The 72089-nt window shown below is 41.2% G+C and overlaps 1 protein-coding gene and 2 long non-coding RNA genes across 3 annotated transcripts in view; all 3 read right to left on the bottom strand.

The window, feature by feature from the left end:
• Nucleotides 1–8491: 8491 nt before the first annotated feature.
• Nucleotides 8492–9061, bottom strand: LOC143887168 (uncharacterized). The gene is made up of 2 exons (XR_013254088.1): nt 8887–9061; nt 8492–8696 (listed from the first exon to the last, which is right to left on the bottom strand). It is a non-coding gene; the product is annotated as an uncharacterized LOC143887168 (long non-coding RNA).
• A 15731-nt stretch (nt 9062–24792) lies between these two features.
• LOC143888704 (uncharacterized) lies at nt 24793–25940 on the bottom strand. The gene is made up of 2 exons (XM_077393131.1): nt 25337–25940; nt 24793–25257 (listed from the first exon to the last, which is right to left on the bottom strand). The coding sequence occupies exons 1-2, from the start codon at nt 25775–25777 to the stop codon at nt 24793–24795; spliced, it is 906 nt and encodes a 301-aa protein (XP_077249246.1). The 5' UTR covers nt 25778–25940.
• A 43447-nt stretch (nt 25941–69387) lies between these two features.
• LOC143887170 (uncharacterized) overlaps nt 69388–72089 on the bottom strand; it is a 3979-nt gene continuing 1277 nt past the window's right edge. The window contains exon 2 of the long non-coding RNA XR_013254090.1: nt 69388–69887. This is a non-coding gene — a long non-coding RNA (uncharacterized LOC143887170). The remainder of the gene's footprint in view (nt 69888–72089) is intronic.

Consider the following 72089-nt stretch of genomic DNA (forward strand, 5'->3'; position numbering starts at 1 on the left):
ATTGTGCTAACATGAAGTGAGGGTCTGAACTTTTGCCACTACTAATGCATACAGTGTTAATAATGAGAAAAAGGGCTGACCTTGTGCCACCCCTAATACATACAATGCTAATAATGAAAAGAGGGCTGCTCATATTAAAATGAAGTGAGGGCTGCATTATCAAAAGGGTATAAGGGCATTATCAATGAGGGAGCATGGGTTGCCAACATCAAAGATGTAAGGGTTGCCAGAGATGAGATCGATTAGAATAAAGAAACTGAAATGAAAGAGTGGAATCAGTGAGATAGGAATTACAGGGAGAAAGTAAGAAAGCCAAAGGTCTCTCTCTCTCTATAACTTTGTCATTTTCCAGCTTCCTTCTCTCAATGACTCTCTACTCTATTGTTTAGGAGCTCTAACCATTTTTTTTAAGCATCTAGAAGTTGAAGATAATGGCTATGAAGCGTGATGGAAGTAAAATACTGATCTAACAGGGGAGCTCATTAGAAGCAATGATGACAAAATATAGAGATAAATCTTACTGAACAATTGCTATTGGAAGTGAACTGTAAGGGTTAAATAATGTTTGATTCCAGAATGAGAAATTTCCTGAGAACAGGACTAAAATATAATCATATCAAACATGAAGCTTTTGTATTTTACCTATGCATTTCAAAGAATTTTCACAAAAATGAAATTATACTGCATTACACACCTCTAAACTTATCAATAAATTGAGATTTGAATCTAAAGTATATTAAAACAAGCTCTTGTTCAGAAATTTTCCTAAGACAAAAGAATTAACAGAATCTAAAAAAAAAATCATTCATTACATCTTATACAACCTAATAAAATACAATATACAACCTAATAAAATACAATCATCCACAAGCAGAGATCATATGAAAGGAATTTAAGCAGATTTTCATAAAAAAAACGAAAAAAAAAGTAAATAAAAAAAACTCTAACTATTATAGAGATCTAATAAAAACAGCCATACAAATAAATAAATAAATAAAACAAAAAAGAAACCAAAATCCTACCTGAATCTTGCTAATTTCTCTCTTTTGCGATGGATCAGCAGACAATAAAATGAAGAAACTTCAGTTTTAAATCGATTTCAATGCCATTGCCAGAGAATGATCAAATCAAAGATTGCAATGACCGGATCTGCCTTCCTAATGAGCAGAAAATAACCAGAATCTGTTAACTCCAGCCGGAGAAGATGAGATTTCGATCAGAAATGGTAAACTTAGAGTTAGGGTTTGAGGAATTTAGGGATTTCTAATGGAGAAAAAAGGCAGATCTATCTAATACAAGAAGAAACAAAGTTGACCGAAACTCAAGCTTGCCGGAGAAAACAATTCGGCCGGAAAACCTGTCAGAATCCGTTAGATCTATTTGGAGAAAAAGGATCGGCCGGAGTTTTAGCCGGAATCAAAGTAAAAAGCTAGGATCAAGAGTTAAGGTTATAGATCTATGATTCTAAAGTAAAAGCCTAAGGTTTAGTCTACAAAAACAAAGTAGATCTTCGATTTTAGCTCAAGTTAGGGTTTGCGCAAGGTAGATCTAGAGTTTGTAAGCTTGGAAAAATGAAAATCACAGCAAAGGTTATCACAAATAGAAGATGAAAACTGGCAATCGATGAAATTTAACCGGAATCCGACAAACTCTATCAGAAAATGATGATCGGAGAAGAATCAAAGATATTTAGGGTTTCGGTGAATTAAGCTCTGCTAGGGTTTTCTTAACGAATTTTGATTAGCTTGCAAATGAAACTAAATCACTTATTTATAGTTATTTTTTCCTAAATTTTCTAACCCCATAAGTTGTCAGGACCAACCCCCATGTACATTTTAATTTAGTTTTGTTTGGAAATGGGTAGCACAAGTAGAAAGATGGTCTGAATCATTCTATGGTGTGGGCCGTATAGTCCATTTTGAAAAATACTCGACTTCCGGGGCTTACACCATATAAAAACTCCCAAAATGTATATCTTCCGCAAATCATAATATATTCGAGGTATCTTAGGGATCTTGATGAATGATGAGAGAGAGAGAGAGAGTAATGTTTTGCCATTTGCGGCTAGGGATAATGCGGTTTCAAATGCATATTATGCATTACTAATTCATAATTTGTTAATTACACCATACTAATTTCTACCGCATTTACAATGACTCAATTAGTTAATTACACCATACTAAATCATAATACATACACAACAAAACACAAATATCACACACGCACAACAAATGAAGATGGCAAAGGAATTCGTATGGTCATCCAATCATGGCAGTTGCCCATCTGATCAACGGACGCGATCATAATATGTACATGCAATAAGTCAATTGTAACAAAGTAGCAACTGTCGTTTTCAATATTTTCAAAGAACACTTGTACAAGCCAAAGAGAAAAAGCCAAAAAACCTTTGTCCTTTCTCCCTCTATTATTTATTATTCTCTTATATTATTATTATTATGCAGGTTCTTGTCGCCACCGTGCTATTTAGGCGTTAAGAGTTATATGCACTGACAATCACACAGACACTCTTCAAATGGGCTCATAAACTAAGAAAATTTCATTTCGGTATTCATGAAATCCTTGTAGGAACACTCCTACCATGGCAAGATCGGAAAAACAAATACCAGAAGCTGCAAATCAAGTCTATAAATAGCCGTGAAGCTTTTGTGCTTTACTTAGAAATCCAGTAAGGAGCCCACTACTGATCAGTTTACAAACTTTGAAAGAGAGAGAGGCAAAGAAGATGGCTGCAACCCTTTGCCCTGGTATTCCTTCTACTTAGATACTTTCTCTCTCTCTCTATGTTTGTGTTAACTTTTTTTTTTTTATAGGTAAGCTGGGATTAGGCAGGACCCCGACCAGATATATTAATAAAAACAACAAAAGAGATTACATGAAGCTCGAGAACAAACCCCTGAACATGTAGGGGAAAATAAAGGAAAATACACACCAAAACAAACATAAGGCCCCACTAGAAAACAGACCCAAAGATAAGGGAAAACAAAAACTACAACACCATACAACTGAACTCATAAAAAGAAATCAGCGCTCTAATCACAGAGAGATTGATCAGCCTAATCACAAGCTCCTCCCAAGGGATAGTTTGGAGAGGGAAGGAATGCCACATGTTGGAGGGGAGAGGAAGGCAAGGAAGGGCAACTTGCCTTTCTTCCTACATTTTGCCATGGTCCCTGATCTGAATTTGGAGAGCTTTCATCATGAACAACTTGATGCTGAAAGCCATCAATAGAGGGAGGCGGATCAGAGTCGGGGACATCGAGAGCAGCAAACCGATTGCCATGAACCGGGAGATGGGGAGAGGTAACCTTGGGGCCAATGGGCATCCCAATTGAGTGCATTCTTTCCGGCTCATGCTGGATGGAAGAAGAGTTGGAACCTGTAATTTTTCCTTTGGCAGCAACCAGGACATTCGGATCATCCTTTTCCATCTGTTTGCATTTTCAGACTTGTCTTGAAGACTTGTTGTAGCTTCTCTGATTTTCAGCATAGAGGTTGCAACTATCTATCCCGTGGCTAAAATCTCTGCAATTTATACAAGCGGAAGGCTTCCAATCATATTCCACTGGTTGGATATGAGTCTCAGTGGGAGTTTCTATTTTGATAGAGTCCGGGAGCTTCTTATCTACACTTACCTCAACACAAACCCGAGGGTACATAAGCCGAGATGCTTTAGCTGTGTGGGAGTCCATATACAATGGTCTCCCAAATCGGCTAGCGACCATATTGGCACAAAGGATTATAATATTTTAGAGATTAGGTTTCATTATCAGGAGATTTTATATGGTGTAGGCCCCTGTAGACTGTAGCTGTAGTCCAGTATTTTTCAAAAAGTACTGTACGCATGTACGGGTTACACCATAGGTGATTCAGACCGTCCATTTGATGGGCCATAGCATAAATAGGTTAAATAGGCTGTGCCCAAAAAACCATTTCCATAGGTTGATCCTAGGCCTCCAATCTATAAATAAACTGCACATTATGGAAACCTCTATAGGTCGTAGGGTTGAGATCAGCCTGTGGAAATGATTTTTGGAGCACAACCTATGTAGGTTGTGGCCCATCAAATGGACGGTTTGGATCATCTTATGTTGTAAGCCGTACACTAGTTTTTGAAAAATATTGGACTATACTAGCTTACACCGTATAAAAACTTGACTTCTTAATTAATTTATTTTGATAGGAGATGTTTTTTATGCTTGGTTTTGCAGGAAAAGTTGAATGGCCTGAGCTGTTGGGAGCAAACGTGGAGGTTGCCAAAGAGATTATCGAGAGAGAGAACCCTTATGTGAGAGTAATATTTATCATGAAAGGGCAATATAGGACTGAAGATTTCTGGTGCGACCGTGTGTTTGTTTGGACCTCAGGCCATCAAACGGGTACTGTAGTTGAAATGCCAAGGGTTGGATAGACCAGAGTCTTTGAGCATGTAACTACATACAATATATTACACAAATAAAACAGTATCATTTGTGTAGGAAGATTATGTCACAAAATATTATGATAATATAGTAAGCCTGATAAAGGAAATCTACTACTATCTTCTGAATGGTGTTTCTTTCTTTTTGTATAGACCACTCTCATTCGTTTTTTAGTGTTACACCGGACCCCACCTTGAGTCGGTGATGTAGATGCATCTATGATGACCGGAAGCCATAGATCCGTGATCGGACCCTTAAGGACCATCAGATCGATGGACTGATGTTCCAAATTGGTGATCGGACTGGTCGGATTCTTCGAACCAACAGTCAGAAATCTCAATTCCATGACAAGATATTTGAAATTGTTCATATCAAAGATCAAATTGTTCAAAATCTTCAGATTGAAGATTGGACTACCCAAGACCCTCAGATCGACGACCGGGTAGTGCAACTAGGCGATCGGGCTGAGAATGTTGCTCAGGAGGCCGCTCAACCAAGACTAACAGTCAATCCAAGCACCGTCGTGATCAACGATCCTTGTCGATTTTCATCTTCTGATAATTAATTAAAGATTTTTTTAGTTTCTATTCTATTGAAATTTTAAGATTAGCTGTTTATAATGGGAATGAGACGGTTTTGGGGGGCTTTAGGAAGGAAAAGATTTGAATTAATATGTGGAGAAAAGAGTGATGGCTATTAATAGGGCTGCAACTCGAGCCGGGTTTTACCCGACCCGCAACGACCCGACCTGAAAATAGCCTGGGTTGGGTTCAGGTTTCATGGGTCTCGGGTCGAGCCGGGTTGAGCATTCAAAAGCCCGCATGAATCTCGGGTCGAGCCGGGTTTGAAGGGGCCCGACCCGACCCGACTCGAGTCACATAAGTTATAGTATGCACATTTTTTTCTATTGTTAGTTAAAAGTTAAAAGTGAAAACCCACGCACCCACTGTTATTGTATGTGAGTGTAATTTCTGCTTCTATGAGTTGAGTTGATTCAAGTGTTTGATTCAGCATTGTTTGATTGTAATTACAACATTGTTTGATTACAACATTGTTTGATTCAAGTGTAATGTGAGTGTAATTACATCATTGTTTGATTCAAGTGTACTGTGAGTGTAATTTCTACTTCTATGAGTTGAGTTGCCTTGCCAAACAAGAATTTTTCTTAAAAAATTGCGTCAACGTGAAAAAACCCGACCCGACCCGAGATTTATCATGGGTAGGGCCGGGTTTGGGAATCATGGGTTTTCCGAAAAGAAAAACCCGACCCGACCCAACCCTTGATATTTCTCGGGTAGGGTTGGGTTCTCCAAAACCCGACCTGCCCGACCCGAGTTGCAGCCCCAGCTATTAAATAGGGAGTTTCTTGTTTCAATATTAAAGGGAGGAATAATAGTTGGTCGTGTAGGCCTAGCTTTTCTCTTGAAAACTTAATAAGTTAAATTTTAACAAGTTTACAAGGCTGAATAAATAGGAGGTTTATTCCTCTTACGCGCGCATTTTGGCCAAGAGGACGTTTCCCCTACATCGCGATGCAGCGGAAATGCGTTCGTCGCCGATGTCTCAGCCTTTGGATCAACTGAGTGGTCCAGATTAAGAGTTATGAAAAACCTGTAGAAGAGACATTTCCTCATTCCTCTTCATCTTCTTCCGACGAATTTTTGTCTCTCATCTATAGCAGTTTATGAAGCAAAGACCAGACGCGCAAGTATTACGTAGCAATTTCTGGGCAAAGGAAAGAGGTTCGGATCTAACCGTTGTTTCCATTTTCTCTATGTGAATATGTAGAGAACATTGATGGTAGCAGAGATTGAGGTAAGTTGTTCTGGATGAACGTTTAAGCACGGTATGTTTTGGATTTTAAGGGCACGTTTGGATAGGCACGCAGTGCCTGTTGATATGCCGAGCTTTGGCACAAAAGGAGAACAACACCCGAAAACTGGGTATGTAGAGCTCAACAATAATTAGTTGGGTGACTGGGTCTTCAACATGATGGAGAACACCAAGCGAATTCACTCTGTCAAAACCGCCTCGAACTCGGTGTTTGCTGCAGAATTTTGATTACGGTCTGCTTTTCCCGAACAATTTTGGCCTTCGAAACGAAGATACGTTGAATTGGGGAAGAAAGAGTTCTGATTTCTACACAAGCTGCAACTCTTGATGGGTTTTCTGTTTCAAGGGAGAGGTTTCCTCCTTGACTATGAGAGGAAAATTAATACTCTGGGTCTCTCGGGTTGGTAAATATGTATTAAGGGATGATGTAATGGCTGTTACACCAGTGGGACACCTTGTCCATGCAATTCAATACGATTACAGTATTAATAAAAAAATATTTTTGTTCTTCTTGCTTGTAGTCATGTGGGTTTAGTTGAAAAAAGAGCAGTATTATTTTTATCCAATGGTTAGATATAACAATGCATAACCCAATGTTCATCACTAGTTGTGCATGGTTGATCTACTTGGTTGTAGTGGCTGATGGGCTGATTCATGAAACGCAAGAGTTAATTAATAGAGGAAGCATATTCGGGCAGACACAAGTGTCAGGTTGTTTGCACATTCTAAAAATTTTGCTGAAGCTCTATGTCTGAGAACAAATTTAAGGTAATGGAAATGCTAGTTTTAAGTTTGAGCATAGCTAGTATTTCAGTACAACAACCCCTGTTTGTTCATGTGTTTCTGTGTTTGTACCCGCCTTTGAAAACTCAAAGCACAAAGCCAATATTGGTAGCTTAAGAATATTCTGTCCTTAAAGCATTTGTTCTTTGCTTGGGTGTAAGCATTTGTTCTCACCATTGAAAAAAAGCATTTGTTCTTTGCTTGGGTGTAAGCTTGGCACACAAAAACTCATTTCTTTAGTGCAGAAATTTTGAATTAGGGGACCAATTTCAGCCGGGTCAGCTATTCACATCGTATCCCTGCTAACACACTGCATCAGAGGGATCATTAGCTTACCCTCAACCATGCTCATTTGCATCAGAGGATTTATTTATATTGTTAATGAAATTGCAACCCCTGGATGCACACCTACAAACAGTTTTTATATTTCTCTTTTGAGTCCTTTTTTTTTTTAAAGATAATCTTCTATTAATTTATTTTTTCAGATGTGGGTGCATATCTGCATAATTACTTCTATTAATTTGGGATGCCATGCCATTAGACCGTCCTCGATTCAATTATATTTTTCATTAACATAAGGGACAAAAATAACAGGATCTCACAATCATTGAACATGCCTGAGAGGTGGTCTCTCAAAGTTTGCTCAACAAGTTCATCTAGTTAATGAACTCATATCAAAGCGAAAGGAGAAGCCTTGTATAAACAAATTTTGATCGACAACATATCATTTCTTCCTAGGAATTCTGGTAGTCCAGTGAGCATTATATGACTATCGTAAGTCAAATTCAATTAAAAACAGCATCTCCAATGAGCTGAGCTCCCAATCCAATAACTCTCAGTTTGAAGAATTCGTACACAATCAGGTGCTGTTGATGGCTAACAAAAAGGGATATTTAATGGCATGAAACACCACACAAAACAGAACTGAAATGAAATAGAATCCGTATGTATATGTTCAGGCTTATGTAATGGCTGTTGATGATTATAGGACTCTAGGTTTAAAGGTAATTCAAAGAACTAGTGTTCTTCAATTGATCAGGAAGGGCTACTTCGGAATTCAGCTCAGCACTGGTGTTTGGGTTAGCTAATAAAATTCTAGACGAGCTCTTAAGTCTTGAACTAACACTACAGTACCTCTGAACTTGCAGACTTTAAAAATTGATCTAGTGGTAACAAGCCTGATATCATCTCTTTCCTTCTTCTTCTTTTTTTTTTTTTTAAATTTTCCTATTCAACACACAACCAAACAGTCATTTAACCGAGCATTCATTAGACTCAATTTAGGCATTGGTTCTGTTGCCTGGAACTCGTTTCTTGAGAAAATGAATTCATATTAAAATGTCTTCCTCTCAATGAATTCGTCTAGCAAATCAACTTTTTTATAAGTGACTTTCAATAGCAAAGTTCTTATTAGAAAAACAACACCATGCCAAGGGTAGCTTCCACAAAGAAATTAATATTCAGGCCTGATTAAAAGTATCTCAAGATTTGTAAAGTTGAGAAGCTTTACATTAATCTCTTACACCATTAATGACGTAGATTAAGTATAGATGGAAGTTGGAATTCTGCAGTCTCTGAGGAATTTTCACAAGCAATTGGTGGGCTCGTTCAAATTTCATGTAGCACCCTCAATTCAAGTTCCTACGATTCAACCATTTGAAAGTAGGTTAATGGAAACAGTGAGGGTGCCCAGTTGGCATGCACAAGCAAGTTACCCACACACTAATCTACAGAGTGAGCATGCCTTAATTCCCCACACAACAAAAAATGGGTTGAAGAAAGGGACGTGTTTAAGAAATTGAAGTAACATGTTGATGGATTTGTAACAAACCTGATTTTCTGTAGGTCAAATCCAATTTGTAGCATTTCTGAAATCTTTCAGCAAGGGAAATTGGCATCATTTTTTTTCGAGGGTTTGCAGAAAGGGAAAATGGAACCCTAAAATCCCTCCAGTCGACCGACCACTGGAGGGATCTTCCAATCTACGTAATGGAAATTAACTTTAACTAGACTTTAACCCTATTTAGAAAACCACTATCTTTAAGTGGCCATCTAATGAAAACGTTAAAATCGCCCGCCCTGTAGGATAATGCGCCCCCTTTAACGTGAATTGTGGGCAGACTTCAACGCTTTTTGACATCAAATCATGTTAAATGGAGGGCGCATTATCCTACAGGGGGCAAAAAAAATCATCGCCCTAAATACCTCTATTTGAAACTTCAATGATTGAGGATCCTCATTCTTGCTGTGATTCCAAACATCTGCAAAATGAAGAATGATCTGGGTGGTCTTCTACTATCTCCACTTCCTTACGTGTATTCCAATGGGAAGAAATAATAACTTTATTTATAATAGCTTAAAGGAAAACCTAGAGTCCACCTATTACGGACTCTTGTTCCTCAAATAAGCCCACTAACCTTATTGGGGTTACAACGGGCCCACACATATTACTAACTCATTACCATATCCTTTCCAACGTGATCATACGTGGCTAATTAGGTGTTCCCGGCTCAAAATCTTGTTGATCACTAGCCGTATATGAGCTGATCTTGATTACTCTTTATGCTATAATCAAACATTCTCTACGATCCGGTTTAACAAAAGCCAAAACATGTACTATGCAAGTCCATAAAAGTCTTACAACGTTTCCCAGAATAGTGTAAGTAGGTTTTTTGAAAAATATAGGATCCCTCGCAAACACTGTAAAATTATTTAAAAGTAAATATATATTTTTATATAAATTGCCCTTATCGAAATTACACACATATATATTTGTACATTCAATATTTCCTGGACTATTTTCTTGTATATGATCACAATCTGATCATTTTGCACTTGATTAGGAAACTACTACATGTTGTCAACCCAAGTAATTGTTTCATTAATTATTTCATATTTGTACATAAACATCATTGACCACCAGAGATATTATTCTTGAATTATATGAATGTAAAAGTCCATAGTATAATTCCTCCAGGGTTTTTCCCATGGAAAAAAAATACAATATTTTTTGAATAGCTAGAAAAAAAAATACAATTAATTTATAAAGACACCGATTCCTGTATGTTGGGAGAGTTTAGTACTTGCACCAAACCCATTTAATAATGTAGATCAAGACCCCTGATCTTGGTGATGAATTTCAGTAACGGTCGAGGTGGCAGCGAGGCGGATTGCATTGTATTGAGAGCTAGGCTTTGCAAATGGTGAATGAACTCCAAAGTTCATTTCTTTAAGTGGGCAAACCCCCCCTCCATTATTGGGTACGTTGGTGCACCCTGAAGGTCCAGAGGGTGTACCAGGGCCGCTTTGGAGGGATTCAAACACAAAATCTCTCGAACCCCAGTCTCCTTCCAAAGGCCTTGAGGCTAAAACTGTTTTGGAACATGAAATCATGATGATGAAAATGGTGTATATCACTACCAAAAGATTTCTTCTATAGGAACCCATCATAAAGTAGTTAGAGAATTCTGTCGAGGAGAAAGAGGGGAAGTTTTTTGACGTGTGGTTTTTCTTGAGAAGATGGAGATTTGGGTTTTAGATGATGAAAATAGGGAGGAATGAGGAGATGTATATATGGTTTGTATCATGGCCATGTTTTTCTTTGGACTTTGTCAGGAATTGACTTCTACTCTGTGTACTTCAACAAATACGGGGTCTAGTCCGGAATTTGAATTCCAAAACGCGGCCAAAGACTTAGACCATGAATAAACTTGATGGTTTACTCTCTCTCTCTCTCTCTCTCTCTCTCTCTTCACACGCATAAAGATGAGGACCCAACTTTCTTAAGACGGCATTGGACTTCAAAAACTAAAGGCAAAGTTGTTGTGTTTTGCATGCAAGAGAGAGTTGAAAACTAAAGGCAAAGTTGTCGTGTTTTGCATGCAAGAGAGAGTTGAAAACTAAAGGGGAAGTTGTCGTGTTTTGCATGCAAGAGAGAGTTACTTGAGACCCTATTCCCTCTAAATGCTTCTGGACTTCATAAATGAACGTCTCTTCATCTTCGTTTGCATATCACATATAGGTTCTTGAGACCCAATTTTCCTTTAAATGGCTTTTGGATTTGATAAGTAAAACCAAATTCTTCGTTGTTTACATAGAAGAGATATACTCAACAATCCCTACAAAAACAGCATTTTTTTTATCTAGGTTAGGATCAACCCTCTAATATTCGGTCCCTCTCTAGATCGTAGGGTTAGGATCAACCTATGGAAATGATCTTTGGGGCACTACCTATTTAGGCTGTGGCCCATCTAATGGATGGTTTGGATCATTCCATGGTGTGGGACAAGACCGTACTTTTTAATAAATGAGGAGTGTCATCATCAACATACTGGAGTGGTGGTGTCCCTACTAATCAAAAGGAGCGTAAATATCACTTCCCCCAATTTATCCTTCAAAAATTTAGAATTTACCGACGGGACCATGATCGGTTGTTCGGTATCAATTATCTAATAAAAGATCCACATGGAATTCCATTGCATGAAAGGATTCTACAACTTCAGCTTCCTTATCTCTTCCACCTAGCTACTGGTGAAGATCAGTTCCTAACTAATCACCAAAAGAGAACAATCTCAAGCTCTAAATGTTGATAAGGATCACCAATGTAAATGATTTGTCATAATCTCCAAAGGAGATCAATCTATTGTAATATTATTATATAAATATATACTCGAACCATATAAGAAGGCAAGCACTCTTCATGGTTTAACTTTCTTTGGCGGTATTAGAGGTAGAATGAATAGAATGTCTTCTTCATTTGTTCAGTCCTTCCTACCAGATCTACGGCTCCTTCCTTCCCATTTTGTGGCATTTATCTCTATCAAGTTGTCACCGCCAAACTCCTTGCTAGAATTCATGCCCTAAAAGCCAGTATATTTTGTTTATCTTATAATTTAAGTATTAACAAAGGTTTCATTTCATGAACTTTATTGGCTATTATCTAATTGATTATGTGTGATGTGCTTATTATCTGACACATACTCATTCCTAGGTAGCAGAGTAGGAATACCATGCTCAAGGATTCATATATCCAAGGGAGCAGAGAGATATGGTATCCCGGTTCTTTGCAGACCTTAAAAGTTCCTGGTTGGGGTTGAGATTGGTCATCTCCTTCTGTACACAACCAGCACCAGTCTTTCCTACATGCATGATTCGTGGAGTGGCTTATCCCAATCACTTGGGTATTGGACACTAAGCAAGTGTCACACCCCAAACCGGCACTGTGGCTTGGAACATAATGGCACCACATACCTTCAGATAGAATTTTACAAGCATGAAATGTGAGCAGATAGCAAAACCATGCACAAATATCTAAAAGTAAATCAAATCCATAATCCATCCATAAATTGTTTTAATGAGATTAATCTTCAGTATCTCACCCCCGCCCCCAACAAATTATTAGGCTTTTTCCTCAGGAGTTTTAGAACAAAACTCATACCGAGTCTTTCCGCCTTTGAATAGGCGTGTCTTTAATTATTTCCCCTTCCATTGCACAACACTTCTGTACAATACCAAAGTACCTTTTTCTGTGAAAGTGCTGGCAACCAATTCGGGTTTATATGTATGCATTTTAATGCCTAAGATGTGCATAGCCTCATCTAGGTATTTCATTTGACAGTTGCGTCATAATAACGTATTAGTTTCCAACAACAGATCCATGCCCTTTCAAGCAATCAAGTTGTTGTACACGTAAAGCGATAGAAGTACAACATTCCTTCCACTTACCTTTGTGTACATACAACGATTGCTTTGGGTTATAGCATAACCGAAACCTTCCATGGCTCTATAAAACAGGATACACCTTTTAGTTTCCAATTTAGAAGAGGTTCAACAAATTCCCAAACTTCATTTTTCATAATGGAGTTTATTTCCTCAGACATGGTTTCCATCTAAAGATGTGAACTTTTAAACTTTCAATTTCCTCTGAATAAGACCTTTTCAAAAAAAAATTTCCTCTGAATAAGTAACATGTTTCTCACTCGAGTTCTCATCTACCAAGGTAAAAATCCTATTAGGGGAGTGTTCCCTTTCACTTTGTCTAAGATGTAAACCTTCGTATGCGTATTTGCATACAGGGTTAAGTCGTACTGATATCTACATCATTCAGATGTATATTCCTTCCGTCCACAACTCTAAAAGAGTTAGGTCAGAAGTCTCTGATAGAGCACATTTAACAATGTAAGTTGTGTTATAACCTAGAAATTCATAGGGATATCAATATAGTCCATCATTGATCTGACAATGTCTAGTCTATTCCTTCGCCCAACATTTGGCATTCCCCTCTTCTTCTCAATTGCATGATATCAATTCCTAGGGGATGGGAAATTCGGTTGTCAACCCCTTAAATTGAATTCCAAATTATCTTTTATGATTGGCACGCTCACGCATTCAACACTCGCAAAAGTCGTGCTGACCAATCACGCCGCCTCCTCCATCCCTCAGGACCAACAAGGAGTGGTACAGGAATATTCACCTGTTGTCCATCAACTATGCTTTTCGGCCTGATCTTAGGCCCTGACTCACCCTCCGTGGACAAACCTTGTGGAGGAACCCTTAGGTTTTCAGGGTCATTGGATTCTCACCAATGTTTGCGTTACTCAAGCCGACATTCTCGCTTCTCAAGTCGTGCTGACCAATCACGCCGGCGATCCTCGACCAAAGCCAACAAGTGGCCTTGATTTATTTTGGCTAAAAAACTGCTCTTTAAGATGAAATCAAGATTTAGGATTGAAAGTGTAGTCTTGGGTTGATAAATCTCACTTCTAGAGCATGCATATCTCGTTCCTAGCTTAGAAGTTGCCTTAAAAGAAGAGAAATCATAATAGAATTGGAATTTTTTCCCTAATTTTGAAGTTGATCGAAATCCTAATTTCTTAAGAGTGTTGATCAGAGAACCTATCATCAATCCTCCCTCAAGATTAACAAGTGTTAGTTTAATCAAGGATAGTCTTCTTTGGCCTAGACTACAACACGATTATAGAACGAAATCTTGCAAAAATGTTACTGACAAACCCGTTTCTAGGATGAGTCTAGAATTTGGTTAGTCAGTAAATCAATGAATTCATTAAGATGAGTCTCTCCTTGACAAGGAAACTTGAAAATCTAGTGAAATATTATAGTAATGGGTCTGGAGACTTTGCTCTACCATCACTAACTCACTGGGGGGGGGGGGGGGGGGGAGGAGGGGGAAATGATGTCTATCGGAATTGTTTGTCATTTGATGGCATGACCTATTTAATGTTTGAAATAAGTAATTAGTTACTGGGATGTAGAGTTAAAAGAAGAATGTACACATCTCTTGTGGTTTTCTGGAGTTTGTACATCTGATTGAACATAACTTCTTGCCTGAAAATCATAATTCTGGACTAAAAGACTGGTATCTAGAAGTGGTATAAGGATACTAGAAAGTAGAAATTGGTATATGGTAGTTGGAAACTCGAAAGTGGTATTTGGTATCAGGTAGAGTTGACTTTAACATCAGATTTGAAACCATGAAGTGAATATATATATATATATATATATATATAGATATGGCATACGAATATGAAAGTCATGAAAACGAAAGAAAGTGTTGTTGAGAACAAACTGGAATTTGCACTTAAGCTAGAAAATTCCAAACTGGGAAAAAAATGTTGGTGCCTGAGAATCACATACGTTATCTTTAACCATGTAGCGATTTCCATGGAGAGAAGTTTATTTGTTGATTGCTAGCCAAAGCATCACCATTGAAGGTCATTTTCTTGTTGGGCAAGCAGGTCCAGTGTTTCTATCGGCGTTACTGCATCCGGAAGCGTCAGACGGAGGAACAGGGGCTCTCAGCAAAGACTTAAAAACTCTAGTATCTTCGTGTAGACACGGATATTTAGAAGAAGGGTCAAAGCAATAACAGCTAGAAGTTTTCTCCAAAGACCCATTTCTTGAAAGCAGTAGGGAATAACAATGAGAGCTTGTGATGAGACAAGGGTATTTATCATGAAAATGGTAAACTAAAACTATGAGAAGACCAACTCCAATTGGCTAGAGTTTTGACAACTAGCGTAGATTCGGAGAGTAGTTGAATAAGTAGTTAACGGGGAGGAGATAAGAATTAGATTTGTCTGGAACTTACCACGGAGAATAGTGATAGATGGAAAAAAAAATCTACAAGCATATCTTTGTTATCTACTCCATGGGAATTGCTAGAGTCCATCGCAACAGGTATTTCGCGGCTGGTCTGTCGCACGTTAGACCAGCCACCTCGCGAATGGAGACAAAAGTCCATTCACGAGGTGGCTGGTCTAACGTGCGACAGACCAGCCGCGAAATACCTGTTGCGATGGACGCTAGCAATTCCCATGGAGTAGATAACAAAGATATGCTGGAGACAAAAGTCCATTCACGAGGTGGCTGGTCTGACGTGCGACAGACCAGCCGCGAAATGCCTTTTGCGATGGACGCTAGGAAATCCCTTACTCCATAGTTCCCTTTTTTGGGAAATGATATCAGTGCTGTCATGTTTTGATATTTCCGCGGTCTTGGGTTGTCTTTTCTTTTTTACTTAGTTTTTTCAGAGCTTTTTGGGAACTGTAATAACCTTTAAATACTAAAAGACAATAAGCTTCTCCGAAAAGGGTGCCTCCATTGGTTTGCACATTTCTATCATGGGATTTGCTAGCGAACATCGCAGAAGGTATTTCGTGGACCAGCTGTTGCATGAGAGAGCAGCCACCTCAGATGAATTAAATGAATAAGCCAAAATCTAAGCCTATGTGGCTGCACTCTCATGCGACAGCAGTTCCATGAAATGCCTTCTGCGATGGCCCCTAGCAAATCACATCTATCATAGGAAATCTTAACTATTTACAGCTTTTATAAATGTTTTAAGAAATCTCAATGTGTCTTTAAGGACGTAAAATCTACATGAGAAATAAACTCGCGCCCTTGCAAAAATTAGATGAAAGGGTGTCCCCATTGGTCAACAAAATGTAAAAGTCAAAGAACATTATAAATGCAGTTTAGTCACGTGTAACCAATGGGGGCTCCCTTTCATCTGATTTTTGCAAGTGCACCCTTGAGTTTAGCATCCTTCTATTTATATATATCACATGTGTTATCGTGCAATTAACGATAGGTTTCCTTTAAAGGAATTCTAGATTTTGCTATTTCATCTCTTTCTACTATGGGCATGGAACACATGCAAGAGCAACGTGCTTGATATGTTGAGTTCAAAATGTATCGAAAGTCAAGCACAACGATCAGTTTTTTCTATTTCCGATTTTCAATTCCTTCTTTGGTGGGGACGGAACACGTGCGAGAAAGTTATCGGTTGTTTGATTCAACTTCAAAAGTGAATTCAAGCCGAATTTCGTTACGAGTGTCAAAATCAGTTCAAACCCTATTCCTAAATCAATTCAAAATCATCCAATACAAGTGTCAGTTATCTTATTGTGCTACAGCCAAAAATTGCATTATGGTATGAACTAGTTGTCCAATTCACGGATTTTATATTTCGAAATAATATCAGCACAACCACATTTTAATAATTGCACTAACTCTTGTCGTCTTTTATTACTTAAAGAATGGTCGAATGTTATTACAGTTCGCAAAAAGTCCTGACAAGCCAATTAAAAAGGAAAAGACATGTTAAGTTTGTGCAAAATTATAAAAACATGGTTGGGCTGATATCATTTCCCTTTATATTTTATCATTTTGTGCGGTAACTTGAGATATTCCTTTGTAAAATTTACGGATAACCTTGTTTACATAATATGTTCTCGTACAAAGCACGCACCATAGAGAGAGAGAGAGTATGGGCAGTTCGATCACAAAATACATGGTAATTAGCTCCTACTTCCACTCAGGAATGAGGTGTGCTGCAACATCCCTACTAGCCTCTACTGTTCGATCTTAACCTGTTGACAAGTTAAACATTGTGCCACGAATTTGGCAATCTCTCTCTCTCTCTCTCTCTCCATGTTATTCCACCAGCTTCTAATAGTGGTTCTGGAGAATATGTGGTAAGACAAGATGTTTGGTAAACTAAAGACATGCAAATTTTGGATGGACAATGTATTTTTTTGGGACATGTGGTAACTAAGGATGAGATCTTTGTGGACTCAAATAAGATAGAAGAAGTGGTGGAATGAAACAGGCAGAATAGCGTCCTGAAGATCGGCAATTTTTTGGGATTGGCTCGGTATTATAGGTGGTTCGTTGAGGGATTTTTCTGCATCGCCACACCTTTAACTCGATTGTATCATAAGGGAGTTCGATTTGTATGGTCTGAGGAGTGTGAACAAAGCTTTCAGGAGCTAAAGCGATGCCTAATCTCAACACCTATTTTTACCTTTTCTTATTAGTGGAGCAGGATTCACAATCTATATTGATGCCTCGAAGAAAAGTTCTAGATGTCTGCTAATGCAGAAGGGAAAGGCGGTGGCCTATGCCTCTCAAATGCTAAAACTGTATAAAGAGAACTACCCGACTCACAATTTAGAATTGGCAGTGGTTGTGTTCGCATTGAAGATTTGGAAGCATTATCTATACAGCAATTCGTGTGATGTGTATATGGATCACACGAATTGTCCATTAGCTACTATCCCGGTAAAGCCAACGTGGTGGGCGGTAATTTAAGCAGGAAGTCCTCAATAAATGTTGTGGCTTAGATCACCTCGCAGAGGCATATTTTAGAAGACTTGAGGAGAGCGGATATTGAGATACGCCATCGGGGTTTGATGGGGTGTAAAAACTCCAACCACTCACAGGCTGCCACCTGTCCCAGAGCAGGTGAATTCCAGCCACTCACAGGCTGCCACCTGTCCCAGAGCAGGTAAACTCCAGCCACTCACAGGCTGCCACCTGTCCCAGAGTAGGTGAACTCCAGCCACTCACAGCCTGCCACCTGTCCTGGAGTAGGTGAACTCCAGCCTCTTACAGGCCGCCATCTGTCCTGGACACCTGTCCAGGACACCTCACCAGGTTTTCCCTATAAAAAGGGATTCAAAGCTCAAACCAATGGGTAATGCGAAAATCCCTTCTCTCCCTAAACTCTTAGACATCTCCCCTTCACTCCTGCTCATACTGACTTGAGTGTCGAAGGGCCTGTCCGGAGTAAAACCCGGTCTGGTCTTCTGACCTCGCTTGCCTTGTGCAGGACTCAGCCCTCATAGCAGGACTCGTTCTCAACCACTTCACTCCTCGTTCACTCCGGTCCCCCAGGACTCAGCTCCCCTAGTCATCCAGCTCAGCTCTTACGTCGCTGCTGTACCTGTTACCGATTTTAGGTCTAACAGATTGGCGCCATCCGTGGGACCCCAGAACTAAAAGCTGTCTTTACACATCCCACTCACAAAAAGGCAGGACGCAAGAGTACGCGGATGCCTACTGCGCGGGCGCGGACTACCCAAACCGCGCTACCCCGCAGGACCCGGAGCGAGCGAATTGCATCACTAGTAGTAGCAGCTTCTGCTACTGCAGATCAGAGCCCGGCTCGCTCAGAACATCTGAATCCCTTGCCCACCCCGGAGCAGGTTCAAGCTCTATTTCAGCAGATGACAGCCCTCGTTGGGCAGTACCAGCAACTACTTCAAGTACCCCCTCAACCTCCCCCAGAGGCTCCGCGATCTTTCCAAGGGAGGCCAGACGTCCACAGGGGAGAGTCATCACACCAGGGTGAGGGCCGAACTCATCATTCCACCAGACAAGTCCCTCACCCCACTACGAGGCATGCCCAAACAGAGCCTCATCACCGTGAAAGGACGCGGTCCCCCTCCACACAGAGGCGCCGAGCTCATCAAGATCGTGCGCCACCAGCGAAGCGCCGACCTCGTCGTATGAGTCGGGAGAGCCAATCCGGCTCCGCGGCGAGCCAGTCTGTGGAAAGGATCAGGTCCTTGGACCATAGGACCGATCCACTGCTACAAAGAATGGAGAAGATGGATCACCGGATAGAGGAATTGGCGAAGGACCAGAGCCGGCCAGTCTCCAGGGCGTTCTCAAGCAGGACGCCATTCACTGATGATGTTCTGGGTGCCCCAGCACCCAGAGGGTTTAAAATGCCCGCCGTCCCTCAGTATGACGGCACTACAGACCCCGTGGACCACTTGGAAACGTTCAGAACAATTATGCTCCTCCACGGAGCTTCCGATGGCTTTCTTTGCAGAGCGTTTCCAACGACGCTGACTGGTGCGGCAAGAGACTGGTATTCCAGGATCAAACCGAACTCCATCAACAATTTTGATGATTTTGGAGAGGATCTTGTCCGCCACTTCATGAGCAGCCGCAGGCCAAGGAAAACAACAGCTTCCCTGATGGCCTTGCGACAGGACGACAACGAGCCTCTGAAGGTGTTCGTCCGCCGATTCAACAGGGAGGCACTTCAAGTGCCAAATCTAGATCCCTCAGCAGCAATGAATGCGCTCCTCGCAGGCGCCAGGTCTAATGAATTCCGTCGAGCGGTGGCTCGACAAAATCCGCACTCACTAGCGGACCTTATGGCCGGGGCAGAAGAGTACATAACGGTGGAAGAAACACTGGCAGCTCTTAATTCAAATCGGAGGATAATCTCTGAAGAGAAGAACCTCCCTAAGCAGCGCAGGGAGGATAAACCTCCCAGGAGGGATAAGTCTCCGCCTCCTCAGAGAAGAGAAGAGAACTTCACGCCTCTCAACACCTCCAGAAAGCACATACTGGCGGCAATCAGCGAAGAAGAGTTCGTGAAGTGGCCTGCTAGAATGATCTCCAAGGGAAACAGGAGAGATCCTTCAAAGTACTGCCGGTTCCACAAGGACCACGGCCACGACACAGATGATTGTTGGCAACTCAAACAGGAAATTGAACAACTCATCAGCCGGGGCTATTTGAAAAAGTATATCCGAACTGACAGCCGCAACCAAGAGCGCAGAGGAAAGAGCCCCCAGGGCCGCAGCCCTCGAAGATCGCAGCAGCCCCCTGCTCGGGACAAAACCCCTCAGCTGGGCAATGCGCAGCCTGAGGCACCCCAACCTCAGCCAAGGGGGGTCATCGGTACAATTATGGGTGGGCCTGCAGCTGGGGGCACCTCTTCTACCGCTCGCAAAGCATATGCACGGCGAGTTAACGCCGTGCACACAACCAGCAAAAAGACGAGAACGGAGAATGAGATCTCCTTCTCAGATGCAGATCTGGATAATCTTATCCTGCCCCACGACGATGCACTGGTTTTAACCATGCTCGTCGCCAACTGGGAGGTGAAGAAAATCCTCGTAGACAATGGGAGTTCGGCGGACATTCTATACTACCACGCCTTTGAGAAAATGATGATAGGCGACGACCGTCTGAAGCCGGCAAACTCAGATTTATTTGGCTTCTCCGGAGAGGTCGTGAAAGTGGTGGGGCAGATCGAGCTCCCTGTTCTTGTCGGAGATCCGCCTTGTCAAGCTTTCGCCATGGTCAACTTTCTGGTAGTAAGGGCCACTTCGGTCTATAATGCTATCTTGGGACGGCCTGGCCAGAACCTCATCCGTGCAGTAGCCTCGGCCTACCACCAAAAAATGAAGTTCATAACCCCCAATGGTGTGGGGGAAGTTCGCGGAGATCAGCCTCAATCAAGAGAGTGCTACGCAATGGCACTTAAAGGCAAAAATGCAGTGGAATCACTGCCAATTGAACTGCTCGATGTAAGGGACGAGCTCAGAGGGACTCAACCTGCTGAAGACCTCCTCTCCATCCCGCTGTGCCCAGAGGACAGTGAGAAAGTCGCTCTGATTGGTTCCTCCCTCAGCACCAGCATTCAGCACCAGCTCACCAATTTTCTCCAGGACAATGCAGATGTCTTTGCATGGGTTCCTGCCGATATGCCCGGCATTGATCCAGAGATCAGCACACACAGGCTCGGTGTTGATTCAACCTGTAGACCGGTGAAGCAGAAGAGACGACATTTCACCTTCGAAAGGCGGCAGGCAATAAAAGAAGAAGTGGAGAGGCTTCTGAAGGCTGACTTCATTCGCGAGATTCGATACCCAGACTGGTTGGCAAACGTAGTCCTAGTCAAGAAGACTAATGGGAAATGGAGGACCTGCGTCGACTTCACCGATCTGAATAAGGCTTGTCCTAAGGACAGCTATCCACTCCCGAAGATCGACCAACTCATTGACGCCACAGCGGGTCATGAACTGTTGAGCTTCATGGACGCCTTCTCCGGATATAATCAGATCAGGATGTACGAGTCGGATATACCAAAGACCTCCTTCGTCACAGATCAAGGGACTTACTGCTACCGAGTTATGCCCTTCGGCCTCAAAAATGCCGGAGCCACTTACCAAAGGCTTGTGAACAAACTTTTTCAGAACCAGATCGGCCGTAACATGGAAGTCTATGTAGACGATATGCTGGTCAAAAGTCGGAGTGCGCAGGATCACGCGTCTGATCTCAGAGAAACATTCCAGGTCCTGAAGAAGCACAACATGAAACTTAACCCCACCAAGTGCACATTTGGTGTCAGCTCGGGGAAGTTCTTAGGATTCATGGTGAGCCAGCGAGGGATAGAAGCAAATCCAGAAAAGATCAGAGCCGTGATGGAGCTTACTGCCCCAAAAACCATCAGGGAAGTCCAGCGGCTCACGGGAATGATAGCGGCGTTGGGTCGCTTTATCTCCAAATCAGCGGAAAGGTGCCTCCCCTTTTTCAGCACGGTCAAGGGACTCAAGACCGCGCCCTGGACGAAAGAATGCCAGGTCGCATTCGAAGAGCTGAAAAGATATTTGTCCTCTACGCCATTATTAACAAAGCCGGAGCCGGGCGAGGAGCTATTTTTGTATCTCTCCATCAGCTCCACGGCTCTGGCAGCTGTACTCGTCCGTGAAGAGCACCGCCAGCAAAAACCTATTTATTATGTCAGCAAGGTTCTTCACGACGCAGAAACAAGGTACCAGCGGGTCGAGAAATTGGCTTACGCGCTGGTAATGGCCGCCAGGAAGTTAAGGCCGTACTTCCAAGCTCATACTGTAAAGGTCTTGACTGATCAGCCACTTCGACAAGTTCTCCATCGACCAGATATCTCCGGGCGACTTGTGAAATGGGCTGTAGAGCTAAGCGAGTTCGATATTCAGTACGCACCCAGGCCAGCTATCAAGGCCCAAGTACTGGCAGACTTTGTAGCCGAGTGCACTATCCCTCAGCAGGTCGTCCACCCTGAAGCATTGCAGCTCCCAGTTATGGAGAAAGTAGTCCCAGAAGAGCGTATGACAAAGGAAATTCGGACGGAAATCAGGCCACCTTCAGCCGGACAGGACTCCATAACCAGCACACCGACTTGGGAAGTATATGTCGACGGATCTTCAAATAAAAACGGCTGTGGAGCTGGCCTCATCCTCACGGGGCCTGATGAGTTCACTGCGGATTACGCCCTGAGATTCGGGTTCCGTGCATCAAATAATGAGGCGGAATATGAGGCCCTGCTTGCCGGAATGAGCCTTGCGATTCAGACCGGCGCCCAAAAATTGAAAGCGTACTGCGACTCGCAGCTGGTAGCAAACCAGATCCAAGGGGTCTACGAAGCCCGAGACGAGCGTATGATTAAATACCTCGCCAAGGTTCGCCAACTTTCCAGCCGGTTTGCAAGTTTCGAGGTCATCAGAGTGCCAAGAACAGAGAATGCCAAAGCTGACGTGCTGTCAAAACTGGCTGCCTCTGGATATACCACTCTCGGAAGCATACACATGGAGTTTCTACAGAGGTCCAGCATCGACAGTAAAGCCATGGAAGTCATGCAGGTGGAAGATGAGCCGTGCTGGATGGATGAGATCATGGGTTATCTGCGCGATGCTAGACTCCCGGAGGATAAGAAAAAAGCTCGTAAGGTGATACAGAGAGCTGCCCGATTCTCCCTCAGTGGTGACAATCTATACAAAAGGTCATATACTCTCCCATATCTGAAGTGTCTGAGGCCGAGCGACGCCGCGTATGCACTACAAGAGACTCATGAAGGAATTTGCGGAGAACATCTGGGGGGCAAAGCCCTGGCGATAAAGGTGCTGCTCAGAGGACTGTATTGGCCTACTATCAGGCAGGATGCCCTGGATCTGGTTAAAAGGTGTGAGAGGTGTCAGAAGTTCTCTCCTACCATCCACCAGCCTGCCGTAGCAATGGCTCCAATTATTAGTCCGCTTCCCTTCGCAGTATGGGGGATGGACATCCTGGGCCCTTTCCCACCGGCCTCTGGAAAACGCATGTTCGTGGTAGTGGCGATCGACTATTTCACTAAGTGGGTGGAGGCAGAACCTCTGGCCCAGATCACTGAGCAGAATGTGCAGAACTTCTTCTGGAAGGCAGTAGTCTGTAGATTTGGGATTCCCCGTATCTTGATCACAGACAACGGCAAACAGTTCGACTGCCGGAACTTTCGAAAGTTCTGCTCGGACCTAAAGATTGAACAGAGATTCACTTCGGTTGCTCACCACCAGACCAATGGGCAAACGGAAGTAACTAATAGAATCCTGCTTCAGGGGATAAAGAAGAGGCTGGACGAAAAAGCTGGCCGTTGGGCAGATGAGCTCTACCACGTTCTGTGGGCTTACCGCACTACTCCTCGCACGACGACTGGTGAATCGCCATTCAACCTTTCCTTTGGTACTGAGGCTGTGATACCAGTCGATATAGGCGCTCCATCTCCCCGAATCACCAGCTTCAACGAGCAGCTTAACGGCGACGGGCTCCGTGCCGATCTCGACTTACTAGAAGAAATCCGGGAAGAATCTCGAATCCGGGTCGCCGCTTATAAGCAGAGGGTATCAAATTATCACAACTCCAAGATTCGCCCCAGAGAATTCAGGACAGGAGATTTAGTCCTGAGAAAGGCAGCCGTCTCCCAACCGACGAAAGTCGGGAAACTCTCCCCGACTTGGGAAGGGCCATATCGAGTGAAAGAAGTTATCCGGCCAGGAAGCTATAAACTGGAGACACTGGAAGAGCACTTATTACCTCACGCCTGGAACTCCAAAATCTCAGGAGATATTATCAATAGACAAAATCTACAGCGTAAAAAGGTGACTTTGTAAATTTGTCAATTTGTTGTTATAAATAAATAATCTTTTTTGCAGACTTTGTTTCACTCTTACTCTCTGGAAACCCAGTTCACAGAACTCGGGTACTCTCTGGAAACCCAGTTCATAGAACTCGGGTACTCACTGGAAACCCAGTTCTTAAACTTGGGTACTCACTGGAAACCCAGTTCACAAAACTCGGGTACTCACTGGAAACCCAGTTCACAAAACTTGAGTACTCACTGGAAACCCAGTTCTTAAACTTGGGTACTCACTGGAAACCCAGTTCACAAAACTTGGGTACTTACTGGAAACCCAGTTCACAAAACTCGGGTACTCACTGGAAACCCAGTTCACAAAACTTGGGTACTCACTGGAAACCCAGTTCACAAAACTTGGGTACTCACTGGAAACCCAGTTCTTAAACTTGGGTACTTATTGGAAACCCAGTTCACAAAACTTGGGTACTTGTTGTTCCTAAACTTGGGTACTTGTTAGAAGACCAGCTCGTCACAATTCGACTATCAACAGCCTCAGTCCCAGGTTATCAAAATTAAAAAGACAAGTCGAGCAAATCACTCAGTTGAGAAATTTCAGAGACAGACAAATGTGATTTCATTGATCAGAATATGTGGGGCCTCGAGGGCCATTACAAAATTCACTTTAAAAAGGCTGGTAAGAGCTGTAGGGTCTCAAGGACCATTACAAAACGAGGTCAAAACAAACAAAAAATAATAATACTAAGCATCTGGAAGAGAGGTGATGTCAGCAGGAGCATCAGCAGGAGCATCTGGCTCCTCATCAGTAATCTTCGGCCTGGCAGGGAGAGTCATGTTCTGCATCAATAAGTTTGGATTGCAGGCCTGGAGCTCCTGGAGGCAGTCGTAGTATCCAAGACTATAAGCCTCGCTCGACAGGCTGAAAAGTTCAGCCTCCTTCGCCTCTGTGGCCTCCTTCACTGCCTTCTCCTGCCTCTCAGTGGCTCTTCCTCTTTGAGCCTCCATGGCTTCAGCAGCCTTGACCAGTTTCTTCTTCTCTGCGGCCAGATCCTCCTTCAACAACCTCTTCTCCTCCTCTACTCGCCCGATGCTCGTTTGAAGCTCCTGCACCTCAGCGGCCAACTTTCCGTTCACCTCTTCAGATGCAGTAATGGCTTGGGAGAACTTCTTACTCTTCTCCTTGAGGTCATTATAGTAGAGCAAGATCTGAAGAAAGAAGCAGGCATCAGTATGGTGAAAGGAAGAAATGGGCAGAAAGTTAGCAAACGGATCACCACTTCCTTACCTGGTAAGCTGAGGATAGCACAGCCTCCTCTCCTGTAGCTGGCGGCTCGTGAAGGATCTGTTGCTTGTCCTTCCGCAGCAAACACTTGCTCATGATCTCTGCTGCCACTCGGCTTTCGCCTAGGGCAGTGTCATCCTTCAGAACGGCCCAATTGGGTCGAAAGACGTTCTCACTAAGCCCCGTAGGAGGGCGAGCCCCAGAACCAGTTCCGGTAGAAGCACCACCAGACTTAGAGGAGCCACCGCCCTGAGCAAAGGGGCCTATTAGCTTCACCGTAGTCTTGGGCCTCTGGGATGGGGGAGGAGTGCCCTGTGACGGGGCCGGACTCCCCAGTACAGTCGCCTTTCTCTTCTGGCGCTCCTGTTGTGCCTGTGCAGCACCCTCCTGTGCCCGGGGCTGGGCTCCCTGTCTTATCTTCTCGACAGTCGATTGTTTCTTCATTTCTGCCAGACAAGCAAGCAGTCAGAAGCAAGCATATAAAAGTAAACATATTTTAAAAGACAAGTCTAGCTACATACGTTCTGGAGTCGCGGCACTCACGCCCAGTCCAACTAGCACCTCCTCTCCTGAGAACTCTGCACAGCGGATAAGGCCTGATTGCTCAATCTCCTTCCGCATCAAGGCGAAAGTCTCTTTGTCCTCACTCTCGATGAGCGGCTTTCGACTTAATTTGGAAGTGTCCGGAGTGTCCCACACTAGAGGGACAGGCCAGGGCTCACTGACCTCCTTATCCTCGACGTAGAAGAACCTATTCTTCCATGAATGTATTGACGATGGGATACCGGTGATGATTTTGAGTTCAGGGCGCTGGCTGATGTAGATCCAGCCCCCTTCCTTATGCCTCTTCAGATGTGCACAAGCACGGAATAGCGACAAGCTCACGCTCCTCTCTAACCGGCCGTGGACAAGATACAAGAACCCAGTCAGCAGTCTCCATGAGTTCGGAGCTACTTGAGCTGGGGCCAGTCCGTAGTATCGAAGCACCGCTGCGAAGAATGGGTGCAGAGGAAATCGGAGTCCCGCCCTCATCGACTCCTCATAAATACAGAGATCTCGACTCTCGTTACAGGCTCTGTCTCCCTCTATAGCTGCCTTCAGTTCAAATCTTGGAGGCACACAGTACTTATTCCTAATGTCGCCTAGCATGGACCTGGTGAGGTAGTTCTCTTCGACTAGAGCTCGCAGGTTGTATTTTGGGTTGGCATCCATCCGCGCTCTAGCGACTACCTCCACCGCCTGACCAGGAGGGAATGTTGTAGACGCCTCAGCGACGTCACTTTCAACACTCCCTTCTGCTCGGGAGAGACTAACAGTGGGGAGTGGAGTGGCGTTCAAGTCTAAAAACACCTCCTCCTTGTCCCCTTCGTCGTCACTATCTACAAGATCTACTCTAGCGGACGTCCTAGCCATTACAGGCTCCTGCGGCGGCCTAAATTCTGAACTACTGCTAGTGGAGGACTCCGTACCGGACTCGGAACTCGAATTACTATCAGACATGTAGTAAAGAGAAGGGCTGAGAGGAATACCGGTGAGTGGAGCTCGTCAAGTCCTTGCGCAACTCGAACTGCGAACTGCGAACTGGGAACTGCGAACTGGGAACTGCGAACTGAGAACTGAGAAGTCGAAGCTCCCAGAGCAAGAAAAAGAAGAACAGATGAAAAGTAAAAAGTAAAGAACGAAAGGGGGTAAAACCTCCTTTTATAGCTTTTCAGAGGCGGTGGGGCATTAAATACGATGCACGCATCTCGAGGACACTTGAATGGCGCCACGTGTCCCATATTTATGACGGACACATTCTCCCACTCAAAAATACGATCAAGCACGCGCGTGTTCCTACGTGCATGAAAATTCACATCTCCGCTCCGTACTACATGCTCCGCACTCCATGCTCCGTACTACATGCTCCGCACTCCATGCTCCGTACTCCGTACTGGATCTTTAAATCCGAACTGGATATAACGCGTTTAAACAAAACGACAAAAACCAGTCCGGTCCGAACCGGACTGGCCGCTAGACGACAAAAATCAGTCCGGGAAAATCCGAACTGGATATAACGCGTTTCAACAAAACGACAAAAACCAGTCCGAACCGGACTGGCCGCTAGACGACAAAAATCAGTCCGGGAAAATCCGAACTGGATATAACGCGTTTCAACAAAACGACAAAAACCAGTCCGGTCCGAACCGGACTGGCCGCAAGACGACAAAAATCAGCCCGGGAAAATCCGAACTGGATATAACGCATTTCAACAAAAAAAAACCAGTCCGGTCCGAACCGGACTGGCCGCTAGACGACAAAAATCAATCCTGGAAAATCCGAACTGGATATAACGCGTTTCAACAAAACGACAAAAACCAGTCCGGTCCGAACCGGACTGCCCGCTAGACGACAAAAATCAGTCCGGGAAAATCCGAACTGGATATAACGCATTTCAACAAAACGACAAAAACCAGTCCGGTCCGAACCGGACTGGCCGCAAGACGACAAAAATCAGTCCGGGAAAATCCGAACTGGATATAACGCGTTTCAACAAAACGACAAAAACCAGTCCGGTCCGAACCGGACTGGCCGCTAGACGACAAAAATGAGTCCATATCCGGACTCAACTTCCAGCCGGACTCCGGACTGGACCTCCGGACTCCACTTCCAGCCGAACTCCGGACTCCACTTCAAGCCGAACTCCGGACTCCACTTCAAGCCGAACTCCGGACTGGTTCTCCGGACTCCACTTCCAGCCGGACTCCGGACTCCACTTCCAGCCGGACTCCGGACTGGACCTCCGGACTCAACTTCCAGCCGGACTCCGGACTGGACCTCCGGACTCAACTTCCAGCCGGACTCCGGACTGGACCTCCGGACTCCACTTCCAGCCGGACTCCGGACTGGACCTCCGGACTCAACTTCCAGCCAGACTCCGGACTGGACCTCCGGACTCCGGACTCCACTTCCAGCCGGACTCCGGACTCCACTTCCAGCCGGACTCCGGACTGGATCTCCGGACTCAACTTCCAGCCGGACTCCGGACTGGACCTCCGGACTCAACTTCCAGCCGGACTCCGGACTGGACCTCCGGACTCCACTTCCAGCCGGACTCCGGACTGGACCTCCGGACTCAACTTCCAGCCGGACTCCGGACTGGACCTCCGGACTCCACTTCCAGCCGGACTCCGGACTCCACTTCCAGCCGGACTCCGGACTGGATCTCCGGACTCCACTTCCAGCCGAACTCCGGACTCCACTTCCAGCCGGACTCCGGACTGGATCTCCGGACTCCACTTCCAGCCGGACTCCGGACTGGATCTCCGGACTCCACTTCCAGCTGGACTCCGAACTGGACCTCCAGACTGAACCCTCCGATTCACTTCCACACAACACCTGTCCATCCAGATAAGCGATCAACCACACTTTCCCAAGTCACTCAATGACTTGGAAAACTGGGGGGCAACTGATGGGGTGTAAAAACTCCAACCACTCACAGGCTGCCACCTGTCCCAGAGCGGGTGAATTCCAGCCACTCACAGGCTGCCACCTGTCCCAGAGCAGGTGAATTCCAGCCACTCACAGGCTGCCACCTGTCTCAGAGTAGGTGAACTCCAGCCACTCACAGCCTGCCACCTGTCCTGGAGTAGGTGAACTCCAGCCTCTTACAGGCCGCCATCTGTCCTGGACACCTGTCCAGGACACCTCACCAGGTTTTCCCTATAAAAAGGGATTCAAAGCTCAAACCAATGGGTAATGCGAAAATCCCTTCTCTCCCTAAACTCTTAGACATCTCCCCTTCACTCCTGCTCATACTGACTTGAGTGTCGAAGGGCCTGTCCGGAGTAAAACCCGGTCTGGTCTTCTGACCTCGCTTGCCTTGTGCAGGACTCAACCCTCATAGCAGGACTCGTTCTCGACCACTTCACTCCTCGTTCACTCCGGTCCCCCAGGACTCAGCTCCCCTAGTCATCCAGCTCAGCTCTTACGTCGCTGCTGTACCTGTTACCGATTTTAGGTCTAACAGGGTTGTCAGACTTAGTTTGCCACTCTATAGGTTCAACCCATCTTATTGGAGAGAACTAAGGTTGTACAGGTTGATGATCGACAGCTACAGAAGATCGGAAGGGAAATCGAATATGGTTCCATAACTGAGTTTAGAATTTATGAAGATGGTTTATTAAGGTTTGGCGACAAAATGTTTGTCCCAAATGATCCCCATTGGCAAGATCAAGATCATTTCTTAGCCACCATGAGATATGCCACATGAATTACGAACAAAATAGTTTCCCAGTCATGGTCAAAATATTTGCGAAACTTGTTACAATAACAAATGATCATAAAACAGGTACCGAACTTCATCATAATCAATAACCATCATGAAACGTGTATTGAAACAAGTCATGAGTCACAAATCAATTTTGTAATCCAATCACCTAGCAATCAGAATCATCCAGAAGTCAGAAACACGACTTAACATGTGCGTGCATAGAGATACGAGTGCAAAAAGCCTGCCCAAAGGCCCAAATCGAAAGAATTCCAACTTAAGGTGAAGCCCTCAGGACAGTCGACCTACCTGCCCCCACAGTCGACCATACAGTAACTTGGATCGTCGACCGAGATCCCTGAACGGTCAACCATACAAGATCATGATCGACCATGCCAAGAAAATAGGCCTGTGGACGGTCGACCATGCTCAACTCTCGAGTTGTCCGCCGAGATACAATTTGGGTTTTCATTGTGTGCGAATTCCTCACGATTTTCACCATCTTCAACAAACCATAGCTCCTTCACCACTCATTGAATTCGACTGAGGCTGAACTCATTAGAATCCTCATGGCGAGGGGATTCTGACAGGTCCAGTCCAGTTGTCGGAAACTCTCCATACAACAATCAGTGTCGAGACGATGGCAAAAGCTTCAAAGCCTTACAACTTTCTAACCATCGTCGAAATCGAATGTGCCCAGACTCGATGGAATCCCTGTGACGAGGAGATTCTAAGGGATCCGGTTTGGTCGCCAGAATCTTGCCAGGCAGCGACCGGTGATGAAGTTAAGGGTACAACTCAAATCTAACAAAAGGGATAATCTATTCCGCTTGCATAACGATGAAATCAAGGGAAATGAACGATTTTCACTCACTCAAGTCAGGTTTTCCGGCGTCCGAAACGTCCTCCGGTGCCTTACGCTCTCCTTGGATGCCAATATTTGCTATTTGGGTTCTTTTGGTGAAATTAACCTAACATTAGTATTTATACACCAGGTTAAGAATGCCCTAAACATGTTTATAATTTTGACAAAAATATCCCTCTTTAAAAATGAATTTAGAGACGAAATTTTTGGGGTATTTCACATACAACCACCTTTCTAAGGTTTAGTCTAGGCAAAAATAACATGTGTGTGTGGATTACCTCAAGCACAGAGCACGAGGTATTACCATATGCTAGAGGATGGTTCCCATCAATTTTAAATAGAATAAAATTAATTGCAAACCATGTGGGCTACAATCGGGTGACATAACCATGGGTAGCGCCCCGGGCTGGGTTTTTACCCTATTTTGGTATTAGAACAGCTCTAACTTACTCGTTTTATATCGGAATTAGGCACGGTTGGTACCGTAGGAAAGCTTGGAACTAGCAGCGTACCAAGAGACCGATAATATCGCAGGAATCCCGCCGGAACTATTCTAAAAAAAGAGAACAAGGGAGATCTCCCACTTTAACCCTAATCTTTTCTCAATTCAAGATCGACAGTTCTTCTCCCAAGAATCTGATCTTCATCGTGGGATGATCTTTGTTTTTAGTTCTAATCATAAATCTCCCATCCAATCATCAATAAGACCCATTGGATGGAGATCTCTTCAACCCAACCACAAACCCTAGATCAAATCTTCTAAAACCCTATTTCCCTTGGACAAGATGAATCTCTAGGGAGAAGTCAAAGACTAAAACAATGGAAGATAGAATTTAAATCAATCACATACCTTTAGAAGATGATTTTCTCCTCCCAAAACTCTTTAGATTCTGCACACGATTTTCTCCAAAAATCTCCTTTGGTTCTTGAATCCTTCTCTATCCCAAAACGTTTTCTCCAAAATTCCCACACGTTTTTCTCTATGATTTTCTTTTCTGTAGGATTTTTGGGCTTAATGTGTTACGTATTCACTTTTTTGAGATTTTTTAGGGATTGGGTATGTACGGTAGTTTTAGTTAAAAACGATTTGTGTAGGTTGTGGCTATCACTTTGCAATTTTTTAGGAGAAGTTGCTATTGTTTAGGAGTATGCACGTAGGATGTTGTTGCTAAAGTTTAGGATCAGTATTGCACTTGGATTCATATAAATAATTGTAATTGATTTAATGAAAGGAGGAACAAAATTTATTCCCAAAAGTGTGTCTTGTGCGCACAAAGGAGGACCGACCCTTCCCTTGAAGTGGGCCAGAGGCCGATCTTCCCTTTAAGAAGATCAAATCCGTTGCGATCCAAATCAGGTTCGTAATAAAGTGGTATCAGAGCAAGGCATGGATGATCCAATCATCGGACGATTGGAAGCCATAATGCATTCTCTTGATGTGAGGCAAGAGAGAATGATCAAGGAGATGGAGGTGATGTTTTCTACTATGAATGCTTGGTTTGACGAGTTGGCGGCTACATGTACGCACGGCCAGGAGGAACGCTCCAACAACCAAGACCGTAATGGTGGAGGTAGATCTTATGGTCTCTATGTGACAAATGTTTCATGTTTAATGAATTCTCGTCTTCCCAAGTACAAAAAAGGAAAGGAGAAAAAGCAACAAAAGAAAGGAGTTTGTCAACCTTGTCAATTCTGACAAGGTCGTCATCGGAAAATCCATCGTTCCTTGCAACATATCCAACGACACCGAGCAGATTCTCTTCCACGACCATCTATGTGCCAAAATTTAAAAAAAATAAGGCAATGGAGCTTTAGTGATCCACATGGTCAGATTAGTTTGAAAATGGAGTTGGCTCAACCCTGGATGACGCCATAAAAAATGGAGACTAATCGTAGGACGAAGAAAAGAAGAAAGGGAGCAAGAAGGAAAAAGGAAAAATGAAAAAGGAAAAAGATAAGAGATAAGACTTTCTAAAAGTCACAAGAAGATTTCATTTTTCTCCAACTGGCCAGTGCTTCATCTCCAACCTTGAGGAGAAGGTTGATTCCAAGAGGGTGAAATGTTACGTATTCACTTTGTTGAGATTTTTTAGGGATTGGGTATGTACGGTAGTTGTTTTAGTTAAAAATGATTTGTGTAGATTGTGGCTATCACTTTGCAATTTTTTAGGAGAAGTTGCAATTGTTTAGGAGTATGCACGTAGGATGTTGTTGCTAAAGTTTAGGATCCGGATCAGTATTGCACTTGGATTCATACAAATAATTGTAATTGATTTAATGAAAGGAGGCAGAAATTTATTCCCAAAAGTGTGTCTTGTGCACAAAGGAGGACCGACCCTTCCCTCGAAGTGGGTCAAGAGGCCGATCTTCCCTCTCAGAAGATCAAATTCGTTGCAATCCGAATTGGGTTCTTAACAGACTCTAAAAAAAAAGTCCCAATTTAGCAAGCATTAAAGAGTTCTAGTTTAACCTAACTCAGAAACCCGAAGAAAATACCCCTCCCAAACACGTAGAAACATTTTGGGGTATTTCAGTCCATGTAGGGGAGAGTTTGTTTCTCCTCTTCTACCTCCACCCCCCACTCTTTTAGATTGTAGTGAGATTGTACAATAGGACTCAAATGGAGTCCAATATACTGGTCAGTAATTCCATTCCTATTAAATTAGGGAAGTGATATTTACGCCCCTTTTCATCACCAGGGACACCCAGAGTCAGTGTATCAATGGCAAAAAGGGGGCTCATGTACTGTATGTCAGAAAAATCCAGAGGCTTTGATTGCACAGTACACAGGCAAATGGGTGTCCCTGGTGATAAAAGGGGCGTAAATATCATTTCCCTTAAATTAATACACTGATAGGGGTCCGCCTAACCCCAGCTTACCCATAAAAAAATAAAAATAATAAAAAATAGCTGAATATGAAAGAGAAAGAGTGGAGTAGGCCCACATCTATTAAATGACATCTGAACACAATGTTGGACACTTTTGTATACATTTCCCCGTACATTGATTGCTTACTAGACGAGTGGTGATCATTGTGCTTAGTAAATGAATGGTTCGGATCACCAAATCAGTAGTCTCCTAGCTAGTACTTTTTTCCTGGTATTATTTCGCATTTTGCATGGGAAAATGTGAGTGGACACTAATTCATAGGACTTAAGTTACAAAAATCAACGGCTTAGCTTTTGTTTGAGGAACACTAAAGTCGGTTGATTGATCTAGAACTTAGGTTTATCTAATCAAGGTGTTCTCAAGTGTATTTGGGCGGACTTATGATCACTGTTCAGATCAACAGATCCGACCACTTACAAGAGGCACAAGTGGGCCCCACAATTTGGGTGTTGGGAAGGAACTAGACCTGGCAAAAAGTGACCCGGACCCGCAGGTCCACCCGGCCCGCCCGTAAATTTACGGGTCCGGGTCACCTATTGGTGACCCGTTAGAAATTGACCCGCGGGTCCACCCGGCCCGTCAAAAGTGGGCTGGGTCGGGTGGACCCGCGGGTGCCCGTAGAAAAGTGCAAAAGACTGTTTTTTTCTTATAATTGTCGTATTATTTTACTTTTTTCCGTAGTTTTCTCGGTAATTGTCATATTTTATATGTAATTTTTTTACTTTTGACCCTTTTGCGGTAATTTTTCATTTCAAACTTAAATTCCTGAGAATCTTTCAAAAATCCGTAATGATTACTTCTCTTTATTGCTAGCCACCTTTGCCCCAGACCGTACTTCACCCAATCTTTTCAGCAAAGGAGTGGCTACAAGCCGAAAAATAGCCCAGGAGAAGGTGGCTAGCAAATCCCTAAATAAATAAAAAAACTCTTAAAAAATAAGTCAAAAATCCGGGTGACCCGCGGGTCGACCCGGCCCGTACGGGCCGAGTGCGGGTCCAATGTCAATGACCCGTAGAATTTTCCGGGTCACTTTGACCCGGCCCGTTTGACCCGGACCCGTACGGGCCGGGTCAAATCCGGCCCGGCCCGCCCGTTTGCCAGGTCTGGAAGGAACTTCATAGCGCTATTCTTTTTAGAATTGCCTGGTCAGAAAACGAGATCGAATCGGAGAGGGAAGGAAAAAATAAGGTAAACAATTCCCTACATTTGCATTTTATTCATCAATTGTCCCAAAGCTAAAATAACTAATTAAAGACCTATTTCTTTTGGATTTTAAGAAAGTCCAAACGGACCACAACTGATTGTTGGAGTCAAAATCCAAATCGAACAAGGGTTAAACGGTTTCTACTTGGGGGTCTCGGAACGAAATATAGTCTAATAAGGCCATGTTCTTTTTAGATTGTGGGGCCCAAGCTGATTATTGGACCCAGAATTAAACATAATTTTGAGTCCAATATGAAAAGAACAGGGCCTAAGCAGTTGCTGACTCAAAGTCAAGCGAAATGATACCCCCCCCCCCCCCCCCCCCTCCCTCCTTCTCTTTAACATTATCCGTTAAATTTTAAAGGCAAGAAAAAAACGTTAAAGGGGGTGAATTTATCCTCAAACAGTGAACCATTCTCACAGAAACAGTTAGGGGAGGCGGGGGTGGTGGTGGTGGTGGTGGGGTGTGGGATTTTATCCATTTAAGGGAGGGAAATCGTGATCTCCTTCGTCTTCTTCTTCTTCTCTCTCTCTGATTTCTTTATCTAGGGCTGAACAAAAAGTTTAGGAATTCTTTTTGCCTCAAAACAATATATTTCTAGGCTTTCTTAGGAAATCCTAAATAGAGTCAAATTCAAACAGACAAAAATGCCCCTCTAATTAGAGAGGAACGAAATTTTAAGGGGTACTTTTGGGTATTTACAAAAATGGTTGTAGGGGAGACTCTCTCATCCTTGGCGGTTCGAGTGGAGGGTTCCTCCTTCCCTTTTCATCACATAAGAAGATCAGCAAATAGAGAGGCCGGCCGTCTAGCGAGGGAGGGAGTCTCTAGGATGACTTTGGAAAAGTTTGATTTCCTTTGCCCCTGACAAATTTTGGTTTTGTAATCGTTGTCCTATAGTATCATCTCATGGTTGTTTTTTTATCATCTCGATCGCCGGGCTGATACCGCAGTTCTCATTTTTTCGATCTAATATAATTCTTTACCTTTCAAAAAAAAAATTATTCTAGAGCATCAAAAGATCTAACATCATTGATACGAATCTTTTTTCCTTAAAAATAATAAATGATGTAGAATGGAAAACAAATCACATATACACACACATGTATATAACCCAAACAAAAATGAAAAATATGTATAAAAAGTAAAAGAAAGACTGTTGAGAACAGTGTATGAAATATGCATTTCAGTTGGAATTGGCCTGACTGGGGTGCAATATGGCGATATAGACGAACAAACTAGCTGAGAGACGTTCGTCCCTGATTGATAGACACCCCGAAAGGGACGACATGATTTGGTAAAGCAGCATTACCACTCGCCAAAGCACTTCCGGCGAAGTTCATTTCCTTGACAGGGCAACCAGGTCCAGGGTTTCCATTAACGTAGGTGCACCCAGAAGGTCCAGAAGGAGGGACAGGACCTCTATCCGAAGACTCCAACATATGACCTGCTTTCTTCTTCCACTCTTCTTCATCCTCTTCCAAAACTCTACTAGCTTTGTATGGATGAATACATAGAAGAAATATGAGAAGAACAACAACAATTACAACCTTTCTTAAGAGACCCATGTTTTGAAAGATGAGGAGGAAAACAATGGAGGCTTTGAGATGGGGAGGGTATGTAACTATTTATACAAGGGAAGTGGTATATCTGCCGGCATTTTTTACTTGGGACAGCCCCCTCTAGTGTATTTATGACTACTCTTTTACACTAGAAGGGGCTGTCCAAAGTAAAAAAAGAGGCAAATATATCAACTTCCTAGATACACGTTTGTTCTGATGCTATTTGCCATATGGTTTTGACTGTTGACTACAAGGGGTTTCAACAATGGCAGTGTTGAAACGGTCATGAGAACGGAAGTTAGGTTTGTAGCTTGTTGAATCCTCCTAGGTTTTTCACTTGATCTCTTTATATTTTTTATATTAATCATGGTATTAATGGCTACGCATTCATCAGGATCATTAAAACAATCAAATTATGGGTCCCACCCGCACATTTATGCGTTATCTGAGACCATTGATCTTATAGAACATTACGAGGTGGACCCCATGGTCATGGTCCTATGCGGAACGGATATCCCGTGCGTATACAAAAAACAACGGTTTAGCTTTTCTTGGCGGAACCCTAAACAAGGTTCGATTGATCGGCGGCTAGGATCATCAGATCAAGGTATGGTCAAATGCATGTTGGTGGATCCATGTTGAACAATTTTTGTATTTCCCTTTGCGAACGTGATGCTAATTCAAAAATGAATATATAATTTAACTATAGATTTTGCTTACAAAACTAACTTTCTTGGACATTTTGGTCAGCGGAATCATCCTCGTTACGGCCTCCTTTGAAAATTTAAAGATTGGTTCATGCTGTGCGTCATGTTTATTGTTTATTCATCTGTGAGAACCCTCACAAAAGGTGATATGAGTGCTTTGGATTGCCAAGCAAGTTCCTTAAGGAATGAAGTCATAAGGGGAGTCATCTCTAATTGGTGGAAGACTATCCAAAGGGAGACTTTGTAATGCGTATAGATTGAAAAATCCTGAATTTCACTAAACTTTGGATGCTTACGAGGAGAGTCAATCGGTGCTTTTATCGAGCACTTACAAGATAAACATAAAAATAAATCAACACAACTGTGGAAAGAGATAACAATAGAATATTCTAATCTAACCTAATTACAAATTTAATCTAATTGTTTAATCTAACTAGGTTACCTCATTTAGCCCACATGCCTAATCACAACGAAGTTGATCTAACGGTGAATCTCAATCCAATCCAACGGTGAGATCCCTCATATTTCTATAACATAGATGACTAACCCCATTTAAATGAGAAGTTTTAACTACAGCTTTCAACAGTATCACAGTTCTGTTTTTTATACTGTATTTGGGTATTGTAGCCATTAATATGGCATCCTCTACTTGTACAGTCATTGTTGGATGTTCTTTTTTTTCCAATTTTTTAGGCCATATATAAATGTTTGCTTCGAGGGGGTGAGATAATGGTTGTCATACAACCATTAACCAATAAATGTTTATACAGTTTAAAAAAATATATAAAAGATTACAAAAAATGTAACTCTAATTGCTTTCCATGAAAAATAGGGAAATGATATCTGCGCCAAGTGTTTCAATAAACATGTGCTCCACTTGTTTGTGGTGTAGTATTTAAAGGGTTTAAAGAGCTTTTCGAGAACTGTAATATCCTCTTAAATCCCTTTAAATACTACATGACAAACCAGTGGAGCGCTTGTTTATCTAAATACCTTGGCGCAGATATCATTTCTCTAAATATATCATTCACGTTTGATGTATGCACCTGCTAATTTTTTCTATGTTTAGTCATTATTTCAACCACAACTAGTCTTCATATAGACTTTCAACTAAGCACAAACATATTATTCTATGCTTATTCTTACTCAAAATTGAGATGCATAAATCTATAAAGAATACTGATCATCCAAAAGAATAGTTCCAAATTCAATTAGAATTACAAAATTAGCCTAAGAAATAGTCAGTCTAATAGTATACGAATTTGGGCATGTTATTTATTTATAAAACCAACCAATAGAAGGTGAGACATTTACAGGATGGGACAGGACCCTTGGATTCAGATAAAAAAATTAGGGGTTTTGGAAGAAAGTAAGAAACAAAGATGAATAAGGGTAAGAGAAGAACTTTAACAAGTACAAGAATTATTTGGAACATGTGGTTCATGTGTGAGGTTATAATGGATGTCGTGTGAAAAATTCCTTTGATACCGGCTGCAAAAATTCCATATAGTATATTTGAAAGCTTTGAAAGCTTTCCAGAAAGCATGAAAAATCTTTGCAAGGTCATATATGAAGCAAAAATTTTGGAAAGCATATTTGAAAGGATGCAGTACTCTAAAGACACTACAAAAAATGCTAGTAAAAAGAAATAGCACTTAGAATGGCCGGGCAATTTAATTGGAAACAAGAAGCCTGCAGTAAAATGCAATTCCATATCAAGTATCGTCAATTTGAATGGAGGAAGAGGACTGTGACTGGCATCTACCATTATTAGCAAGAACCGAATATTGACCGGACGCTACGAAAGCTTGGGCAGTGACAATACCACCTGGGCTATTGATGTTCAATGGATAGGGGTGGCAAAATTGGCCGAACCGAACTAGAACCGAACCGGACCGAACCGAAAATTTGGTTTCGGTTTGGTTCAGTTTGGGGATCAAACCAAACCGAAACCGAATATTTCCAATGATTATGAGTTAGGGTGGCAAAATTGGCGGAACCGAACCTTCACTTTGCCTTTGATTGCCTTGTACTATCTTGTTGTCCATCTTGGTACTCTAAATTTCATTTGTAAGCTTATCATGGTAAAATCATTAGTACCAACCTACTTTGATCAATTTGGGTTTGTTGTCATCAAAAAAATGAGTAGGGCCACAAATGAGAACCCTTGGGCTAACAACTTAGAGGCTTGGTAAAAGGGTCAACCACGTTATCCGCTGAAGCAACCTTTGCAATAGCCACATCCCCTCTATCAATGATCTCTCGTATCATATGATACTTTCGGAATACATGCTTGGACTTCTGATGAGCCATCGGTTTCTTTGCTTGAGCAATCGCTCCGCTGTTATCACAATACAGCGTAATGGGTCTCTTCACAGAGACTCCAAGGTCGACCAAAAACATTCGTAGCCATACTGCCTCCTTCGTTGCTTCACTTGCAGCGATGTACTCAGCCTTGGTCGTGGAATCTGTTGCGGTGTCTTGCTTGCAACTTCATGTCATTGCCCCATTTGCTAAGGTGAAAACAAAACCGGATGATGATATTTCATGTCATCAACGTCAGACTGAAAGTCTGCGTCGGTAAAACCAGAAATGACTAACTTGTCTATACCGTAAACTAAACAATAATGTTTAGTTCTCCTACGATACTTGAAAATATGTTTAATTGTTGTCCAATGCTCCAGACCTATGTCCGACTGATATTTGCTAACCTCAATGACAGAGTGACAGATATATGGTCTGCTAGATAACATAGCATAAATAAGACATCCAATAGCCGAAGTGTAGGGAACCGAACCAAAACCGAACCATTGCCACCCCTATTTATGGATTGACCGAGGCATTGGATCCGAGATGGCAAGTGCTAGGATGGGGTACACAATTATAGATCCTCAGACGATAGCTAATGGCATCATGGTCCAATTTAATGGTAGCATGAACCCATGGTTGAAGATCGGGAAGGAGAAATGTGGGATAAATTGTCACACCCCTGACCGAAGGCACGACAGACTGCTGCATGCCTACAATGTAGAACTTTACAAGCATTCAAGGCTATCATACTCAAAATATCTCATACAACTTCTAGCAAATCATCGACAAGTGTTGGGAAAAATACCTCTAACTCGGTCTTGGCCCTGAACACACGGATTCACAAACGCATCGGAAAAATATAATGAACAGCACTGTATGTCTGTATCACAAGATTTATTTTTTCCTCTTTATGTAGATCAAACAAGATATTAGATATTAATAGTAATCAAGTATCAGGAACACAATCAAACCAACACATAATAAAGGCTCGATATTTTTACGTGGAAAACCCCATTATAGGGGTAAAAAACCACGGGACCGTAGTCTGAACAAATCTCCACTATGAATAATAATGGGTACACAAAAGTTCTCTCTAGATCCACTAGAGGCTAACACAATGATAGAACACTTCACCCTAAGGTGGATTTCAACAGTAATTAAAGAGAAAGTAGATAGATCTCACCAAAAGTGGGTTTATAGAAGTACCCACTAGAGATGGCTTCTCGGCGATCTGGACCGTTCACTTTGTAGCCCTTGTCGCGAGGAACAACATACTGAAATCTCGTCCAAAGCGAAGCTGATTTGACCGTCGGGTGATCCGACAAAGCTTGCCGCTTTCTTACCTCTATTTCTCTCTCTCTTATTCTCGCTACTCTTCACGTTTTTTTTTCGTGTGCCGTGCACTAGAGATAAGAAAAGAGATGCTTATCTCTAACGGCAAAAAAGATGGGCCAAAACATATGGGCTCTCCATTAAGGAGGGACCGCGCCCAACAATCTCCCCCTCCCGACTTAGGTGGAGGACTCCACCATACCCACTGTCCGCTTGCAAGAATCAAGCTTTTCCTTGGGTAATGGTTTCGTCATCATATCAGCACCATTATCGTCTGCATGGATCTTCACAACCTCAAACTTTTTCTTTTCCAATGCGTCCCGAATCCAATGATATATCACCTCGATATGCTTGGACCTTGTATGGAACGTAGCGTTCTTACTCAGATGAATAGCACTTTGACTGTCACAGTGAAGAATATACTTCTCTTGCTTGTGACCTAGTTCCTTCAAGAACTGCTTCATCCACTGTAATTCATTGCCCCCTTCAGTGAGAGCAATATATTCGGCCTCTGTGGTAGATAGCGCGATACACTTCTGCAACTTTGATTGCCAGGACACTGCTCCCCCTCCTAGAGTCATCAAGTACCCTGATGTGGATTTTCTGGAATCAACGTCACCTGTCATATTTGAGTTTGTGTAGCCTTCTAGTATGGTGTTACCACTTCCAAAACATAAACATGCTTGGGAAGTACCTTTCAAATACCTCAAAATCCATTTCACTGCTACCCAATGTTCACGGCCTAGATTAGAGAAAAATCTGCTGACAACTCCATAGCATACATTAGGCTGCCAACTGCGGAGGCATAAGGGACACCCTTCATCTCCTTCACTTCCTTCTTAGTTGTAGGACTTTGCTTAGAACTAAGTCTGAAATGACCTGCAAGTGGAGAGCTTACTAACTTTGCCTTGCTCATATCAAATCTTTTCAGCACCTTCTCGATGTAACATTCTTGAGACAACCATAATTTTCCGTGCTTTCTATCTCTGGAGATCCTCATGCCAAGTATATGTTTTGCTGGGCCCAAGTCCTTCATTGCAAAAGACTTGCTAAGTGCTTTCTTCAACCTGTAAATCTTGTTAGTATCATGACCAATAATAAGCATATCATCTACATAGAGCAAAAGAATAATAAAGTCACCACTAGGAAATTTCTTAACAAAAACACAATGGTCAGAATTTGTTTTTGTGTATCCATGATCCCTTATGAACGAATCAAATTTCCTGTACCACTGTCTTGGAGCTTGTTTGAGGCCATACAAGCTCTTCTGCAACTTGCACACACGATTCTCTTTGCCCTTCACTGCATACCCTTCTGGTTGCTTCATGTTGATTTTCTCTTTCAAGTCACCATGGAGAAATATAGTTTTGACATCTAATTGTTCAACCTCTAAGTTTAGGGAAGCAGCTAAACTGAGGGCAGCTCTAATAGAGGGCATTTTCACCACTGGTGCGAAAATTTCATCAAAGTCTATACCCTTCTTCTGGCCAGAACCCTTCACAACCAGTCTCGCCTTGTACCTTGGCTGTGGATTTCCTTCTTCGGACTTTACCTTGAATACCCATTTATTGTTGAGTGCCTTCTTGCCCTTGGACAGCTTTGCCAGCTCAAAAGTATTGTTCTCATGCAAGGATTTCATCTCCTCTTGCATACTTTTCAGCCACTGACACTTCTGCTCGTGTTCTATGGCTTCTTGTAAGCCCAAGGGTTCCCCATGAGTTCATTCAATCACCTTGTTTTGATGATTAATAAATGCAAATTGATTAGTCGTTTATGGACTGATCATTTGCCTTCAGTGTTGTGCTTTAGACAGGTCATACACAAGTCAAATCATACTAGCACACACCTTGTTGGCTTATGCTTGAAGATGAACCAAACACAATGGCAAAGGAGCTCGGAACATACTTGGACCAATCACACCTTAGAGGTACCAAGGAGAAGCTCATCATCAGCCATCTCAAAGTATTGAACAAGCAAAGGAAGATCAATGAAGGCCAAAGCTTGTGGATCAACAACTTTCAAAAGAGCTTGAACCAAATGGTGGTATCATCCTTGGAAGGTGTCAAGCAAAGAAGCTCAACCTTGAAGATTCCAAAGCAAGCCAAGCACACCATTAAAGATCAAATGAAGATTGGCTCAAAAGAACAAGAGAGTACTTAGAATGGTAGTATGTATCACCTTTCTCTCTTGTGTTTTCTCTTACCAAGGCACATCTTAAAATCCCTAAAAATATATTTTTCAAAGAGACTAACACACCCTTTAAGGACTTAAATGGATAAGTGAATGGCCATGGTGGTGTACCAACATGCTGGGACCCATATGGCATTCAACACAAGAATGAACAGAACAGAGTTCCGAAGCAACAACCTGGACCAGAAACTAAATCCTATCAAAACTTGTTTAAAATATTTTCAAATATTTTTAAAAATATTTTTAACAGATAGCTCTCATTTTTCTCATATCCGTAGAGTATAAGAACAACGAAATCCGATGAGAAACTGTGGGACCCAATCTCGCGAGAGGGTCGCGAGCCCGCGAGCCGCCATCCTCTCTCTTGGTCTCTCGTACCCACGCGAATGGCGTGTGCTTTTTATTATTGATTTTAATTACCCAACCAAGCAGGCAGCAACCAAGCCATAGGGTGCAAACAAACGTGCAACCCAGTACCCATAAGGGCAGGGGTAAGCCGCCGAGCCTAGCAAGGTGTGATTTAATTCATCTTTTTCGTGAACTTGGGATCACTAAGGTAATCTGAATTCCACGCAAAAGAGAGTGATAGGGTCGTCACTTAGATGAGATATCTAGAATCCATAATTGACCAGAAATCTAGACTCGTTACCTGGTTACGAGAATGGAAGGTATAGGGAGTTACCACCTCATGCACCATTCCTGCCCAACAATCGGTCTTCAATTCTGAAAGTTAACTCTTTTGAATTTCTTTTAAATGGCTCATTTAACTCTATATTAATGTGCGAACTACATGACATGCATCCTAAGATCTAATTTCAGTGTAATTCTTAAATGTATATCTTGATTTTCTTAATTTGTTTGAATTCAATCTAACTGAAAGTTCTCCTAAAATTCTAATTTCATGGAAAGTCCTAAGTGATTTAATTACTTTTAATTTAAGGATTAATGTACAAAACCCCACCACTTATGTGTAGAGCCGACTCGGGCTTGGTATGCCACTCAAGTATCCAAGTTGCCTACCTATCCCAGCCTCATTGGAATCAGAGTCGATCGTAGTTCGGTGCACCTGAACTAAGCTATTTATGCCTAACTCATCTAGGACACCGATCTAGACTGGATTTACTGTTTTAACAGTTTAAGAGAAATTATTTAGTTCAAGTTGAAGATTTTATTATCCTATGACTTCATCTAAGATGCTATATGGCCCTACCTAAGTGCAAGACACCCCTTAGACTAATGCAGGTGAACCTACATCCTAGGTAACTAGGCTTGTCCTATGAGAAAAGTGAGGTGACTAGTATAACTAGATCTATGACACGATTGCTATCCATAGCAAACAGCCGTGATGAGGCTGGACTTCTAACTCTAGGACACCCTAAAACCTAGAACACGACATGACATAAGTGTTCCTAAAGGGGGCTCTAAAGGTTCTTAGATGGAGACCGCAATCCAACGGTTCCGAAAGACATGGGGAAATTGATTCAATTTGTTGAAGTTAATGATTTTCAGTTCCTTAAAGGTTTCCGAATCCTAAAATCTAAGGAATACCAGAGGCTCTATGGTTGGCAAATTTCAACCTTAAGTTGCATTCATGGAAGGGCATCGTGCTCTCAATCCTTGTATAATTTAACACATAAATTATAGTATATTATTGGCTGGCATGATTCTCAGGATTTCCGTAGACAGTGGATCTCGGAGCCAACAACATACTATAATTTACAGGCTCAAATTATGCAGGAACGATCACAATTAGTATACGATTATGAATGCGATCTCGACAATTAAACTATCGTAGCATAGTCAATTTACAAAGGGAATCTATAACCTCTAGGGTTTCTGTTTCAAACAATTTTAAGGTTAAATATATGATAAAAAATTATGATTTTCTGGAAGTTTTCACTGACTTTTGTGTTAATTTGCTATTAAGTTGTGATTTATTAACATTAAGACCAGATTGCTAGGATTACACATTAACCCTAAGCAATTGAACTCTAAATTCATTGCAACTTTTTTAGTAATAAGATATGAATGAGGTTAGACTACTGGAAGAGTTTCATGAATTTGGGTCAGATTACAAATTAACAAATCAACTCATAGCATACGAATCGCAAATCAAGTAAAACTATTACAGTATAGATAGAATCATGGTATTAGACTACTGTAAAAACTGCAAAGGTGTTTATCAAGATTTGATGCCAATTAAAATTCACACAAAATTCGGATAAAATCAATGAATCAATTAAAAAGTATATTAAATGATATCCTAAAATCATGTAAAACTTCCAGTAGATATAAAATAGGCTATATGATTTACTGTCAAAATTTCAAGACCTAATAATTAATGCTCCTCAATAAAATTGATTTTTGAATAAAAAAGGGATTTCGTTTCCTAGGAATTAAAATCCGTTTTTTAAAGAAAATTGTGAAATCATATTAAACCTTGGTAAAATATTTTAAAAAAATTTCACTAACCTTCTGATGGCCTAAACTACTAGTTTGTAGGAAAAAGATTCGAAATTTCATTAATTTAATATAAAAAAGAATTACGACACATAAAACGAAGAAGCGATTAGAAAAAAAAAAAAAACATTTTTCAAACAATCACTTTCATGAGAAATTCAATTTATTATTGAACATTAATGCTGGAGAGTTTCATCAATTTTTAAAACCTTTTAATATTTATTAAAAATAGCCAAAATTTTAAAAAATTTAAAACCAGATTAAAAAAATTCAAAAAACTCTGAAACTTTTTGGGTGGTCTGGAAATCAAAACACTGGTTTGGAAACAAGATTTCACAAATTTTGGACATGGTTTGATATACTTTTGGCTTCGTTCATCAAGAAATAACCCCTTTCGGGGTTATTTTTTAAAAATTGGAATGAAAATTAAAACGGCCAAACCGCGATTGGAAATTAAGTTTCCACTAGTATTTTATTTTATAGAAATCCAAAAAAATATCAGTTTTTAAAGAAACCCATTTTTTCAAATACTTGCTTTGATAATCCGATTTAAATCCATATTGAATAAAACACAAAAGAAAATCATTATTAAATGGAGAAAAATTAATTTTTTGGTGAAATTTTGGATTTTGAAAACTTATAATCTATATTATAACATACTAGAATTTCAAGGAAAAATTCATTGATTTGATCTATCAAAAGTAAAATCCTAGCATATTTTTCTACTTTTGATATTACAATGATAAAGATCCTACAGTTGATCGCGCTCCTTGTCTCTAGGGTACGTAGATCTGAGGTATACGCTTTGTCGCACCCTTTTATATGATGAAGAAGACCCAAAGAACACCCCAAAGATCCTTGATGTGTGATTTGTTGAAGAAGAAAAGGGAATTGAAGAATCCCTTTTGTGAAGAACCTTTGAGAAAGATGAACACACTTCAAGAGAGAAGAGGTTTTTTTCTTCTTTTTTTTTTTTGGAGGTGGAGAGAGAAAAAGGACGAATTTGAATTTTTTTTGGATCCTTCCTAGGATTGTTTGCTTTGATTTTTATACAAAAAAGCTAGGGTTAAGAGAGAAATAGTAGTTTCCAATGTGAGAGCTCCCTTTTTGGTTTGTTTCTAATTTTCCCCTCTTGCTTTCTTTCTTGTTTCCAAATTTGATTTGATTCCAATCTTAATTTCTTGTCAATCAAGACATGCTATTCTCATTCTACATTGCTTCTTTGGAAGAAAATATTTTTAAGCAATCATTCATCTTTTCCTTTTTCCTTCTTTTCTTTTTTTTATTCTTTTTTTTCTTTTAACAAATATGATGTCACTATTGTGACATCATCAAGGTTGGGTGCTCAACTCATGTGGGTCAGCCATGTGGGGTGCCTATCATGGTGGTCGACACATATGGGTGAACCCACATGAGCTCCATCTTTGCGAGCTTTAGCCCAATGGGCCATTTCACACGGGTTACGAATTTTTCCGTAACAATTCAATAAAATCTTTCTAAATTCAACATTCTATATATGAACCCAACCCATTTGACATTTATGGTGCATCCCTCACACATGATCAGACCATATTTTTTGAAAAATAACTTTTCGGACCAAAATGCCCCTATTTGACTGTTAGACATCCAAATGCGACCAAAATACCCTCAGATTGGTTCACCCCTAAAGGGAAAAATTAAAAATGAAAAGTCTTTGTGGTCAAACTTCAAAAATAGAAACTTTCAAAAATGGGTCCTTTCGGTGAGTAATATTAAACAGGATCATTTGGTATCCCCTGAAAATACCCAAAATGCCCTCAACACTAAAAATTTCCAAATTAAAGCGAAACCCCTGAGAAATTCTAAATTTAGCAGGTTTTTCAAAATTCAGGAAATCATTCATAATCTCTCAGACATATTTCGGGGATCAAAAGAATTACGTAGGAAAATGCCAAATTACCCCGAGGTGCTAGAATTTGGCGAGACTAGGGAAAACCCTGAGAAATTCTAAAAATAGCAGATTTTCAAAAATTTATGAACGGACTCAAGATTTCTTAGACACAACTTAGGGACCAAATATGATATATTGGAAATGTCTAAAATACCCCCGAACTGCAAGACTAAGAGAAAATCTTGAGAGATCTAAATTTAGTAGGTTTCCCAAATCTTACGAAATTACTCCTAATCCATCAGCCGTACCCTCGAGATGGTTTTGGATATATGAGAAATGATTGAAACATCCATAAGATGGTGAAAATGTGGAAGCCCCATGAGTTTCTAAAAATAGCAGCTTTTTCAAAATTCATGTAATCGCTCAAGATCTCTCGGACACAACTCGGGGTTCAAACGGGACACATCAGGAATGACCAAAATACCCTATAGTGCAAAAATGAGGGAAACCCTGAAAATTCTAAAAATATATAGCAGGTTTTGTGGGACCCGATCCCGCGAGAGGGGTGGGGCGCGAGCCGCCGCGCTCTCTCTCTTGGTCTCTCGTACCCACGCGATTGGCGTGTGCATTTTAATGTTGATTTGAATTAATCTTTCCTGTGAACTTGGGATCACTAAGGCAATCCGAATTCCACACGAAAGAGACTGACAGAGTCGCCACCTAGATGTGGGATCTAGGACCCGTAATTAACCAGAAATCTAGACTCGCTACCTGGTTACGAGAATGGAAGGTATGGGGAGTTATCCGCCACATGCACCATTCCTGCCCGATAATCGGTCTTCGATTCCAAAAGCTAATTCTTTTAAATTTATTTTAAATGGCTCATTCAACTCTATGTTAATGTGCGAACTAAGTGACATGCATCCTATGATCTAATTTTAATGTGAATCCTAGATGTGTATCTTGATTTATTAATTTGTCTGGATTCATTCTAAGTGAAAGTTCTCCTAGAATTCTAATTTCATGGAAAATCCTAAGTGATTTGATTAAGCATTTACAAGAAAATTAATATACAAAACACCACAATTTGTTTGTGGTGCCGACTCGCGGGTGGTATGCCATCAGACATCCAAGCTGCCTACGTACCCAAGCCTTACTGGGATCAGAGTCGACGTAGTTCGGTGCACCTAAGCTAAGCTACTTATGCCTAACTCAACTAGGACACCGACCTAGACGGGATTGACTGTTTCAACAGTTTTAGGAGAAGTTATTTAATTCAAGTTGAGGATTTTATTATCTTAAGATTTCATCTAAGATGCTATATGATTCTCATCTAAATGCAAATGGTCCCTTAGACTAATGCAGGTTTGCCTACATCCTAGTTTACTAGGCTTGTCCTAGGGAAAGATTGGGTGACTAGTGTAACTAGACCTATGGCACGGTTGCTATACATAGCAAACGTCCGTGATGAGGCTGGACTCCTAACTCTAGGACTCCCTAAAACCTAAGACTCCCTAAAACTTAGGACACGACACGACACCGGTGTTCCTAAATTGGGCTCTAAGGGTCCTTACGACGGAAACCGTAATCCAACGGTTCCGAGAGACACGAGGTGAATCGATTTCAGTTCTTGAGGTTAGTGAAAAAAGGGATGGAAGAGATGATGAAATAGTGTGAGGGAATGAGAAAGATAGAGAAAGGTGCGACTGAACTTGGGAGTGCCAAATTGCCTACGTACCCCGCGATGGGGATCAAGCCACACGTAGTTCCGCTGGGGAGGTTGCTTGGATTTTGGAAAACAGGTTTGGTATTTGGATCAGGAATCGGGTTTGTATTTGAGCATTGGACTTGAGATTCAGAAACATTGATTTATCAATGGGATTTTGGAATTGGGAATTTGCATCAAAGAATTGAGCATATAGGAATCATCAAGGGTTTGAATTTTGGGAATTCAAAATGGGCGGGCTTATGAGATTCGGCCAAATGGATTCAGACATGCGACTCGGATTGTGTTGGGATATTACTTGGTTGGATTGGGTTAATGGTTAGGGTCAAGTGAGTCGGGTCTAAGTTAGGAGCAAACCCGAGACTAGCCATGGTCTAACTAGGAGGAAGCAGGGTACAAACCAGGGTGCGGACCAGGGTGCACCAGGGTGCGAACCAGCAGGGAACCAGGGTGCGAACCAGCAGGGGAACTAGGGTGCAACCAGCAGGGAACCTGGGTGCAACCAGCAGCGAACCTGGGTGCGAACCAGCAGCGAACCAGGGTGCGAACCAGCAGGGGAACCAGGGTGCAACCAGGAGGGAACCTGGGTGCAACCAGCAGCGAACCTGGGTGCAACCAGGTGTAGACACCCCATTTTGACCGGACCCAAGTTCGCTATGCTTGGGCGAAATCCCGTTCAATCATTTCCGCCATGTTTCGCACTTTTCCGTTAAGTGTTGAGAGAGATTATTCCCAAGAATCCGAACAAGAGAGAATTTGGATCCGATTGATGGGCCCGTCTTGAGCATTTGTTTAGATTTGGATCAAACAGGGTGGCCCGCACATTGTTTTAGTGAAAAATGAGTTTTGAACCTACTTCGATCCAACACCTAAAGATGATCATCAAGAGAACGGTCAAGATCTCAGAGAAGTCGTTTTAACAACCAATTTTGTTTCGATCATCAGGTTGAGTTACTCGGATCAGCCCATTGAAATGATTTAGGAGGACACAACCTACTTAGGTAGGGGACCCATCAATTGGATGGTCTGGATCGTCATAGAGGAATGATTTAAGGGGGCACAACCAATTTACATTGCGACCCACCATTTGAACGGTCAAGATCATCAATTGTCGCCCATCAAATGGACGGTTCGGATCATCAAATGGGAGTGATTTAAAAATGGGGTAACATATTCACATTTTGATCTATTGGATGGTTTGGATCAGCCCATAGGATTGATTAGTGGAGCACAAATTAAATCACATCGCAGCCCACTATTTGAACGGTCAAGATCATCAATTGTCGCCCATCAAATGGACGGTTCGGATCATCAAATAGGAGTGATTTAAAAATGGGGTAACATATTCACATTTTGATCTATTGGATGGCTTGGATCAGCCCATAGGATTGATTAGCGGAGCACAAATTAAATCACATTGTCGCCCATCAAATGAACGGTTCCGATCATACTTTGGAGTGGGGCATATGATTTTATGCACAATTGGGAATTTGGTCACATATGGGACCCATTTGGGTTATCTTTTACCTACTCAAAAGAACTTTAAAAAACATGCATGGGGCCACACACATGTCAAAATTCAATGTCCACAATGGTGGCCACCTACCATGGAATATGTCCACAATGGTGGCCACCTACCATGGAATAAGTCCACAATGGTGGCCACCACCCTCCCATTCCTTTGCTATAAATGGTTCAATGAGGGTGAGTAAGAGGGAGACACAACTCATTTCTCTTCTATCATGTGTTCTAACAAAGTTGCTATGTGGGGTTGAAAAGAAAAAAAAAGAAGAAAAAGAAACAAGAAAAGAAGAAAAGGAAACAAAAAAAGAACGAAAAAGAGAAAGAAAGCGGAAGCGATAGCACGGAGGCGGGATTTTCGAGTTTTTCGGCTCTCGGATTCGGCGAGGATTTCGATCACAGGTAGGTACACCGTTCTCGGAATTTTTTTAGAATTATTTGGTATATTTTCGGATTTTTGCATGATTTTTAACAAAGAAAACTAAACGATATACTAAACAGATTCCAAAAATAATGAAATTTCGTGGGAAAATAATATGATAATGATACATTCTACCATGAATTTGTGAGAATTTTTGGATTTTGTTTGGTATATAATTTTATGCTTTCTTTGAAAATCAGCAGATTTTGGGAGAATTGTTACTGACGTCAAATCACAGATAAAATTCTCCAAATTTTTACAGTAGTCTTAAATTCTATACTTCTTGCTTCTGTAAAATTTTCAAGTGATTTGGATCTTGTTTCATATGAGCTGTAGTGTTAATTCATAATCTGGTTTGAAATTTGAAAAATTCGAAACTGATAGTAAATAGTTTTCTAAATTCATGAAAATCTCACAGTATGCTATTTTCCCTTATCTCTTACTACTGTAGAAATTTCATGGAATTTAGATATCTATTTCTAGTAGTTTATGTGTTATTTTTGCAATCTGGTCAATTAATTTTTAAATCCATATTAAATATGAGTTTAATGTAAAAATCTGTAAAAATCTTCCAGTAAGTTACATCTCATCATATCTTGTTGCTGGAGAAGTTTCAACTCATTTCGAGTTCGTTTGCAACAGCTTCACTTGTAAAATCACTCATATGGTTAAAAATTGGTAAAATCCATTAAAAAATTGAAATTAATTGAAAATCATCTTAAAATCTCTAAAGCACCTTCATCTTTGTGTGTGTTTGGGAGACCCGCCCGGTCTCATTCTCTCGTTAGTCCTCTTTGTGCGCCGTTTGGTTTTGGAAGAACGCCCTACTCGGCTTGGCTCCATACCCCTACCCTTATGGGTATTGGGTTGCACATTTGTTGCACCCTAGGGCTAGGTAGCTGTCCGGCCCGGCTGGGTGTTTTACCTCTGCCAAATGTGCAAATTCGTGTTTCCTTTTCTCTTAGAGAGTCTTTGACTCATCTATCCTTTAGTTGGTGTTATTGGAGTCTTTGACTCATGTTTCCATTTCTTTTAGAGAGTCTTTGACTCATTCGTTCTTTTGTTGTATTACTAGGAAGTCTTTGACTCATTGGTTCTTCTGTTGGCGTTATTTGGGAGTCTTTGACTCATTCCTCCTCTAAGTTGTAGTATTAGAGAGTCTCTGACTCATTTGTTCCTCTCTTTAGTGTTGTTAGTTCGGAGTTTCTCCTTTAGAGTTGTTGATTACTTCGCTTTGATTAGAGGCTAACTCAGTCTTATTAAAGCTTTGCTTGCTTGGGATCTTGGATCGTTTTCTCTCTTCTTGGGACGCTATCTTTCTTGTTGTGGTTCGTCTCTTTGAGGCGTTAGTTGCTTGTTTGGGGTTTTCCCTTTTTGCTTTAGGGCTTTGCCCTAGTTTATGGTTATGCTTGTTTGTTCTCTGTAAGAGTGAATTCATCTAAAGGTCCTGAGCATTGGAAAAGCTTTAAAATCCAAAAACATTAGAAATTTAAAACTCAAAAACATTTGAAAACTTTAAAAAACCTTAAAAAATCTGAAGTGTGAGTGTTTCTTTTAGAAGCGTAGTTTGAGAGTTCGTTTCGAACTACGTTGGCTTGATCCTCTTCCGAGGTACGTAGTGCAGCTTGGGATTTATATCCCAAGTCCAGCCAAACTTTTTTGTAAATAATATTTTAAACTTTCTTCAAAAACCTTTAAAATCTTGTTTTCAAAAGATCTTCCTCTAGAGTTAGGAGTTTCTCCTAGATAGAGAGTTTTAGAGTTAGGGTTTTTCTTTTGATAGGTTGTTTGATTGTTTGATTGTTTGTTTCAGAGTTAGGGGTCTGTCCTAGAGTTATAGGAGCGCCTCCGTCCGGTCAGTCGGCGATCCATATTGCCGAGTGATGACTAGAGTAGGATACGCTAGTCCACCCTTTGTTTTCCTTAGGAAATACAGCCTAGTCACACATAGGTTGTAAGAACCACCTGCATTAGCTTAGGGCTAATCTGCATTTAGTTAGGGCATATAGGGTGTCATAAAATCCACAATTCACTGAAATTTAAATAATCGTACAAGAAACTTTAATAACCGGTTCGGTCTTTTAGATCGAGTCTAGGATAGAAGTCTAGGTGTCTTAGGCATCCTAGCTTAGAATAGGCGCGAAGAACTACGTTGCCTTGATTCTCGTGGAGGCGGGGATACGTAGGCTTCTTTGGATGAATACCAGACCATCTGAGGACTCGGGCTAATCACTTTTAAAACTGTTGAAACGATCAAATCACTTAGGATTTTCCATGAAATTAGAATTTTAGGAGAACTTTCACTTAGATTGAATCCAAACCAATTAAGAAATCAAGATACACATTTAGGATTCACATTGAAATTAGATCATAGGATGCATGTCACATAGTTCGCACATTAACAGAGAGTTGAATGAGCCATTTAAAATGAATTTAAAAGAGTTAACTTTTGGAATTGAAGACCGATTATCGGGCAGGAATGGTGCATGTGGTGGATAAATCCCCATACCTTCCATTCTTGTAACCAGGTAGCGAGTCTAGATTTCTGGTTAATTATGGGTCCTAGATCCCACATCTAGGTGGCGACTCTGTCAGTCTCTTTTGTGTGGAATTCGGATTGCCTTAGTGATCCCAAGTTCACATAAAAGACGAATTAAAATCAATAATGAAAGGCACACGCCAATCGCGTGGGTACGAGAGACCAAGAGATAGTGCGTGGCGGCTCTCGCGCACCACCCCTCTCGCGGGATCGGGTCCCACAGACTGGCGACTCTGCTGGGGACAACCTAACTTCATTACAATTCCAAAGGATTACTCATTTGAATCTATTTCAACTGGCTCATGAAAACTCTATCTCTTTTATGCTTGTTAGATTAGTTTGTATGCTTTATTTTCTCATCACATTTACTCAAACTTAATCTAACAAAACCTGAAGGCATCATAGATTGCGCGAACTTATTGCACACACTTACATCACTTTCATCTAAACCCCTGCATCTCACATGCACACACGTCCTATTTTAGGAACCCGGAGTGTTATCTAGCATGGTTGACTGGGATTTCATCACCTGGTGCCTCTGTGCTAGAGAAGCATTCCACCCTTAGCCTAGTACCTTTATGGTACGTAAACGGATCTCTTGTTCACGTACTGATACGCCGGACACTGGTACAGTATATCGAACATGGATTCGCGCTAAGGGAACTCTTGGCCTTACCCCTAGATTAACCTACACATGCATGTAGTATACGAACACATGTGCATCACGTGTGTGAGCCTAGTTTAGGATATCTTACCCATTTGTGTCTAGATTAGGCCGTAGTCCATCTTTCAATGGCTACGATCGGTCCTAGGTACACAAACAAAGTCATGAGTCGAGATCCTCTCTCCACTCCGCTAGATTAGGGTTAGGGTTGATGCCTTCAGGTAACACTGATAAAATGTGCGAAGATTAAAAAACTTTTCCTTTGGGGTTAGGATGTAAATCCCATTCATTTCCAAAGATCTCATAGGATTACTCATTCATGATCCATCTGTTGAAAGCAATCTTATGCTATCTCATCTCATCTTGATCTCATCTTGTTGTTGATATCCATCATTCAGATTTTAGATCTGGTCCTTGACCCTACTTTTGTCATTCTTATGGCCATGGTCTATTATCTGAGCCATTGATTGATCCAATGTTTATCATATATCTTTTACCCCTGGATCATATCGAAATCATTGATGAAAAAGTTTGATCTCACCTGTATTCTTTGAGTGCATGATCGTTGTTGAGATCGAAACTTATTTTGATTAAGGATGTTTATCGTTCCTGACTCTTTCATTCACAAAAGAAGAACGGTTATACCCAAAGAACATCTTAAGGAATAGATTGAGGATTCTTTCCAAATTAACATACCCGTTGATGTATGTCAAGATTACTCTTTTCTCTATTTGTTTAGAATTTTTATCCCATGACTATTGAGATAGTGTGATTGCTTCTAAGTCAAAAGTCTGTGTTCAACAAAAAGCCCTTCTTCCAAAAGACTGACCATTTCTGAATTCATTCGATACATCAGTCTATTGCTTTACCCACATTGTCAGCATAAGCCTTTTGTTGCCCCATTTAAACTAGACCTTGTGGAGTTGCCTTTTCTGGGATTCCTACTTCAGGATCGAACTTTGTAATTATCATTATCATGAAGAAAGGTGTATCACCTATAAACTTTCAGTGCCGGTTCACTACCTTTGAAGAAGTGTCCTGTGTCTTTAGATTTGTCTTTCATTGAGTGTACATCAACTTTCTTCTCTCGAAGTTGGAAAAGTTCAGTTATGTTGATGTTAAAAAAAGAAAAGAAAATGTGTCATGTCAATCAGTCTTTCTCGTTCAAAGTCGGTGTTTAGCTTTTTGATTAAATTCAATGTAGAGCCTACTGAGGCGCGTTCAAAGTCATCTATGTACTTCAAAGTATTTCAATTCAATAAAGCATTTGAGTCTGTATCTTCAAATTTTTATGATTCACTCTTGGATTAAATGTTTAAAACAACTACAAGACCCCCTTCTCGGATGAGAATGCAGACGAAATTCCCCTCGAGATCTGAAAGATGGTCAAACGAGAGGAAGAGCGTCGAGCATAGCCACTTGAACAAGAAATCGAAGCCATTGATAGTGGTATCGAAATTCGAAACTCGAGAAAGATGGAGTGGCAAAACTTTATCTCCCGAGGAACGCAAAGAATTGATAAACCTGTTTAGAGGGGTTTGAGGTAGTCTTGCTTGATCCTATAAGGATAAACCAGGGGAATGCCCTGTCGTTGAGCAAAGCAAGACTTCATCTGCTTTAGACATCCAGTTGAAGAGTAAAATTTTAAAGAGATAAGCATCAGACATCCTGTGGAGCTGATGAAATACTGAGAGAAGATTTTCGGACAAGGAGTTGTGGAATCTTGAGCATAAATCCAAGATCTTTGAGATGAGAATGGAGCATAGTGGTTGAAGTTTTGCCTGACATGCATTCAAATTGTTGAACCTCAGCATTCAAGAGCTTATACATCAAATACATCAGGAGGCCATCATTGGACGTTTGAGCCTTAATAGCCAAAATCCTAACGTTTTAAAATCCTTTTGAGAACCCTTTGGGCCAACAATTTAAAGCCAATGTTTCTTTTCCAACATATTATAAATCCGGGGCATTGTGCACCCGAACTACGTCGGACCTGATCCCCATTTCTTCAGGGGTACGTAGGCAACTTGATTAATTCAGGTTCGGTCAAACCTTGGGATAAAATCCCTTTTCAAAATTTTGAAGCTAAATGCTAAACCATTCTTTGAAAAATCCTTAAGCGAACTACGCGGACCTGATCCTCCATTTTTGGGGTACGTAGGTAGTCTGGCTAGACCAGATTCGGTCTAAATCCTTAGAAACTTAGGTATTCAACCCTTTTGAACCCAAGCCCACCTAGAAAGTCCTTCTGGTGAAACAAGTAAAGGTTCGAGGCGAATGAAAAGAAAAACAGAAAGAAAAGAATGAGAGTCTGAAGACCCGCTAGGTTGAAAACCCGAAAGGGCGGCCTAGAGAAAGGTGAAAGTCGTTTTTTCTTGCTAAGTCAGCAAGCAAAATGATTGACTTATCAGAAGGTAAGGGTAGTGGTATGCTGGATTGAAAACTTGAAGAGACAATCTAGTCAGAGGCAAATACTTCCCATGAAAAGTTGAGTTGAATAGAAGCAGAAGGAGTTCCTCAGTTACGTAGAATTCCTAAGTTTGAGTACAAGCAAAAATTGAGATAAGTAGTCTTTTAGACTGAAAGCTTGGAAAGCAAAAGTTGAGATAAGTGGTCTTTTAGACTGAAAACTTGGAAGACATTAATTTTGACTTCTTCCGAAAAGACAAATCAAGGAGACCGAGAAGCAACCTCTATAGGGCAGGATCCTGGAATCCGAATAGTGTCAGCAAGGCTTACTTTGACACCTTTTTAAACTAGGGGCATTAAAACCGAGCAATCCGAAGGGGTATAACCATGACGGATGTCCTGATGGAGGAAACTAGAGCCTTTTGGCATGGTTTTTGAGACTACTCTAAGAGTGGCTGACCTTACCATTTAAAAATAACACATTTGATTTAAGAGTGAATCAAAATTTAGTCAAGTCCCATGAATATTGTAAGTCTTCTTTGAAAGAGTCCTCAGGAGTCTGTTCCTTGTTTCTCATTGTTTTCTTTTAGAATCAAAAGTGTTTGGCACTGGAGAGAATGGGTGTACACCTTCCGAAATGTAAAGAAAAATCTAGAGTAGATCCTGGTTTAAGAATCAAAGAAGGGCAAGAGATTTGTTATTCAGACCTGCCTGAAACATCAAAGCCTCAAGCACTGAGCAAAATGAAGAACTCTTACGTTCAGCCTTTGTGAAGGTGGTCTTACCATTATACCAAAGAAAGAACCCATGCAAACTCAAATTTTTCCTACTTACCTTGGTTCTGCTTTCTTAAAACCTTGTCATGGAAGCACATCATACTAGGGGCATCTTTTATGACTTGCGTCATAAAAGATATTACACAATGATAACTGGGATATCTATTCTTAGCAAATAGAAACCAGAGAAGCTTGAACATACTCTTTGAGTTGAATTCCTTGATCAAGTTGTTTCTTTTGGAGTCAAAGTTTCATAAACTTCAATTTCCAGCGGGGTATATAATCTACTCCTACATCCTTCAAACCTCATTAGAATGCTTTTCATCTGTTAAAGAGAGTCAGCACCTAAAAATCTCATCAATCTACTTGAGTTTTGCTTTCAGCAAAGATCATGCACTCCAATTTATTCTCAGCAGGAGATAGCTATGCTATCAATGAACTCGATATAAGATCGATAAATATTTTCGTGTTGATTTGAGACTCTTTGAGTATAAAGGTTTTTTGTGTGCGTTTGAGACTCTTTGAGTAGTTGAGACCCTTTGAGTGTTACAAACTCTTCGGGTAGTTGAGACTCTTTGAGTATAAATGTTTTGTGTTGATTTGAGACTCTTTGAGTAGTTGAGACCCTTCGAGTGCTGCAGACTCTTCGGGTAGTTGAGGCTCTTTGAGTATAAATGTTTTTTGTGTTGATTTGAGACTCTTTGAGTAGTTGAGACCCTTCGAGTGTTACAGACTCTTCGGGTAGTTGAGACTCTTTGAGTATAAATGTTTTTGCGTTAATTTGAGACTCTTTGAGTAGTTGAGACCCTTCGAGTGTTACAGACTCTTCGGGTAGTTGAGACTCTTTGAGTATAAATGTTTTTGTGATGTATTTGAGACTCTTTGAGTAGTTGAGACCCTTTGAGTGTTACAGACTCTTCGGGTAGTTGAGGCTCTTTGAGTATAAAGGTTTCTCTATGTAGTTGAGACTCTTTCGAGTATAAAGGTTTTTGCATGTGTTTGAGACTCTTTGAGTAGTTGAGACCCTTTGAGTGTTACAGACTCTTCGGGTGGTTGAGACTCTTTGAGTATAAATAGATTTTGGTGTATTTGAAACTCTTTGAGTAGTTGAGACCCTTTGAGTGTTACAGACTCTTCGGGTAGTTGAGGCTCTTTGAGTATAAATGTTTCTCTATGTAGTTGAGACTCTTTCGAGTATAAATGGTTTTTGTGTATTTGAGACTCTTTGAGTAGTTGAGACCCTTCGAGTGTTACAGACTCTTCGGGTAATTGAGACTCTTTGAGTATAAATGTTTTTGTGTGCGTTTGAGACTCTTTGAGTAGTTGAGATCCTTTGAGTGTTACAGAGTCTTCGGGTGGTTGAGACTCTTTCGAGTATAAAGATTTTTGCATGTGTTTGAGACTCTTTGAGTAGTTGAGACCCTTTGAATGTTACAGACTCTTCGGGTAGTTGAGGCTCTTTGAGTATAAATATTTTTTGTGTTGATTTGAGACTCTTTGAGTAGTTGAGACCCTTTGAGTGTTACAGACTCTTCGGGTAGTTGAGACTCTTTGAGTATAAATGTTTCGCCATGATTTGAGACTCTTTGAGTAGTTGAGACCCTTCGAGTGTTACAGACTCTTCGGGTAGTTGAGACTTTTTGAGTATAAATGATCTTTGTTGATTTGAGACTCTTTGAGTAGTTGAGATCCTTTGAGTGTTAGTTGAGACTCTTTGAGTATAAATGTTTTTGTGATGTATTTGAGACTCTTTGAGTAGTTGAGATCCTTTGAGTGTTATAGACTCTTCGGGTAGTTGAGACTTTTTGAGTATAAATGATCTTTGTTGATTTAAGACTCTTTGAGTAGTTGAGATCCTTTGAGTATTACAGACTCTTCGGGTAGTTGAGACCTTTTTTTAGTATAAATGTTTTGCGTTAATTTGAGACTCTTTGAGTAGTTAAGGCCCTTTGAGTGTTACAGACTCTTCGGGTAGTTGAGACTTTTTGAGTATAAATGTTTTGCGTTAATTTGAGACTCTTTGAGTAGTTAAGCCCCTTTGAGTGTTACAGACTCTTCGGGTAGTTGAGGCTCTTTGAGTATAAAGATTTCTATGAAGCTCTCTGAGTGTTTGATTTGAGACTCTATGAGTGTTACATACTCTTTGAGTAATTTGATTTGATATTCTTTGAAGGGTTGATTTACGTCTGCATCGATAGTGGTCTACTTTCTTTGAGGTAATTTCATTGGGTTCGTTTTCTTAAAAGCTTTATTTTAACAAAGTATGTTTGTGTTTGCTTTAATAGAGTCTTTGCGTATTGATTTAAATAGTTGAGTTGTGAGTATTAGAGAGAGGCCATCTCATTGAGATGTCGTGATTGCCGAGTTAAGGGTCGGTGAGAGGTCATCTCCCTTTTGCTTCTAGTCTTTCAGTCTCGTAGTGCTATTTTGTTGTTTTACCCTGATGAACATCATTTTAAAAACAAAAAAAAAACTTGTTTTACTTTGTTTTCGGGCCGGCCAAAATGTGTCGTCTGTTCAGCTTTGCCATTCGTGTGTTACACACGCTTTGCCAAAGAGGGGCATCTGTAGACACCCCATTTTGACCGGACCCAAGTTCGCTATGCTTGGGCGAAATCCCGTTCAATCATTTCCGCCATGTTTCGCACTTTTCCGTTAAGTGTTGAGAGAGATTATTCCCAAGAATCCGAACAAGAGAGAATTTGGATCCGATTGATGGGCCCGTCTTGAGCATTTGTTTAGATTTGGATCAAACAGGGTGGCCCGCACATTGTTTTAGTGAAAAATGAGTTTTGAACCTACTTCGATCCAACACCTAAAGATGATCATCAAGAGAACGGTCAAGATCTCAGAGAAGTCGTTTTAACAACCAATTTTGTTTCGATCATCAGGTTGAGTTACTCGGATCAGCCCATTGAAATGATTTAGGAGGACACAACCTACTTAGGTAGGGGACCCATCAATTGGATGGTCTGGATCGTCATAGAGGAATGATTTAAGGGGGCACAACCAATTTACATTGCGACCCACCATTTGAACGGTCAAGATCATCAATTGTCGCCCATCAAATGGACGGTTCGGATCATCAAATGGGAGTGATTTAAAAATGGGGTAACATATTCACATTTTGATCTATTGGATGGTTTGGATCAGCCCATAGGATTGATTAGTGGAGCACAAATTAAATCACATCGCAGCCCACTATTTGAACGGTCAAGATCATCAATTGTCGCCCATCAAATGGACGGTTCGGATCATCAAATAGGAGTGATTTAAAAATGGGGTAACATATTCACATTTTGATCTATTGGATGGCTTGGATCAGCCCATAGGATTGATTAGCGGAGCACAAATTAAATCACATTGTCGCCCATCAAATGAACGGTTCCGATCATACTTTGGAGTGGGGCATATGATTTTATGCACAATTGGGAATTTGGTCACATATGGGACCCATTTGGGTTATCTTTTACCTACTCAAAAGAACTTTAAAAAACATGCATGGGGCCACACACATGTCAAAATTCAATGTCCACAATGGTGGCCACCTACCATGGAATATGTCCACAATGGTGGCCACCTACCATGGAATAAGTCCACAATGGTGGCCACCACCCTCCCATTCCTTTGCTATAAATGGTTCAATGAGGGTGAGTAAGAGGGAGACACAACTCATTTCTCTTCTATCATGTGTTCTAACAAAGTTGCTATGTGGGGTTGAAAAGAAAAAAAAAGAAGAAAAAGAAACAAGAAAAGAAGAAAAGGAAACAAAAAAAGAACGAAAAAGAGAAAGAAAGCGGAAGCGATAGCACGGAGGCGGGATTTTCGAGTTTTTCGGCTCTCGGATTCGGCGAGGATTTCGATCACAGGTAGGTACACCGTTCTCGGAATTTTTTTAGAATTATTTGGTATATTTTCGGATTTTTGCATGATTTTTAACAAAGAAAACTAAACGATATACTAAACAGATTCCAAAAATAATGAAATTTCGTGGGAAAATAATATGATAATGATACATTCTACCATGAATTTGTGAGAATTTTTGGATTTTGTTTGGTATATAATTTTATGCTTTCTTTGAAAATCAGCAGATTTTGGGAGAATTGTTACTGACGTCAAATCACAGATAAAATTCTCCAAATTTTTACAGTAGTCTTAAATTCTATACTTCTTGCTTCTGTAAAATTTTCAAGTGATTTGGATCTTGTTTCATATGAGCTGTAGTGTTAATTCATAATCTGGTTTGAAATTTGAAAAATTCGAAACTGATAGTAAATAGTTTTCTAAATTCATGAAAATCTCACAGTATGCTATTTTCCCTTATCTCTTACTACTGTATAAATTTCATGGAATTTAGATATCTATTTCTAGTAGTTTATGTGTTATTTTTGCAATCTGGTCAATTAATTTTTAAATCCATATTAAATATGAGTTTAATGTAAAAATCTGTAAAAATCTTCCAGTAAGTTACATCTCATCATATCTTGTTGCTGGAGAAGTTTCAACTCATTTCGAGTTCGTTTGCAACAGCTTCACTTGTAAAATCACTCATATGGTTAAAAATTGGTAAAATCCATTAAAAAATTGAAATTAATTGAAAATCATCTTAAAATCTCTAAAGCACCTTCATCTTTGTGTGTGTTTGGGAGACCCGCCCGGTCTCATTCTCTCGTTAGTCCTCTTTGTGCGCCGTTTGGTTTTGGAAGAACGCCCTACTCGGCTTGGCTCCATACCCCTACCCTTATGGGTATTGGGTTGCACATTTGTTGCACCCTAGGGCTAGGTAGCTGTCCGGCCCGGCTGGGTGTTTTACCTCTGCCAAATGTGCAAATTCGTGTTTCCTTTTCTCTTAGAGAGTCTTTGACTCATCTATCCTTTAGTTGGTGTTATTGGAGTCTTTGACTCATGTTTCCATTTCTTTTAGAGAGTCTTTGACTCATTCGTTCTTTTGTTGTATTACTAGGAAGTCTTTGACTCATTGGTTCTTCTGTTGGCGTTATTTGGGAGTCTTTGACTCATTCCTCCTCTAAGTTGTAGTATTAGAGAGTCTCTGACTCATTTGTTCCTCTCTTTAGTGTTGTTAGTTCGGAGTTTCTCCTTTAGAGTTGTTGATTACTTCGCTTTGATTAGAGGCTAACTCAGTCTTATTAAAGCTTTGCTTGCTTGGGATCTTGGATCGTTTTCTCTCTTCTTGGGACGCTATCTTTCTTGTTGTGGTTCGTCTCTTTGAGGCGTTAGTTGCTTGTTTGGGGTTTTCCCTTTTTGCTTTAGGGCTTTGCCCTAGTTTATGGTTATGCTTGTTTGTTCTCTGTAAGAGTGAATTCATCTAAAGGTCCTGAGCATTGGAAAAGCTTTAAAATCCAAAAACATTAGAAATTTAAAACTCAAAAACATTTGAAAACTTTAAAAAACCTTAAAAAATCTGAAGTGTGAGTGTTTCTTTTAGAAGCGTAGTTTGAGAGTTCGTTTCGAACTACGTTGGCTTGATCCTCTTCCGAGGTACGTAGTGCAGCTTGGGATTTATATCCCAAGTCCAGCCAAACTTTTTTGTAAATAATATTTTAAACTTTCTTCAAAAACCTTTAAAATCTTGTTTTCAAAAGATCTTCCTCTAGAGTTAGGAGTTTCTCCTAGATAGAGAGTTTTAGAGTTAGGGTTTTTCTTTTGATAGGTTGTTTGATTGTTTGATTGTTTGTTTCAGAGTTAGGGGTCTGTCCTAGAGTTATAGGAGCGCCTCCGTCCGGTCAGTCGGCGATCCATATTGCCGAGTGATGACTAGAGTAGGATACGCTAGTCCACCCTTTGTTTTCCTTAGGAAATACAGCCTAGTCACACATAGGTTGTAAGAACCACCTGCATTAGCTTAGGGCTAATCTGCATTTAGTTAGGGCATATAGGGTGTCATAAAATCCACAATTCACTGAAATTTAAATAATCGTACAAGAAACTTTAATAACCGGTTCGGTCTTTTAGATCGAGTCTAGGATAGAAGTCTAGGTGTCTTAGGCATCCTAGCTTAGAATAGGCGCGAAGAACTACGTTGCCTTGATTCTCGTGGAGGCGGGGATACGTAGGCTTCTTTGGATGAATACCAGACCATCTGAGGACTCGGGCTAATCACTTTTAAAACTGTTGAAACGATCAAATCACTTAGGATTTTCCATGAAATTAGAATTTTAGGAGAACTTTCACTTAGATTGAATCCAAACCAATTAAGAAATCAAGATACACATTTAGGATTCACATTGAAATTAGATCATAGGATGCATGTCACATAGTTCGCACATTAACAGAGAGTTGAATGAGCCATTTAAAATGAATTTAAAAGAGTTAACTTTTGGAATTGAAGACCGATTATCGGGCAGGAATGGTGCATGTGGTGGATAAATCCCCATACCTTCCATTCTTGTAACCAGGTAGCGAGTCTAGATTTCTGGTTAATTATGGGTCCTAGATCCCACATCTAGGTGGCGACTCTGTCAGTCTCTTTTGTGTGGAATTCGGATTGCCTTAGTGATCCCAAGTTCACATAAAAGACGAATTAAAATCAATAATGAAAGGCACACGCCAATCGCGTGGGTACGAGAGACCAAGAGATAGTGCGTGGCGGCTCTCGCGCACCACCCCTCTCGCGGGATCGGGTCCCACACCAGGGTCTAACCAGAGTGCGAACCAGCAGGGAACCAGGGTGCGAACCAATATCGAACCAGGGTGCGAACCAGTAGGGAACCAGGGTGCAACCAGCAGGGAACCAGGGTGCAACCAGTAGGGAACCAGGGTGCAACCAGCAGGGGAACCAGGGTGCGAATCAGTAGGGAACCAGGGTGCAACCAGCAGCGAACCTGGGTGCAACCAGGGTCTAACCAGAGGCTAACCAGGGGGAAAACGGACCCTACATGCTTCCTAACATGGTTTTTCTTTTAAAGTAAAAGATATGCATGAAAACAGACCCTACATAGAATTGAAATAAATGCCTACCTCTTTGGAAACCCACTTTGTGTTTGATTTTTCTTTGATGTTAATTCCTTGAAGATGATTCCTTGCTTGATAATGACTGCTTTTGATATATATCACCCAACGTATAAAATCACCCGATCCGGCAAGGATGGCCGAACCCTTGAAGAGATGAGGGAGAGAGATGAATTTTCTAAGAGAGGGGTTCTCTTTTCTTCTTTTTTCTTGGATGGTGGGATGAGAGGGTATTTATAGGAGAATGGGATAGGAGGTTAGGTGAGGTTAGGTGAGGTTAGGTAAGGTTAGGTGAGGTTAGGTGGTTAGGTGAGGTTAGGTGAGGTTAGGTGAGGTTTGGATGGTTAGGATGAGAGGAGAGGTTAGGTGAGGTTAGGTGAGGTTTGGATGGTTAGGATGAGAGGAGAGGTTAGGTGGTTTTGGATGGTTAGACCCAGGTCAAGATCTGCCATTGATCTAACGATTTACGGAAATCGGGTCTCAGAATGGAATCAGGGTTCGGGCTATGAAGTGACCCTATCTTATTTTGTCCCGATTGATGATCCGTAAAGTCAGATCAAGATATTAATGACCTAAAACATATATTAGGTTATTGTTGGTTAAAGTAAAGCAAAATGTGGGTGTCTACAGATGCCCCTCTTTGGTAGAGACGACGTAGTCATCGAATACCAAAGTTAAAATGACAGAACCATTTTGCGTAACTTTAATCGACAAAGGAACCCCCTAAACACAATGCAACCTAATATAATGCAAGACCTTAGATGAAATCCTAGAATTGGAATGCAATAAAACAAACCCGCTGCGGTGCCGCTGGCAACGAGAGAAATGGGATACCATTTTCAAATGGATTTTCGGAGGGAAAGGAATATCGCTTTTGAACAGCTTCAGAGGAAATGAGACGTCATTTTCAAATGGTCTCAGAGAGAATAATGGATGACTTTTGAAAGATTCTTAATGAAAATGCAGCATCATTTTTGAATGGGCTTGGGCAAGATAAAATACCGTATTTATACGGATTCCAAGGAAATGAGACATTATAGTTGTATGATGTTCAAAGGGTATAAGAGATCATTGTTGTATGGACTTGAAGAGAATGAAATACCGTATTTGTACGGATTCCAAGGAAATGAGACATCATAGTTGTATGATGTTCAAAGGGGATAAGAGACCATAGTTGTATGGACTCGAAGAGAATGAAATACCGTATTTGTACGGATTCCAAGGAAATGAGACATCATAGTTGTATGATGTTCAAAGGGTATAAGAGACCATAGTTGTATGGACTCGAAGAGAATGAAATACCGTATTTGTACGGATTCCAAGGAAATGAGACATCATAGTTGTATGATGTTCAAAGGGTATAAGAGACCATAGTTGTATGGACTCGAAGAGAATGAAATACCGTATTTGTAAGGATTCCAAGGAAATGAGACATCATAGTTGTATGATGTTCAAAGGGGATAAGAGATCAAAGTTGTATGGACTCGAAGAGAATGAAATACCGTATTTGTACGGATTCCAAGGAAATGAGACATCATAGTTGTATGATGTTCAAAGAGGATAAGAGACCATAGTTGTATGGACTTGAAGAGAATGAAATACCGTATTTGTACGGATTCCAAGGAAATGAGACATCATAGTTGTATGATGTTCAAAGGGGATAAGAGACCATAGTTGTATGGACTCGAAGAGAATGAAATACCGTATTTGTACGGATTCCAAGGAAATGAGACATCATAGTTGTATGATGTTCAAAGGGTATAAGAGACCATAGTTGTATGGACTCGAAGAGAATGAAATACCGTATTTGTAAGGATTCCAAGGAAATGAGACATCATAGTTGTATGATGTTCAAAGGGGATAAGAGACCATAGTTGTATGGACTCGAAGAGAATGAAATACCGTATTTGTACGGATTCCAAGGAAATGAGACATCATAGATGTATGATGTTCAAAGAGGATAAGAGACCATAGTTGTATGGACTCGAAGAAAAGAGGCACCGTTCACAAACGGGCTCAAGGAGAAGACAAGACCATTCACAAATGGACTCGAGAAATGAGGCACCATTCACAAACGGGCTCAAGGAGGACGATACCATTCACAAATGGATTCGAGAAAAGAGGCGCCATTCACAAATGGGCTCAAGGATAAGACAAGACCATTCACAAATGGACTCGAGAAATGAGGCACCATTCACAAACGGGCTCAAGGAGAAGACGAGACCATTCACAAATGGATTCGAGAAATGAGGCACCGTTCACAAACGGGCTCAAGGAGAAGACAAGACCATTCACAAATGGACTCGAGAAATGAGGCACCGTTCACAAACGGGCTCAAAGAGGACACGAGACCATTCACAAATGGACTCAGAAAATGAGGCACCGTTCACAAACGGGCTCAAGGAGAAGATGAGACCATTCACAAATGGACTCAGAGAATGAGACACCGTTCACAAACGGGTTCAAGGAGAAGACGAGACCATTCACAAATGGACTTGAGAAATGAGGCCCCGTTCACAAACGGGCTCGAAGAATTTAGAGATTTTTTATGAACTTGAATTTGACGTAGGATTGGATTTTTTTTTATTTTTTTTTTTTAATTAAGGATTTGGATTTGATAAATTTTTTTATTTTTGGAAAATGAGGTACCGTCCGCAAACGGGCTCAAGGAGAAGATGAGACCATTCACAAATGGCCTCGAGAACAGAGGCACCGTTCACAAACGGGCTCAAAGAGGACATTAGAGCATTCACAAATGGACTCAGAGAATGAGAAACCTGTTCACAAACGGGTTCAAGGAGAAGACGAGACCATTCACAAATGGACTCGAGAAATGAGGCACCTTTCACAAAAGGGCTCAAAGAGGACATGAGATTTTTCATGAACTTGAATTTGACGTAAGATTGGATTTGTTTGAATCGGGGATTGGATTTGATGAATTTTGGATTTTTTTTTTTTTTTTTTTTTTGAACTCAATGAAATCGGGGACATTATAGATCGTGCCCAGTAAAGATATTGGAAACCAAGACTTTGACGAATGATGAGACGACCAACCTTATGAACGAAGAACCATTAGTAACAAGAATGGATTAGGAACACTTTTATGAAACTTCAACAAGATTTTTCTCAATGAGACTGTTGGTCTTGTCTTCTGGGGATTTTGATAACTGAAACCTTGAACAAGATACTTGAAATTGGTAATTTAGAACAACGGCTCTCTAACATGGAAAAGCGGGATCTGTTTTTTGACAGGTGCTTAGATGAACATTTCTTGACCAGGATAGTATTTAACTAACCGGAAGGAAATTCTGAATTTTAATGGTTCATCTTTCTGAGAAATTGGCTCAACCACCATTGCATCTGGGGCTCTTCCAAGCTTAAGGTGCCTTCCTGGGGTATGATCTTTTTACGGAAGCTGGGCTTTCTGATGTTTCTACTTCTGAACTCTTCTGAGTTGATCTTCTTTGAAATGTAGCTGTTTGACTAGATTCTCGAACCCTTTCAGGTATAATTGCAGGGAGCTGCCTAGGCCGGGCCTCCTTCACCAAGACAGTTACATCATTTGGACATAGGAACGACGATTGACTCTTTCTAAAGAGAAAACTTAGATGAAAGGCACTACTCAAAGGATTGAGCAGCCCTGAAGGAGTGAACTTAGAATAACAAAGATTGACTGACTATACTGACAAACACAGTGATGCTTCTGACTTAGTTAATATTTTGTTTGGTAAGTCTATCCTTTCGAGGAATAGTTTTTCAATTGGTAAACACTGGACTTTTTCCTTAAAACAGTAATGCCTCAAGGATTTAATTACGCCCCCTAAGATTGCTTAGCTTCAATGCCCCCAGTTTTGAGGATATCACTTGAATTTGCTTGAACTTCAGTTGATCTTCAGTCTTGATACCAGCTGTAGCCTTCTTATAATGATTCTCTTACCGTGACCAAGTCACCTCTTCGGGGTTTTTAACTTGGCGGACCGCGCTAGCCTTAACTTTTGCCTGAACCACCATTCTAGGTTTTCGATCCAGCAGGCTATCCCCTTAGCTTTTGCCTAAGCCGCCCTTTCGGGTTTTCAACTTAGCAGGGGAATGATCTTAAATTTTGCCTAGACCGCCCTTTCAGGTTTTCAGTCTAGCAGATCTTCAAACTCCGTTCGTTTTCTTATTCATCATTTTTTTTTATTGTGTCTCGGGACCTAGCTCATTAGTTCTGAACACCAGAAGGACTTTATAGGTAGGATAGGGCTTTTCAAAGAATGGCTTAAGGTTCAACAAAGATTTCGACCGAACCTGTGAACAGGTTGCCTACATATCCCAAGGTAGGAATCAGGTCGTGTGTAGGTCAAGGCGAATGCCCCTAGTTTGAAGATCAATTGTTTGAAGGTTAATTGATTTTTTTCCTTTTTTCTTTTCTTTCTGGAACAATTAACTTCTCTTCTTTTGGAACTTGTCCCTCTTTTTTTTTCTGGAACGATTGATTTTTCTTTTTCTTTTTTTTTGAATCGACCGAACTCGGTTTAACCGAGCTGCCTACGTACCCCAGTGTAGGGATCAGATCTCGCATAGTTCGGGGCGGATGCCCCTAGTTTGATGGGTTTTCAAGAAAATTTGATTCAGGCTCGAAGGGTTTGCAAACCGGTATTCTTTTGACGTTGGGTTCTGATTTTGGGATTTATTCGGCCAAAGGAGGCCTTCCGATGTTCAAATTGGGAATCGATCTAGGTTACTAGGGTCCCTCTGGTACTGATTATTTATTTATTTTTTCTTTTCTTTTTTTTCACAGAATTTGACGGCATTTCCAGGTAAGAGATAATGGATCTTCTTCTTCCAAGATTCTAATACGTGCTTTTGATTTTCATAGAGTGAAACTTGTTCTTTGACATCCTCCATCTATGGATTCGTACTCTCGATATCTGATGATCACTTTTCATTGTTTGCTCTTGAACTTTTCATCTTGAATTTGTTGGCTTTATGTTATGAATTTGAGAACCAAGGTCATTGATTGGAAATATGAAAGTTGTTTCCACTCTATGCCCCTTGTATAGCATATATCTTCTCACTTTCTTCATTTTCTTTGAGCTTTCCATCTATGTCTTGCCCCTGGTATCGGTTGTAGCTTTTCTAGACAATCTTCTTATTCTTGAAATAATTTTATCAATTCTTCACACTCTTTAGAGGGTAATGTATTTTCAATCGGCATTCACTGAATCAAAGTTTCAGTGCCAGTGTTTATCATTTCAATTTCATCTTTGAAAGGTTGGGATTGGCGCTCCTCCTCTCGTTCAAGTAATTGCTGTGACTCAAGTGGAGTTTCGTCAATTTTGTCCTCATTTGAAGAGGGAGTCTTATTTTAAGATCAGAAGCACACTTAAGAACAGACACAAGTGAACTTTTTGGAACTGACTGAAATTTTATTTAAAGAAAAGCTATTACATCAGACGACCTATCCTGAACATGCTCAGGATTCACAACTCTAAATAAGAAAGGGAAACAGAAGATAACTTGCCTGGACTAGGCATTGACCTTTAACTGTAAGACCGGACTCAACAATTATACTGACCATGATGACTGACTCAACATAAAATAGTAAGTGACTAAAACTTTAACTGCTGCAACTGTTTGGCGTTGAAGGCTCGGCGAAGGCTGGTTCGTTCTGAACATCATCATGGCTGATACTTTCAATTTTGGACAATGATGACTGATTCGCATAGGGAAATGCCCCTAGCTCAAGGATTCTGAGAGTGAACTCTGAAGGACTTAGCAAAATAATCTTGAAAAAGGTAGCCCCTAGAGGAGGAACAGACCAGGGGTACAAGCAAGATTGGATTATCTGGACCAGGCATGATCAGATCATGAGAACGCATAATCGAAAGATTGTGAGATTCTGCATCTGCCAGTTAGGGGATGGCATGAAGATACGATCGAATCGTATGACAGAAGAACGAAAGGCGCACGATCAAAAGATTAGATGAGATAGCATAAGATTGCTTTCAACGGATAGATCATGAATGACTAATCCTATGAGATCTTTGAAAATTATGGGATTTATATCCTAACCCAAAGGGAAATTTTTTTTTTTTTTTTTTTTCACATTTTATCAGTGTTACCTGAAGGCATCAACCCTAATCCTAATCTATCGGAGTGGAGAGAGAATCTCGACTCATGACTTTGTTCGTGTATCTAAGGACCGATCGTGACCATTGGAAGATGGACCACGGCCTAATCTAGACACCAATGGGTAGGATATCCTAAACTAGGCTCACACACATGATGCACATGTGTTCGTATACTACATGCATGTGTGGGTTAATCTAGGGGTAAGGCCAAGAGTTCCCTTAGCGCGAATCCCTGTTCGATATACTGTACCAGTGTCCGGCGTATCAGTACGTGAACAAGAGATCCGTTTACGTACCATAAAGGTACTAGGCTAAGGGTGGAATGCTTCTCTAGCACAGAGGCACCAGGTGATGAAATCCCAGTCAACCATGCTAGATAACACTCCGGGTTCCTAAAATAGGACGTGTGTGCACGTGAGATGCAAGAGTTTAGATGCAAGTGATGTAAGTGTGTGCAATAAGTTCGCGCAATCTATGATGCCTTCAGGTTTTGTTAAATTAAGTTCGAGTAAAATGTGATGAGAGAAAATAAAACAAGACAAACTAATCTAACAAGTATAGAGTTTTTATGAGCCAGTTAAATTAAATTCAAATGAATTATCTTTTGAAATTTTAATGAAGTTAGGTGATCCCCAGCAGAGTCGCCAGACTGTGGGACCCGATCCCGCGAGAGGGGTGGGGCGCGAGCCGCCGCGCTCTCTCTCTTGGTCTCTCGTACCCACGCGATTGGCGTGTGCATTTTAATGTTGATTTGAATTAATCTTTCCTGTGAACTTGGGATCACTAAGGCAATCCGAATTCCACACGAAAGAGACTGACAGAGTCGCCACCTAGATGTGGGATCTAGGACCCGTAATTAACCAGAAATCTAGACTCGCTACCTGGTTACGAGAATGGAAGGTATGGGGAGTTATCCGCCACATGCACCATTCCTGCCCGATAATCGGTCTTCGATTCCAAAAGCTAATTCTTTTAAATTTATTTTAAATGGCTCATTCAACTCTATGTTAATGTGCGAACTAAGTGACATGCATCCTATGATCTAATTTTAATGTGAATCCTAGATGTGTATCTTGATTTATTAATTTGTCTGGATTCATTCTAAGTGAAAGTTCTCCTAGAATTCTAATTTCATGGAAAATCCTAAGTGATTTGATTAAGCATTTACAAGAAAATTAATATACAAAACACCACAATTTGTTTGTGGTGCCGACTCGCGGGTGGTATGCCATCAGACATCCAAGCTGCCTACGTACCCAAGCCTTACTGGGATCAGAGTCGACGTAGTTCGGTGCACCTAAGCTAAGCTACTTATGCCTAACTCAACTAGGACACCGACCTAGACGGGATTGACTGTTTCAACAGTTTTAGGAGAAGTTATTTAATTCAAGTTGAGGATTTTATTATCTTAAGATTTCATCTAAGATGCTATATGATTCTCATCTAAATGCAAATGGTCCCTTAGACTAATGCAGGTTTGCCTACATCCTAGTTTACTAGGCTTGTCCTAGGGAAAGATTGGGTGACTAGTGTAACTAGACCTATGGCACGGTTGCTATACATAGCAAACGTCCGTGATGAGGCTGGACTCCTAACTCTAGGACTCCCTAAAACCTAAGACTCCCTAAAACTTAGGACACGACACGACACCGGTGTTCCTAAATTGGGCTCTAAGGGTCCTTACGACGGAAACCGTAATCCAACGGTTCCGAGAGACACGAGGTGAATCGATTTCAGTTCTTGAGGTTAGTGAAAAAAGGGATGGAAGAGATGATGAAATAGTGTGAGGGAATGAGAAAGATAGAGAAAGGTGCGACTGAACTTGGGAGTGCCAAATTGCCTACGTACCCCGCGATGGGGATCAAGCCACACGTAGTTCCGCTGGGGAGGTTGCTTGGATTTTGGAAAACAGGTTTGGTATTTGGATCAGGAATCGGGTTTGTATTTGAGCATTGGACTTGAGATTCAGAAACATT

Source organism: Tasmannia lanceolata, unplaced genomic scaffold, assembly GCF_043159265.1.
Source record: "Tasmannia lanceolata isolate RefF3 unplaced genomic scaffold, GAP_Taslan_0.1 ptg000012l, whole genome shotgun sequence".
In the NCBI taxonomy this organism is placed as follows: Eukaryota; Viridiplantae; Streptophyta; class Magnoliopsida; order Canellales; family Winteraceae; genus Tasmannia; species Tasmannia lanceolata.

Bases quoted from the DNA above. Each gene is read 5' to 3' on its own strand.
- LOC143888704 (XM_077393131.1), bottom strand. From the start codon at position 25,777: ATGAAGAAACAATCGACTGTCGAGAAGATAAGACAGGGAGCCCAGCCC. The intron at 25,258-25,336 runs GTAAGGAAGTGG...TTCTTTCTTCAG, and splicing joins TGCTATCCTCAGCTTACCAG to ATCTTGCTCTACTATAATGA.